The sequence below is a fragment of the Lagopus muta genome, chromosome 24 (assembly GCF_023343835.1).
Source record: "Lagopus muta isolate bLagMut1 chromosome 24, bLagMut1 primary, whole genome shotgun sequence".
In the NCBI taxonomy this organism is placed as follows: domain Eukaryota; kingdom Metazoa; phylum Chordata; class Aves; order Galliformes; family Phasianidae; genus Lagopus; species Lagopus muta.
The window spans coordinates 815,417-884,315 of record NC_064456.1 but is presented as its reverse complement, the minus strand read 5'-3'; the positions used below and the strand labels follow the sequence as shown (position 1 = coordinate 884,315).

Here is a 68,899-nt window from a genome sequence, read left to right as displayed (position 1 = left end):
GTTTTTATTTAACGGGTTTCAGGATTGATTTAGACACAGGGTTGAGCTTCTGGGTCATCCACCTCATCCTTCAGGGCCATTGCCACGCAGATCCCATCCCATGGATGTCAATAACATCCCGTGGTGTCTGAGCTCTCTCCGCATCCCTTCCCCACGCCGTGTCCCCGTGCCCCAGCCCACCATCGGTGCCCTCTGTGCCACAGACACGTGGCCACACACAACCCCTGGGCAGTGCTCACCGCCCTCCTCCGCTCCCCGTCGCACCCCAGGTCCACCCCCCACTTCAAAGAGCTGGGTGACGCTGGGACCTGTTGCTAAATCGTTACATAAGCTGTCCTGCCAGGTTTCCTCCCCCACCAGAAACGCAAAGGATTTCACAACCGCGTGGAATCGAGCTCATCCTCGCGCCATCGACGCGCACACTTCCCTGCCTAAATTTGGCCCTGTCATCTCTGTTCCTTCCCTGGTGGGAACAAACTCTCCCTTCCCTGCAGCATTTCTGAGCTGGGGCAGGTCGCTGTGAGCGCAGGGAGCTGAGGAGGAGTGCGGGGATCTGCCTGGCTTGAGATGGCTGTCGGCCTCCCTGCCAGGCTCTCCAGCTGCAGAGGCACTGCCAGCTGTTGGCTGCACTGCATTTCTGGGGCTGAGCACCTCTCCTGTGAAGAAAGGCTGAAGGAGTCAGGCTTGTTCAGCCTGGAGAAGGGAAACCTCTGGGGAGACCTCACTGTGGCTTTGCAGGACCTGAAGGGAGCTTATAAACAGGGGTAGAGCGACGGTCTGACAGTGGTAGGAAATGGGGAGATGGTTTTAAACTGAAAGAGGGCAGATTTAGATTTGATGCCAGAAGGGAATTCTTTGTGGCACAAGCTTCCCAGAGAAGCTGTGGGTGCCAGGCTGTGCAGAGCCCTGGGCAATCCAAGCTGGTGGGGGCATGGAGCTCATGGCAGGGATTGGCACTGAGGGACTTTAAGGTCCCTTCCAACCCAACCATTCGATGCTTCCACAAATTCTAGCAGCATCACCTCCAGACACAGTGCCCCAGCCCTCCCTCCAGCCAATCCTGGGGCAGCAGAGGCATCTGGCAGGACCTGAGCTGACTGCTTTTACAGGGCACCATCCAGGCTGCACTCGTGCACCCCACAGAGCCTCTGGAACACACTCCTATGTTGTCTCAGGGGTTGGCAGTCTGGGCTCTTCTCATTTCCGCACCCCAGACACAACCAAACACTGTCCCATGCTTTTTGTTTGGGCTGCAGGTGACCAGAACAACAATGAGCTTTGCAAGAAGGGTCCCAGATGTTATGGTACAGTGTGAAGCATTTCCCTCCCAGTGCCTCTCCTTCACCCTGAGCTGTGCATTGCCTGGCAGAGGGAATGGGAGAGAGGCAGCAGGAGATGGGCAGCACCTCAACCAGTTTGGTGGAGGCTCCTCGGATGAGGTGGGGACACAGGGAGATGAAAGCTGGGTGGACGCAGCAACCTGACAGCCTGATCCTCAAGGGGAGCTCAAAGCTTCTTCCGTCTCCATCATCACCATCATCATCATCATCATCATCATCATCCCCTCCCTGACGCCTCCTTGGTGCCTGCCCTGCCCCAACAGCTCGATGCTCGCTGACCAAGGCATGGTCAGAATTGTGAGATTGTTGCTCATCAGAGGTGAGAGCTGGGATGGAATGGTTTGGTAGAGGAAGGCCAGGTTAGGGAGGGGCAGAAGGAACAAGGAATATCCTCAGCCTCGATAGCGATGAGTGAGAGCACCTGCAGTTTCTGCACATCAGGAGTGGCCTCCAGCTCACAGACATCCTGCTCTGTGTGTCCCCTTGTGTGAACTGTGTGTGCCACGTGCCATGAACGGGGCAGCAAAAGCAGCAACCCAGGAGCCCGGGCCCATGGAGATACAGCTGGCAGCGAGGGCTGGGAGCAGAGCCTGGGATGCAGGAGGGAAGGATGGGAGAGGTCTGGGAGAGCTGTATGGGAAGGGGAGCTGAGGGACCCCACAGCTCTGTGCAGCCCCTTCACATAGGATGGTACAGACAGAGGGAACTGGATCTGCCAAGGTTAATTCCTGTGAGGGCAAAACAATTCACCACAAAAGCGGTGAAGCAGAGAAGCAGTGGGAGCTCCACCAGAGCACAGCTGGGTAAAGTTTGGAGCAACACAGCTGAGCTGGTGCTGCTTTGGGCTGAGGGTCGGCTCCTCTGTGTTAATTACTCCATCCATCTGTCACAACACACCTGAACCAAGCATTGATTTTGTTCCCAGCCGCTTTATCTTCACTGCACAAAGCTTTCTGCACTGCTCTCTGTCAGCTGCCCTGCCTTTCTATGGAGGGCTTTTCCTTCCCTTTATCACATAAGCTCCCATCCATGCTGATAGGTTTGCTAAGGGCGCTGTCAGCATCTCATCCACCACCCAGAAAACAGCGCGGTGCCACGTGCGCAAGAAGCACCTTCTGATGCCCCAGTAGGGGAGAACCTTCCACAAGGGGCCGAGCGAAACTGAGGCTTTGAGCATGAGAGCAGGTTTTCCTCCGGGAGGAACCTCGCCGGGCTCGGGGAATCTCAGCATTTTGCTGGGAAATGCGCCGCATCCCCGGCTCTGCTCCGTCCGCCCCTCCGCTGAGCACAGCGGGGCAGCAGCCGAGCGAGGAGCTGCGATGCAGGGCTGCCCATCGGGGGCGGCTGCGTCGCCCCGGCGGATCTTGCAGCCATCTGCAGGAACCTTCCGCTCAGGAGCGCCTGACAAGTTCGAACAGAAAGCCCCGCACCGCTCTGGGAGCAGCATTGGGCCAGCGAGCGCTTTGATTGCGATCAGCCCAGCTGGCAGGAATCCCAGGCACTCGCACAAAAATGCTTTGAAGCGGCCAGATGCACAAAGGTGTGTCCCTGCGAGCGTGTGGGGCGCGGAGCCGTGATTCACGGCATCGCCATGCGGCGCTCAGGGTGCGCGCACGCAGCGCTGAAGGGCCGCGTCCCCCCCCCCCCACTCCCCATCTGCCTGTTTTGGGGTTGAACTTTCCAACGTTCTGCCCGTCGCTCCCCAATCCCGGCTCGGGTTTTTCTTCCTTCTCGGCCTCCCCGTACCGCCGCGGTGCCTGCGAGCTCCAGACAGGGAGGCAGACAGGGAACGCGCTCCAGGCGCTTGCAGAGTAAGCTGCGCTGCACCGGGCTTGCTGGGATGACACTCACCGTGCCCTGCTAAGTAAGCATCCCGGCCCGTGATTCAGAGCAGAAGCAACACAGAGGCGCAGCAAACTCCTTTATTTAAGTACCTTTTGCTCTTTCAGGGTCGGGTTTGGGATCTCTTGCAGAATCCTGGGAGATTCCCTCCCTTGGGCTAAACAATGCAAACTCACCCTGAAGAAACCATTGTTTCTTGAAAGCCTCTGTAAGCTCCCGTGCCTGCCCCGGCCCTGCAGCCCAGCTCAGCAGTTCGGGCAGGTTATGAAACAGGGCAGATGCCGGAGCAGCATTTCTATTATCTGCAGCAAATGATGGGATGCTGTAACCGCTCTGCTCTCCCGTGCAGGGATGGGGTGAGGGCTGCTCCTCGCCGAGGGGGAAATGACATTACAGGTTTGCAAGAGCTGGACACTTTGTTTGTGCAGAAGCCACCTGACGCTGACAGCCTGTCATTGATTTGCGAAAGCATCGCTTGGCATCGATAAGAAGCTTTCAGGAGAAAGAAGTGGGGCACAGGAAAGCAACAACGCTCAGCTTTTGCTTTGCTGTTCTTTATCCGGAGAGGGAGCACAGCGGACACAGCAGAAAGTCCTTCTTGTGTTGCTTGGGCACTGTGGTCTTGGGCACGTCTAAGGCCATGGCTGTGTGACAGAGCTCGTCCCTTGGGTGAGGTGTTGGGACCCTGGGGAACCAGCAGTGATTCGACTCCAGGTGCTCTTGTTCTGAGTCTCAGTGAGGGATCCAGCATCTGTGAGCTGACAGCACCAGGCCTCTGGGTGCTGTTCCCTCAAGTGATGACTGTTGGAGTTTTCTTTAGTGAGAAAACCCCATGGCACAGGAATCTGCTCCTCCTGCCCCTGTCCTGTGCTGAGGGGTCCCAAGAAGCCTCAGCTCCACATGTCTTCCCCTTGGCCTCCCTCCTCTATCATTGCCCATGGCTGGGCAGGAGCACTGTCAGCACTGCTGTGACCTGAAATCTCACCAACTTTAAGGGGTTTGAGTCTCTGCATAGGACTCCACAGCAATGAGAAACCTCTCAGAGCCAAAACTCAATGTGTGACTCCTCATCTTGCTGCATCCTTTTGTATTCTTCTTGCAAAAAGTCCTCACTTCCTCCATGCTACCCCAAGCCACTTGCATAGATGGCCCCAGTGCTTTGCCTGGGGGCTGTCCTGACTCATCCATGGGGGAAAGCCAGGCTGTAAGGAAGTCACTGCCAATGGTGTGACCCCTGTTGGGAAGGGGTCTCATCCCCAGAACATTGGCTGGCTGCGGGGGTCCACAAAACCCCCGTTAGGCACAGTGCAGATCCTGGGATCTGGAGGCTGGGTTTGCAGCTGTGCAGGTAGAGGATGAAGAGGTGGACAGACAAAGTTGGGAGCATCACCCAGATCCCCCATTGGAACAGGGCATGGCGTGCAGCACTGCTCCTCTGACCCTCAGTGCTGCCTCCCAGCACGGCCATCCGCACGCCCTCAGCACTGGGGCACCATTTCAACCCAACTTGCACCCAGGGGATGAAACGCCACGAGCAAGCAGTGTGGGAGACCCTCCGGCCCACCGCTCCGCACCCACCCAGCAGCACCCACCCCTCTCCCACCCTCACCCCCTTTTTCCTCCAGGATTCCCCCATCCTGGGGGGCAGAGCTGGGGGTGAGGGCAGCAGAGCCGCGTGCCCTGCAGGGCCGTGAGCGGCGGCGGCGGCGGGGAGCGTGTGGGTGTGTGCAGGCAGGGCTGTATATCCAGTCTGGCAGAGGGTGTGCCTGCTCACACGGCGGGGAGCAGAGCTGGGAGAAGGAGCCCTGAGACACGCTGGGCTTGGGGACGTATGGCAAGGAGGGGTTCGGGAGATTAACCCCAAAAAGAGACGCGGTCGCTGTGGCATTGCGTGGTGCGCGTGGTCAGGTGCAGAGCAGCTCCCCGTCCCCTGCGGTTTGCAGCCATGCTTCACTCTCCGCTGAAAACGGCGTTGGCATATGAGTGCTTCCAAGACCAGGCCAGCTCCACGCTGGCCCTGCCCTCGGATCACAAGCTGAAAACGAAGGGCACGGGAAAGCAGCGGGTCCAGGAGCAGGTGATGATGACGGTGAAGCGGCAGAAGCAGAAGTCGTCGGTGTCATCGAGCGTGGGACACTCCAACAGAGGTACCATCCCCTGTGGGGTCAGGGCAGCTGCTGTGGCTGCTTCTGCTGTGAGCTTCTGTGGGGTTTGGTTTATGGGGGACAGAGCGGTTCGTGTCTCTCGTGGTGTACCCCCATGACCCCCACGGCTGGGAGATGCCGGGGTCTGTTGCATGGGATGGAAGATCTGTGGTGTGCGGATGGGTGCAGTGCCACAGCACAGTGGGGCTGAACTGCTCGTGTCCCCATGGCTCTGGGACATGTTGGTACACTGCTCCTACCCTTGTTGTTCCCAGCTTCAAAGCTGGAGCAGCCGCCTACAGCTCTGCTCCTCTGCAAGCATCCTGTCCTGCAGCTTCACCCCTCCTGTGTGCAGCCAGAGCTCCCAGCATCGCAGCAATGCCTGCACACAGGACACAGACCCGAGCTTGGGATGTGCCTCCAGAGCTCCCGGTGTGTCCCCGTTTGAAGGCTGGCAGCAGTGCAGTGGGGATGCTCTGCAGCCCCCTCTGTTCTCAGATGGGCAAGGCAGGGTGCAGGCACCGTGCAACTGCTCCACCTCTGTGCACAGGGCTTGTGCGAGTGCTCAGCTGTGTCCTGGAACCAGGTTTCCTACAGGAACACCTTTCTCCGTGTCTCAAAGCTTGGCAAAGGATTTTTTTCACTGTTCTCATATCAGGAGAAAGCTAATTTGGAGGGCAGCCCAACTTCCACCAGTTAAGAGCTGCACACTCAGGTGGGCGCAGCAGCCACAACACAAATCCCCCCTGACTCGGAGCTGCTTTCACCAGCGGCTGCGGTGAGCTCACTGCTCCAGCTGGGGCAATGGGAAGAGCAAAGCCTGGGGCCTTGGGGTACAGATGGCAGCTGGAGCCGAGTCCTTCAGCTCCCCCAGAACATGGGGATGTGTTTGCAGAAAATCCAGGTGAGCTGGCGATGACAAGTTGGCAGCAGGAGGATCAGGAGGCAGAACCCAGCACTGGGGGGCAGGTTTGCCAAGGCAGTGTTCCCATAGGAACCCTCCTGGATGCATGCATTGTGCTTGCAGAGATAGAGGGGATGGGGAAGCTCTGCAGGACATCTCCTGCTGCTGCTGTCCGTGTGAGGAAGGCCAGGAGGCAGAGGGGGATTGTTCTGCTCAGAGAGGAGCCCAGGTGAAAACTCTGGGAAAGAAATAAAGCAAAGCAAATTCCCAAGCTGCCCGACTTTACTCAACAATCTCAACCTAAACCCATCCTCCAGACACTTTTGGGAACGTCTGGGAATGGGAATTGCGTGGAAATGTTCCACTCTGGTGTCTGCGTCCCAGGGAAGCTGAGTCACATCCCACTCCCAGCAGCTGCCTCCATTCCCACGGCAGGTTCAGGTGCCCTCCTGGTGCCCCACAGGTGCCTCAACCTGGAAGCTGCAGTGCCAGAGGGGCTCCCAGAAGGACAAGGAATTCCCATTTATTTCTATTCTTTCTTTTGGTGCCTGAGACGGTCAGGCTGAGCTTTCAGAGCACAGCATTGAGCCACATTGGCTTTTGCTGCTGGTTCTGAGGCCAGCTGAGCAGACCTAGGGAGAAGAGTTAATGTTTCTTACAAAGAGCTGCGAGGAGCCATTGGGATCTGCTAGCAGCTCTGCTCATCTGTGTCCAAATGCTCCTCCAGCATCAGCTACATGCATCCACACGTGATTTCTCAGAGATGCTTCCCAGTAAGATGTGGGATTGGCAAAACATCCTGATAAACCTTTGAGCGCTGTTCCTTCTGCATGCAGTTCCCTGCGTGTCTCTGTTTGGGTATCAACCCAGGCCACTGCGTTTTGAGACCTGGTTTGAGCAGGAGAGCTGAGCAGAGCCTTCTGCTGCTTCAGGAATGCATGCACCCCTGCCTGTAGGGTGGGGAGCGCAGGCGTGCATCCCACTGCATGCAGCAGGGATGGGAGGTGTGGCATCCCACAGTTGGTGTTTCTGTGGAGCAGATGTTCTCTTAATATCCTGCTATCAGTATCTACCTAAAATCCACTGGCTGACTGGAGAACAAGGAGCTGTGGCCGTTGTCTGAAGGTCCTGATGTCACCCCCTGCATGCACAACCATGGGGCATGGGCACAGCCCCAGCAGGGCAACGTGACCCAAACTGGTGCTGTGTGTGCTGGGCTTCTGCTCTGTGTCTGGGAACAATGCAGATTTCCATGGGAAAATGAATGTGGTGTCACAGCAGGGGAAAAGGGCAAACCAAGCTGAACTGAGTCCTCCTGGCCATCTCAACCTAATTGGGGTCATTATGTTGATGTGCACAAAGAGGTGTTCGTGACCATGGAGTGCTGGGAAGTTTGCTGTCACCTTCCCCCACTGTGAGACGATTCAGTGAAAGCTCTGCCACGAACCCTTCCGATTATTGAGCAAAGCAAAACATCCAACCCTTCAGCTCATAGGCCAGAAGGCAAAAACGCCATCTGGTCACTCCTGCATGAATCTCAGCTTCTGGGGTTCCTCCAGCACTTCTCTCCTAGGAGGCATCATGCTTTGTGCTTCCCACAGGCCTTCTTCTCTTACTACTTTTTTCCTATGTTTAATCATCCTCATTGTTTTAAAGCTGTGCATGGTTTATTATTGAACCTGTCTAGCCTGCACTACCAGTGACGGGTTCTTGTCTTGCCTTTCCCTGCCACTGATTAATGTTTATTAATATGCCTCCATTGCCACAAAGCTCCCTGTTAGCTTCATGCGTCCGGCTGAAGCCTTCTGCTGTGCTCAACAAATGGCCCTCCTGACATAATTCTTCTCCTCACCATCAGTCTTTTAGCTTTAAAAGGCTATAAAGTTGCCTTTGAAGAATGCAAATAACTCATCAAGAGGGTCCCAAAGCTCAGGCACAGCGCGCTGTAGCAAGGTCTCACTTTGCTCTGTGATGATCACTAATAGATGACTGATGACAGAGAGGGGGGCACAGCCGGCATGTGGTGGTGCTCACAGCATTCAAGCAGAAGCTCTTCAAGGCATAGAACCATGGGATGGTTGGGTTGGAAGGGTCCTTGCAGCCCCCCAGCCCCATCCCTGCCATGGGTTGGCTGCTCACCAGCTCAGGCTGCCCCAGACCCCATCCGTGTCCTTGGGCACCTCCAGGGTTGGGGCACCCACAGCTCTCTGGGCAACCTCTTGCATTCCCTAGCTGCTGCGGTTAGTTTTTATGCCCATGAGCTCTCTCCCTGATTTAATGGAGGTTTTAGATTGACCAGTTTTCTCTGGAGACTGTTTGTTTTTATCCCAAAGTCGCAGGACCGGTGAGCACCTCATGCGGTCTTTCTCCTTGAGGCAGTTAAGCTGAGGAATATCCCTTCTCTCCCCTCAGGCTGCTTGCACACATCCCAGCTGCCCCTCAGGAAGAATCAGGCAGGGAGCTGTGTAAACTTGCAGGACAAAGCAAAGCCACCTCCGCCATAAAATCACTGGGTTCTACCTGGCCTTCAGACCAAGCGACAAATCACAGTGCTGCGGTGGCAGGGAAGTGCCTTCTCAAACCAGCAAGGCAGCTTTGAACGTTTGAGGTTTCTATAATTATATATTTACAAGCTCTTGTATACAAGTTCTTGGAGGTGAAGGCAACTCTATGGCAACTTTGGGCTTCTCACTACCAGTAGGATGTTGAGGGCCTGGAGAGCATCCAGAGAAGGGCAGCGATGGGTCTGCAGCACAGTGGGGTCTTAGACAGGGAACTGGGGTGGTTCATTCTGGACGAGGCTCAGGGGAAACCTCATCACTCCCTGCAGCTCTTGAGAAGAGGTTGCAGCGGAGAAGTCGGCCTTTGCTCCAGGTGCCAGTGATAGGATGAGAGGTGATGGCCTCAAGTCGTGCCAGGGGAGGCTCAGGTTGAGGAATGGGAGACATTTCTTCTCTAAAACAGTGGTAATGCACTGACACAGGATGGCCGGGGTGGTGGTGGGGTCACCATCCCTGGAGGGGCTCAGGAATGTAGATGCACATTGCCATGTAGATGTGGCATAAGGGACATGGTTTAGTGGGCATGGCTGTGATGGGTTGATGGTTGGGCTTGATGAACTTAGACCTTACCAGCCTTAATGATTCTACGATTCTCTATGATTCTCTCTTCAATGTCTTAAAACTACAAGTGCCAAAACTGGATTACTTGTGGTGTCTCCTTGCTCATCCCCCAAGTCTCCAGTGCTGTGCACAGCAGGAATGGATGCTGGGAAGAGCAGCGCCGTCCCGGCGAGGATTGGTCAGATTAACCCATGAGTCACACCCAGAAACGCTTTCTTCCATTTAAGGAAGCTGTTGACTCACAAACAGTGTCCGGAAATTCCAGCCTGCAGATACATTATGTTTGCACAGACTGGGAGAAGGGCTGTCAGAAGTAATTCCCAGGAAACTGTTATGGGATTGCGCTCAGAACTCCCATTGTCAGCCCTGTCCCCCGCTGAGTCACCTGGCCCAGGTTTCCCATTCTAAGCCCTGCCTGCCTTCTGCCAAAGCCCAACCCTGCATTCCTCCAGCGTTTGGTGGGACGTCATGGGGTGGCACCCAGTCAGTGCCTTTACCTCCCTTGCCATATTGGTGGCCATCTCCTTCGTCCTTACTGGGAAGTCCCGTGCAGCTTGATATATAGGAAGCAATCAGGGCTGGAGAGATAATAATGGGCATCTTGCAGCAATGCTCTATGAATGCTCTAACGTCTATAAATGTGGTTAAAAATGAGATCCTGTCATTTTCTGCACAAGGATACGTCTGTGCAACTGCTCTGCTGCTGCCTACCCTGCACTCCTTGAGGTTCTTCAGATGCTGCTCCTGTTGTGTAGACGACAGAAAGAAAATCTCATTACTGCGTCTATGGGGACAATCTTCCTGAGAAAATGCAAGAATTTTTAGCCACGTACCAAATCAACATAACAGGTTCTGGATGCCTCAGGCACAGCAATAAACGAGATACGTTCTACGGGTCGGTGGCTGTAGGAGACCTGAGTGGCTTCAGGGCCTTTGTGGTAGAGCTTATCCAGTTTATCCAAGAGATGAGTCTTATCAAACAATCAGAGAGATTAGGATATTTCTGACATTACCCACCAGTCTAGGTGCATAACTTGGGACAGGTAAGTCCTGATTCTGTAGCTTGTTAGATATTCAGAGCTTTCCCTGGAAGATAATTGGAGTGTAGGGTTTGCACTTCCTCGTAACGGGACTTGGGATGCCACAATTATTGAGCAGTTTTGAAAATGAAATTCAAATGACTTTGAACTCTTTCGGACCATCTGAAGGGTGTTCAGGTGTAGCAATGCTAAATCACAGCTTGATGCAGTGATGGAACACCTGGTGAGAAGGCAGGGCCAACCAGGGGAGCTCAGATGCATGCAATGTACCTAAATGACCAGAAGGGGTGGACCCTGGCTTCACCTCTTCCTAGCCCTCATTTAAAGGTTGGCAGTGGAGGGAAGGGTGTTTTGTTGGAAGTCCCTGTATATTTGAGGCCTTCTGAAGGTAAGCAGCTGGTTTCCTTTGTTTCTGTGTTTGTGGTTGTTGCAGTTGAGCAGATTCCTACTTGCTGCAGTGTAGAACCTTGCTGCTCTGCTGTCATTGCTGCACTTTCCATTGCATTACATAAGGGAATTTGTAGCTTAGGAAGAGGATGAATTTCTTCTAGTGCTGATCATAGCCTGTGTTTGTAATGATGGAGTCTAACACACTTCTGTGAAGGCACAATATGAATGGTGTGATTTGTTAGAGAGTGGGGATGGAGATTGAAGGCAGCGATGGCTGCCCTGTCCCTGGGGATACCCAAGGTCAGGCTGGATGGGGCTTTGAGCACTGATGGAGCTGTGGGTGTCCCTGCATTGCAGGGAATGGGACCAGAGGGCCTTTCAGTGCCCCTTCCAACTCAAACTCTGTGATTCCAGAACAGCATCCCGTCCCTCTCATGTAAGACCTGAGGCACTGCCTGAGATCTTGACCCGCTCTGCTGTTGCCCATGGTAGATCTTATGGCACTTGGTCTTTTCTGCTGAAGGCCTTCAGGTGCTACTTGCAGTCTGGGGCTGCAGTTTCTAGGAGCTTTTCTGGAACGAACATCTTTGGGCTGCCTGCAAGGCAAGGGCTCAACTTAGCGACTTTCTATCTTGTGCTTCCTATAGGTTTCCTAACTCCATTATTCTTCAGTGATAAGATGAAAGGATCTAAATTCACTGCGAGGAAAAGACTGGGATGGTCTGCTGCTTCCCGCTCCTACTGACGGTGCTTTTTCCATTTACAGGTTCCATGTACGACTGTGTAGCTGATGGTTATGGCTACGGGACGTCCCGGGGCAGTTATTACACCAAAACCCAAATGGGAAACAGCAGCTGGGGATATCCGGTAAGATGCTTTTATCTGGGAGCTGTGGCATCCTCTTGAGGTAACCTGCACAAAGCGTCCTCCAGCAGGTGTTGGGTGGGAAGGCACTGCAGAAGTTTCTCTGGGAGAGGTCAGGCATGGCTGTGGCTGTTCCAGCATGGATTTCGATACAGAGGGAGAGGATCCGTAGATTGAAGCAAATAGCAACAAGGTCCTGATGTCGGTGCTGTATGTGGCTGGGGGTTTTACTGTGGATGAGTTTTAGTTTGGTCTCAGGGATTGATATCCCAACAGCACACAGTGTTTGCGGCTGTCTGAAGGCCATAGGTTCAGACTCTCATCTCAGTTAAGAGGTCTCACTTTAAGATCTTGGAGCGCATCATCCAAGCTGCAATTTCTATTTCTGTGCACAGAAACTTAATTGAACAAAATCAGTGCAGCTGACTGGGGATACCAGGGAGTTTGCATCATAACCTACAGTATATCATAGGATCCTTAGGGTTGGAGGAGACCTCTGAGGTCTGCAAATCTGACCCCACTGTGCCCGCTGACCACATCCTTCAATGCCACATCTCCAAGGATGGGGACCCCACACCTCCCTGGGCAGCCAGTGCCACAGTGCAGATGTTTTTAAGGTGTTCTTTGAAACTGGAAAGGAGGTGCTTTGCTTCTCCCAGAGAACATATTGTGTTACAGATTGTCAGAAAATGCAGGTGTAAGACTGTACTTGTCTGTGCAATCAGGGGTTATGTGTCCTATAGAGGTCCTGGTGCCACCTTTGGTGGCACTCGGTTCACTGGGAAGCTCTCTGAGCCACTCATGTCTCCTGGGACTGCGTGTTGCTGGTGTTGCCCCCCACCTGGGCTCTGTATTCTGCTCATCCCTGGTTTTCATCAGCTGTAAAGTAAAGAGGTGCGATTCCCAGATCTGGCATTTGAATACAGGAAAAATAAAGGGCTCCTTTCAACAACTGTGGGGCTGTAAAGCAGCTCCCTGACAACCATCAAAGGTTTGAACCAGGAAAGGTGCTTGGGTTGGCTTCAAGCACAGAGACAGAGGGCTGCAGTGTTTCCTGCTGGTTGCCAGATCCTCTGCCTGTTTACAGCATCAGCATTCCTAAGCTTCACAAAGGTTTGTCTGTCATCTGTTCTAATGGCTGTGGTGCACTTGTTTGCTTTAAGGCAGTGATAATGTCACTCAGTGGGTTGGGTGCCAATGTGTGCTCAGTGGGAAGGACTGGGAGCACTGGCACGCCTTTGAAATTTTTATTTACACTGTCTGTCAGCCTCAATGTCAGCTGTTTCAAACTCCTTTGCTGAGCTGTTTAAATCTCAGACGGTGATCTTTCACTGGTGTGAGGCCAAGTGTCCACGGTGGATAAGAGCAGAGCATCCCTGGGGCAGGCATGGACCCCCTGTGGTCGATATCCCTTCCCAGGGAGTTGTCTGAGCCTTCAGCAATGTGCAGCTGAAGGACGTACCAAGCCAGAGGTAGAACCTCAGAGTCAATTATTTGTACTGTTTAAATGATTTATTGCTGTTTGTCTGTTGTGGCTCCTGCGAGAAGTGCATCGACAGGGCTTCAGGTCCAGCACTGGTGCTGCCGTGCTGGCAGATGGCTCATGTGGTCGTTGCACAGATTGGAGCCTCCAATAGACACCACAGAGCAGTCTGGTCACTTCTGGTTCACTTCTGGTTCACCACAGACTCGTGCAGCTCGCGGCTTCTCTCTGAAGGGCTCTTTTGCACTGGTGGTCTGGGAGGGTCTCTCTCCAGAAGCACGGGTCTCAGCAGCATTGTAGCACAGGTCTCAGCAGCATTGTGTTCCTGAAGTTCTTGGTGAAGGCCTTCAGATACGGGCTGAAAAAAGGAGCTGGAAAAAAAAGGGACTGGGACTTGTGAAAGTTTCACAGTAGAATTGCTCTTACAAAATGTGGTCTATCTGAAAATCAGCCATTTTGTCTTAACAAGTTGTCTAGACTCCTCCCAGAGCCAACAGAGAGGTACAGCATGATTCATGTGCTCTATCTTGGAGATCTGTCAGGTCAGGATGAGTCAGCCCTCTGGATGCATCTCCTGCCATGGTCGGAGCAGCCACCTAACAGGACTGCAGCTGGGGCCATGAATCCCGAGTGCCATTGGCACATGGGAACATATAACCTCCAGCCTAAATCTGCTTAACAGATGCTTAGCAGACACGGTGCTCCCCAGTCACACTGGGGAACCTCTGTTTTGCTTCTTCCAGAGGTGTATCAGAAGACCACACTCCCAGCCTCCAGCTTAGGTTGACTTTGTGTGGACTTAGGACTTGAAATCAGGCAGGTTCTCAGCATTTTTATAAGCATTTTCTATCTGCGATTTCTGGCTCACCAGGGGAAAGAAGATAAAGTAAATCTATTTCTGAAGATGAAGTTGCATTTCCTTCCTAGTGCTGGGGATGCTTCTGAGAAGCCCCAAAGGCCTTTGAGATGCATGGGCAAACTCAGGCATTTCAGGGAAGCAACCTAGTACAGCATCAGGGAGATTACTCTGAATACTTCTGGGATTTGAGAAGTGCAACAGGCCCTGTGTCCGTGCTGCTGCTTCAAAGGGCTGCAGCTTAGACACCGCTTTTATCAGTGCATTGCTTCAGATGGTGACTGTAAATGACATAGCAAGGAGATATGTCATCTACCCTGTCTCACCCACAGCTCTTAAACACTATTATTCCCAACTTACTGCTTTTGTCTGGTTTTTTATCTTGTTGGGAATCTCAAGCTTTTGCTTCTGAGTTTTCTTCCCTTATGAGCTGCTGGTGTTCCTGTACCAGAGCAATAGAAATGACAGACCTGAAGGGAAGAGCTTCCTAAAGCTGATGGCAGCTCTCTGGATTGGTAAAGAGCTATGGGTAAAACCTTTGATTTGCCCACAGTTAGAGGTTTTTTCCTGATTATTCTTGTGGTGAGGGCCTTGTTGGTGGCACCGCAGGAGCACAGCACTGCGATGTAACAGTCTGGGTAACAGAGCTGGACCCAGCACATGCTGCACAGTTTCTTTGCCTCGCAAGTCAGGGATTGGCTCAGCCTTCAGGGACGAAGCCCTCAGTCCCATTCTGTAGGCTCATGGAGGTTGGGAAGGACCTCTGAGAGCCCCAAGTCCACCCCACCATGCCCACAGACCACATCCCTCGGTGCCACATCTCCATGTTCCTTGAGCGCTCCTGGGGATGGGGACTCCTCCACCTCCCTGGCAGCCTTGTTTTGCCCAGTGGCTGTGGTGGGATGCAGCAGTGGGCACACCAGTGGCTGCAGATCAATGTGTTGGGTGATATTTTGTGGTAACTGTGGGCCAGGTGCAGTTGAGCTCACCAGACCCTTGGAGACCTTCGTCCCCATGCAATTTGTGTTGCGAGTGGCCACCTGCTCCCAAAGCCATCAGTGCAGGATCTGTGCCAGGGCATGGTGGTGTAAAGCCAGAGCACTGCCTGAGGACCCCCAAAATGGGATTTGTTCAGCACTGGGCTCCAAGCTGCTGTCACGGTCTGGTGGCCCATGAGTTGCAGCAAGTGTGCTGTCTGCCCAAGTGCAGGTACAGCTTTGGAGGTGTTCAGCCAGAGTCCGAGGAGGGGAACTCCATGGAAAAGCAGAAGGTGGGGCCACGATCGTGCCATTGTGCTGCACATCACTGCTTAGTCAGACCCTGCTTTCCCTGAGAGGTTTTGCAAGAGGCTTTGTGCTTTGGAGGAGCTATCTGAACCATCGGGAGCGAAAGCTGAGCTGCACAAAGAACCAGATGAAAAGGCAGCATTCAGGAGAGGCGGGGAAGAGCGTTTCAGAAATGGATTAACAATATATTTGCTGGTTTTGCAATTTTTCTCCCTGCAATGGAGCTGGTAGCAGGCAGCAGTGAAAGCATTTCGCAAGGAGCATCAGGATCTTTCCCCACCCATCATTCAGGGTGGGACGCGGTCATGTTGCATTGCCTGTGCTTTGCCCTGCAGCCTGGGAGAAGCTGCTCCTGACGTGTTTATTCGGAGTCCTTTACTTCTCTCTGTCTGCAGCTCTAGAAACAAACAAATTGCAAGGGAAAGAATTAGAGCTGGGTAATGAACTGATCGCGTCCTCAGATGCAGGAGTCAGAAACACCCAGTTATCTGGGAGGGAAGGAGTGCTGAGATCTGAGCACAGGGCTGTGCTGGGCAAGCCCTCCTCTGTGCTCCTCAAACGGGGATTTTGGAGGAAAAAGAAGAGCCCAACAAAGCCATTGGGACTGCCTCTCCAGCGCCTTTTTTTTTTCTTCTAGTTGGGATGAGAAGTTAAAGATATCTATTCACTGGTGGCAGTGCTGGATGTTACAGTCATTGTTCCTTAAGAGGTCAGGTAATTTAGTCCCAGTGCTCCACACGCATTTGCTAATTTTGAGGCAGGTCTTTGCTGCTGGCAGTGAGGGGAAGCACTTAGTGCCCAGGCCTGATAAGAGCACCTGTGTGCTATCAGTGCTCATCTTTGCTCCCTTTCCTCCCCTCCTAGTTTTAATATGAATGAGCAGCTCCCAAGGCTTGGCCTCAAACACACAGGCTCCTTTAGAAGAGCATGCTCACAGCTGGGACACTGCATGTGAGCATCCCATATCCCTGCAGAGCACCAGGGAGAAGACGTGGTGACAGTCCCTGCTCTTCTGAGGTGGTTCCAAACTCCTGCAGGGTAGATGGGATCGCTGTGCTGCCTCCAGCCCTGTGTGGGGGAATCCCTGCCCTTCTGCACTGCTTCTTCCCACTGCTAAGGGTGTGAGATGTGGAGCTGACCCACATGGCCACCACTAATGGGATGTGGGGTGTCAGGAAATCTGGGTGGCTGAGGGGGTCTGAAGGTGAGAGCGATGATCTCCTTTCACTAATGCCATTCTGCACAGGGAGGGCTCACTCTGCACTCACAGCAGAAGTTTGGGGGTGGCTGCCAAGCAGCTCTCCCAACCACATCTGTGATGGCATCACCTTTACAAGTGACATCTCCTCTCCAGACAGCAGTGCCTCCCTCCTGCTTTGCTCTGCTCCCTATCTCCCTGATTGCTGTGTCCAACAAAGAGACAATGTGAGGAGCTCTGTTCCTTTGCAGCCTTTGCTCTGAGGTGAAGGTCTCTGGCTTTCCTTGGGGACCATTTTCCATGGGGACACTGGTGATGCTCCTAAGGAGCAGAGGTGGCGTTCTGCCGAGATCAAGGAGCGATGGGGTTGGCTGTGGGTTTGTAGGGACTTTTTGGCAAGCAGTTCCAAAATCCGCTGGAGCTGGCGGGAGGCTCCTCATCGATTTGGAGGCTTTGGATCAGTCTCCTGCTGCAAAGAGGAACTCTAAGATACCAATTAGGTCCGTGCCACTTGAAAGAGATTAAAATGGGCTCAGCCAAGCATCTGGTAGCATCAGCAATAAAAGTCATGCACTGACTTTGGTAATGAGCTTCACATCACACGGGAACTATTTTCCCATGAGTTTGCAAAAGGCCTCCCCGCCCTGCCAGGACCTGCACTGACTTGCTGCTCAGGGCTCCCTGCGTTGCAGAAAGAAGACTTTCCAAACAGGCGGCCGCTTTGCTGCGCCCTTCCCAGGGCTGGCAGGAAGGAGAACAATGTTCTGCTCTGCTCTGAAACGCAGCAGGAAATACAGAAGGGATGATTCCCACCTATAAGCATGGACGTGCTCACGCCTTCCCTGGCTCTGCTGGCGGAGAGCCCATCCGAGCACATTGGGAAGCAAACAATAGCTGTAGATAAATGACGAGCTGGCACTTCCACGGTTAGCTGAATTGGCTTTGGTAAATGCCCAAGGGCTCTGTGGCTGTGCCAAGCTTCTGACAGCCCTCTAAAATAATCCTGGCTTACAGTGACTCATAAAGCAATGTGACGGGGCTCATGTCCAAAGGCTGCTGCTCCAGCCTGCCAGCGGCAAGCCCTGCCAGTGGGTTCCCCAAGGGCCACCCCACGCTGTCCTGCATTGGCCATGTCCACCGTCATTGTCCTGAGGGTTCCACAGGATATTCCAAGTTGGATGGGACCCATAAAGATCATTGAGTGCAACTCCTGTGTTCCATCAGAGAGCAGCTGGAAAATGGAACAGAATGAGGACGGTGTCACCCTTAGAAAGACGTCCTCATTTGTGGTGGGTTAGATCCTTACTGAAAGGTCCCTCATTGCCAAAGTGGACCTGGGTGCTGAGCACCTCTGCTGCATGGCCACCCTGATCGTTTCCATGGGGCTGCCCCACTGCCAGGGGAGCCCCAAGACTCTCTGTGCTCAGCCATGTGCCTCATCCTCACTCTTCTTATTGCATGCAAATTCTTCTTCCAAACCCCTGGCATCACCGTAGGGTGCACCCAGCCTGCTGCCTGCCATGTTGCAGCACTAACAGGTTTTTTCTGCGTCCTCTGGAGTAAATGCAAAGAGAATTTTCTCCCCTTCCAGCAGTTTACCTGTTTAGATGTAAACCTGCAGAGTGAAAGTATCTCAAGTCCTGCTTTGTGCTCAAGTGGCAGAGCAAAGTGGGTCCAGCGTAACTGGATGGAAGGGTTTCTTCTTCTGCCTCCTGACCCGTTCTGAATGCTTCCAGCCGTTACCTGTGCAGCTCTCCAGGATGCAGCAGAGAGGATTCACTGCATTCCTGAAGATCAGTTTCTTAATGGAATTATTTGGCTTAATTAATTAGCATAATGACAATCCTGCTGAGTGTTGGAGAGAGAAATGATGCTGAGCGTGCTCAGGGCTGGGATGAATTGGGGCAGAGCAGCGGGATTTGGGGTGATGCTGCACGGGAGACCAAGTTCTCTTTTGCATGGTGTTTCTATGTTAGAAAATATTGGTTTGGGTTTTTTCTTTCAGATAGGCACAGCTGTGGACCTTTGCACCATGGGCTTTCCACACCAAGTGCCAGTAACTTCCTTGAGTGAACCCAAGGGGGATGAGGCAGGCCTTTGGGATGAGAAGGTCTCTGGCACCAAATCCATCAGTTCCCTTTATTCCTGTTTATTTCTTGGAGTGCTGATCACCAGAATGCTGAGTGGAACACACCTGGTCACAAATAAGATTCTTGGCATGATGAGAGTCATGAATTCCATCTTTCCATTTTCTCATTCCCATGACTCCCCTCCTGAGGAACTTGCAGGCAGAAGGGAACCAAATACCATAAGGAAATTAAAAATAAGTATGGGCAGTGCTGGAAGGCCGGAATGGTTCAACGTTTTCTGTGATGAAAAGTGATGTAATCTCTCACAAGGAGGAAGATCTTTGCCTCCTGCTCTTCCAAGCTGGGATCGAGGCACTTGCTGTACGGCAGGGTTGTGCTGGAACTTTTACTTCTGACTCCAAGCACTTGGTTACCAAATCCTGATCACTGCATCCCCAGATTTCAGGAGAGGGTTTGTAATCTTTGTAAGGGCTGCTGGTAGGCTGTGCTGCCATATATTTTGATGCTTGTGCTGTGCTTGGCCCACAAACACATCATGACTTGTGATGAAATTGAGGTATGCAGCATGCAGACCCCTCATGGGGTCTGTGCTTTAAATCAGCTCAGGTGCTGTGTGGGTTTGCTTTGGGTTGAGCGCTTCTTTGCAAAGAATTTGGGTCTGGTCTTCCTTCCTCATGCAGGACACAAAGGCTTTAAGGTCTCTTCCAGCCTGAGCCATTCCATGATTCCAGACTTTATGGTTTGATGACTGGTTGGATTAGATGATCCTTATGGATCCCCTTCCAACTTGGGATATTCAGTGACTCTATGATTCGGTAGTTCTATGACTAGGAGACCAGGTCACAGAAACACCTCAGAGGCACAGGAATGTAATACTGTAATACCCACACGTGAGTGGGCTCGGCAACGTCGACCTCCATCTCAACCTTTCCTAATTTGTGCTGTCTCCCGTTTTCTTGTTGCCCAGCTGTACAACGGGACCCTGAAGCGGGATGCTGAGAACCGGCGCTACAGCTCCTACAGCCAGATGGAGGGCTGGGGCAGCAAGCACTACAGCAAGGCAGTCTGCAGCCCCAACAGGGCCGGCAGCGACTACTGCTTTGTGCAGAACATCAAGAGCAGCCGGAGCGAGCCCGACCTCTACTGCGAACCACCGCGGGGCACGCTGAGGAAGAGTCAGGTCGGGGGTCGGGCAGAGCACAAGGCAACCTTGAACCGCCAGAGCATCTACAGCAGCTGTAGCACCCAGCAAGGAACTACCAGGACAAGTAAAAAAATGCCTGCACGGGCCCTCTCCTGCCCCTCCAGCAACAAGCCCGATGTGGTCTATGCCCAGCCCATGATGAGCTGCAAGCAGGATGCGGTTTATGGACAGGCTCAGTCTGGCTCCAAGTAAGTCTGCTGCAGTGGGATGGATCTGGGTAAATGCTGATGTTGCTTCGGAGGTTTGTCCGTCTGAGTTTGTCACCTGAGCTGCTTAATAGCCACTGGAGATCTGTTGACAAGCGTGCGGTGTGCTTAATCGCATCCTGCAGTGGCATCTAAAGTGGGTCAGATGAGTCATGCTCAGAGGGCTTATTTCTCTTTATGGACTATGGAGAGAGACCAATGTGGCTGGTTCAGTGCAAATGTCTCTGCTGTAGCTGTGTGATATTGGGCAAGATGCTGCCTGGTGCCTCTGCAGTGGTTTTAGCTGTCAGCTCCTTTGCAAGATGAGGGTGGGGATGTGAAGAGCAAAAAGGGCTGGTGTGCAGTCTGGGTGTCTCTCCAGGCTGTCACCCTGCTCTGCTTTGGCAGAGAACCAACCTTAAAAAAAAACAACAGCTGAAGGAATTTGTTCCTGAGGGTCTGACTCAGGGCAGAGCTGAGAACCTGGGAGCAGTCATGTTTCCCTTCTGCCTTCCCACCCAGCCCTGCTTCTTTCCTCCAGTTCAGGTTCCAGAAAAAAAAAAAAACAACAACACTTGAGTCAGAAGTTAGAAGAAAAAAAGAGCCTAATTGGAATAACTGATATAGCTAAGACAGATCGGAAGCTATTCCTTTTGCTTTCTGTCCAGAGCATCTAGTCCCATTGACTAGGAATTATGCAGTGGTCAGGATTGTCTTCCACGTCCCATTCAGCACCAGGTCCCTTCTTGTAAATGTTGCTGCAACAAGAGCACAGCAGTGAGCTCAGACACCCCCAAGCTGATGTATCTGCATTGCAGCAGAGCTGTCACAGAAACAAAAACTTTGGGGGCTTTGATGGCATTGAAGTGATGCTTATTTAAGAGCTGCCCTGATGCGAGTGGCTGCGGTGCCTCCAGCTTTCAAGCACAAGCCGTGTTCTGCTGCCCACAGCAGCCTTGGAGGGTATCTTGTGGTGCTTTATCAGGCTAGAGATGGTCTGCATCTTCAGGGGCTGCTGCATCACTGTCCAGCAGTGCCTGCCCTACCCAGGACTTATCTCACCTCCCATGCAGGAACTGGAACCTTTTGAGCTCATTTCTTGTGCTCCCTGTTGCCCTGGGGAGTTTGCTCACTGTAGGACATAATGTGAGGCTGCTTAACTGACAGCATTGCCTCGGTGTAGCTCACACCACACAGGGATATTTATTGAGCTTCTGACCCAGATGTGTTATAGTTATGGAGAAAATCCCCTCCTGCAGTTGGCAGTGCCCACATGGTGCCCTCCTTCACATTGGAATGCTGGGTTAATTCTCTGCTCAACCTCCTTCATTTTGCATTGGGTAGGGGAATAAGCACTGGAGTGTGTTTGCCAAGAAGTGTTATTTGCCCATTAATTAACGTGTGGTCAGGAAACCTTGTCCTCCTGTGTGCCCAGTTCCCTTCAATCCGACACATGCAAAACCAGCCCTGACCAACCCAGAGCACCAGTGGCACTGGCTTGCTCTATCCAGAAGCTTTGTAATTCTTCTGGATTGGGAAACAGAAGCATTCCATAAATGACAAGTAACTTGTCCTAGGGAATTTCTGTCTAAAGACCATGAAAATGTCGTGGGAGGGACAACAGAGAGATGAATTGCAGGACAGCAGTCGGCTCCTGCCCTGGGAAGGTGTCTGCTGGTGCTTGTCCCATGCAGGCAGGCTTCTCTGGGGCATCCCAGCATCACACTGCACAGCCCTCGGGTTGCAGACTTGGTCGTTTCTTTGCAAAAGTCACTTGTGGAATAATGGTGCTTATGGAGGAGAGCTGCTGGTGCGGGAGGAATGCTCTGCAGCGCTGGATGCCCTCTGGCTGGGGAGTGGCTCCGTTTAGACAGTTCTCCTGGCTTGGGGCATGGCTCATCTGGCAGAACTGGTTCTGGTGTGGAAATGAGGGCTTCAGTCCTCGGCTCAATGGGGGCTGTGCCCCCTGAGTAAATCTGATTGGGCTGGGGCACACACCCTGCTTGTGTGAGACTGCATTGCTGGCCGCCTTATAGGAGGAGAGGCTGTCAGCTGTCATCTTTGGAATTCTGGAAGCGTGTTCAGGAGTTGTCCTCTTTGAACAGATGATCTACCTGGAAAGCCATTTGCCTGCATAGAGTATCAGGAAGGTTGCAGTTAGCCTTGGTCTGGAGCGTGCTGTTGTCCTTGGAGATGGGTTGGGACCGTATCTGGGCTCTGCTGTGCAGGACTTCTCTGGCTGGAGGACTCTGCATTTGGAGAGCTCAGCCTGGATTTGGGTAGCCTGGTCTTTGGGAAGGGAGAAGTTTGCTTGTAGATACCCCATCGTTAACCTCTAGATGCAGGAGGAAGGCTTAGCTGGGCAACAGGTGCCAGCAAGTCCCTGTTTGAGGCTCTGGACTTCATATTCTAGTAGATCTTCAGGCAGAGGTTTTGCCTTTATAACAAACATGGTTTTGTGTTCAGCTTTCACAATAGAAAGTTTCCACACCCGCCTGGCTCACCACGTAGTGATAACAAAAGCAGTAATAAAAGATGTGATGTTTCATGTAGCTCAGAAAAATCTGAGCCTTTCTCTTTCTCCAGCTGGACCTGGAAGCACAGGAAAACTATTCTGTTGTTTAAGCTCTGTTTTGAAGATGTGTTGCCATCAGTGTTTGGACATCAGATGGGACCAGGCTCAGAGGATTGGGGTCTTTCAGGAGACCTGGAAACGTGTCATATTTTGGTGCTACTCTGATAAGGGTGTTGGGTACCTGCTGGTGGCTATGGCTGTATGTCCTGGAACACGGATCCCCAGGCAGAAGTTCAGTCTCTCTGGAAGTATTCTGAACAGTAAAAGCACAGAACGGTTATTGAGAGTCAGAGAAGGTGGCAGAGGTGTTTTCTGATAGACCTCCTCTCTTCTGGGATAAGCCCAAGGAGATCAGTATCAAAGCATAAACTCCCCAGGGCTATGCCACACAATGAAAGCAGATGCACATAAAAAGACAGACATCTTGGTTTCGTTTTGTTCTTACATGGGCAAGCTACCTCTAAAAATGACCATTTCAGTGTTGGCTCTGTGTTATGTGAAGCTGTCTGCATGGCGCATTTGCATGCAAAGCAAACTGGGGTTGCTGCAGTGCTGCCTGGCTCTGGAGGGCTGGGATGTGCTGAGGTCACTCGAGGTTTTGAGTGGCTTCACTCTCATTTGGTTAATGAACAGTGGCGTTTGTGAGGCTTTTCTAGCTTCCTCCCCTCCTAGGGCTTGTAGACTTAACAGACAGCTTGGAGGCTTAGATCCAATTAGCACAAACTAATCTGCTAATACACAGTGACCCAAAGGCATCAGTATCAAACTAGAGAGTTTGCCTTTCTGTGATAGTGATCCTCAGAAGTATTTGTTTCTCTTCCTCACCTGGATCTGATCATCTAATTTGACTCCTTGAATCATTGCTAATTGAGGTCTCCCTGTTCTGATTGCTTCTTCCTTGTGGAAGAACAGCCTTCAGAGCTCTTCCTACCAGGAGCATTGGCCCAGGCTGGGGATGGCCTTACTTCAAGAATTTGTCTTGGAACAAACTGTAGCTCCGATGCTGTTGATCTGGTTATGGAATGTCCTTGACTGATGAACAATCTCCTATGTTGTGGGCCTTGCCAGGTGCTTATGTTCTCAGCTGGGAGAAACCACTGCTTCTTCTGAGGCACGTGGGAGAGCCAGATGCTCTGTGAATTTCTCTTGTCAGTGAGCCAGAAGAGGAAATGGAGCTTTTCCCTTCTTTTCCCATGCAGAACTGGATGTGGCTGCCCAGTTTTCCCTGCTGAAGAAGGGCTTGGACATTTTATGAGTGGATGTGCAGGAAATATCCTTCCTTGGATCACTAACGAAGCAGGCACCCTTCTTTCTCATAGAAATTACTTCTGGCTTAGGGTTCTGCTTAGCTTGGAAAACAGAGTTATCAACACCGCCGCTGTGGTTACATGTGCTGCATGGCACTGACCTGGTATGTCTGCTCATGTGCTCCCTCCCTGTCCTGCTGGCCCAGGTCAGGTTCCCAAAGAAGTTCCTCTGGTGCCACTCATGCTGGACCTGATCTCATCCCAGCTCTGTTGTGTCTCACAGAAGGTAGGATAGAGTTCCTAGTTTAAACTTCTTTCCAGTTCTGCATTTCCTTGTCTCAAGTGAAATGGAAGTCTCTTGGAGCCAAGTTCTGGTGGAGATTCAAATGAAGACAAAGCATATGATGAAGTGATGCTTTACTCAGTGCAGAAATAGAATGTTGTTCATCCAACCTCAGATGCTGTACTCTTAATGTCCAGTACATGATCGCCATCAGCAGAGGCAGAGATACCTCCAGGGTCAGATCTTCCTGTCTTAGGGTAAATGGTGAGCACACGGAAGCAGAATGTTCTATTTCTCTCCACTGACTACACGGGGGCTTAAATGAGGACTTTCCACTGGGTGCAGTTTCACGTGTAGTCTTTCATTGTGCCTTGCTGTGCACAGCATGATTGTTGGCTTTTGATATTTTGTATGAAATTTGCTGTAGAATTGTGGAGGTGGTTCGCTGGTGCTGTGGGGGGGTGAGACTTTTTATATCTGAGGAGGAATTATTTTATCTAATTGTAAGCTCCCAGAGGTGGCGAACTTCTCTGGGCGTCCTTTATAGAGCTGTGTTCTTACATCTCTTTGGAACAATCAAACCTATTCTGCATATCCTGTGCCTCCAAAAGGTCACACTGCACTCTCACAGCAATATTTAATACCTTAAATATAAGGTTCATTTCAAGATCTTATTAAAAATCCTTTTATTAGAGGCTGTGGGATTGTTTGGTGTTGTCAACCCATCCCAGCCAAGTTCCCACACTCTTCAGTTTCATTCACTGCTAACAAAATATTTCCCATTTGTATCCTGTCACCAGTGAGGCAGTAATAACCAACTGGGAGCTCTGGGTTTGGCTTCTGTTCGTCCTGAATGTTTTGTGGCCATTCCACAGTCAGGAGCGCAGCGTTCCAGAGCCCCTTCATCAGCATGAAAGTTTGTACGTATTTCTGACTTTACAGAGTTAAAACATCAGGGACAAACGTCAGCACTGGTGAATAAATACAAGCCAAAGAGAGCAAGGCTTGATATTTCTTAACAAATCTTCAGGGGTTTATACCCAAGGTTCCACTCCTGCTCCAACCCAGGGGTGCACAGCCCTCCTCCAGACTGTGTGCAGATTCCTTGCATGGTGGATGATGAACAGCTTTTCTGGAGGGCTTGGAGACTGCCAACAGAAGCACACCCCCCTGTTGCATTGCCTCCTACACCTTCCCAGTGCTGTTAGCAGCATCTCATGAGCTCAGTGGCTGTCCATCCCATGGCTCCAGACGTGCCTGTCTCCTTTTCCTAAGGGATCTGCCCTCACCTTCTGAGACCATCAGCTGCTCTCACATTTTTGCTTCCACCACATCTCACATCAAAGGATTAAATGCTGTGGGAAAAGCCTCTGCCTCCTTCAGATTGTCCTAATAACCTGATGGATGGTTTCATTCCTGTCCACTAATTCTTCTATGTGAACAACAGCGAGCACTGGTTCTCTCTTCCCTAATCCTTCCTAATCCTTCCACCTTAGACATAATTAGACACCAACCAAGATTTTGTCTCTTCTGCTTTGCTGATGGAGTGGATCCGCAGTCCATTAGCCCTGGTGACCTGCTGTATCTTTTCCTCCTTTATCATCTCTCTTCTGAGTCTGAGCGATGCTGTAGGGTTGCACAATGTTTTTGTATGTGAAGTGATGATTTTTGGCTTTCTGTGCTTCTTTCCTTCCTAATAACCCCCAGTACTAAAGTAGCCTATTTGGCTGAGAACTCAATCAATGCTGCTTTTCTCTTTGACACAGAATATGTGGTGACGAGATAGATGGTGGCACAATGACCATCCAGAAAGCCATACAGCTCCTGTGCTCCTCTGATGACAAATACCAGGCCATGGGGGCTTATTACCTCCAGCACACCTGCTTCCAGGATGAGTCTGCCAAACAAGAGGTGAGCAAACTCCTTCAGAGCTTACTGGATGTGATGGCACGTGGGATGGGCAAAATTGGTGCATCTCAATAGCAAGAATCTGTAGGCTCTCTTGATGGAGCCTCAAACAACATCAGTCCACACAGGAATAACTTAAGTGGGTTTTTCACCTCTTAGTGGCCACTTTCTGTTATTATAGGGCAGGTCAGTATCTTAGCACAGGGGAATAGTTACCAAGCAGCAGAGACTCTGACCATGTTATCACCCCAACACGCTGTGGTGCAGATTGAAGGGATATGCATGGGAGCAGCCACCCAAACATGGTGTTCTGGATGGCACTGCACCCGGTTCCATGTGAATGTCCTGCTCTCTCAGCGTCAGAACCACAAAAATTGCACCAGATCCCACTGTGTTCCTCCCTGTGCATTGCTCAATGCCATTTCAGCCACTCATCGAAGCCAATGGGTTTGTTAGCAATACATACCAAGGCAGTTTATCCCCATCCTGACGTGTCTGCAGCCATGGCAGCGTGGTCTTCTCAAAGCAGCACCCACACACAGGCAGATTTCAGTGCTCTGGAGCAGCAGTGGAGCTGGCAATGTGCAGATATGCCCCTGTGCCCACAGTGCAGCTGAGCTGAGCGTGGGGACCCCATTCCACAGTGCAGTCACTAATTGCAGGGCAGCCACACCCTTGGTTACCGTTGAAAACACTGAACCTGTCCCATCACTTCCCAGAAAGATGTGTTGGAGCAGGTAGATGAGTCATCCCAGAGCGTGCTTTTTTTTGGGTTTGGTTTTTTTTTGTTGTTTGTTTTTGTTTTTTTTTTTTCTTTTTAAAATGCACTCATTCATTTTCTGCTGTCAGCAGATCTCCAGCCAAAAGGTTTGGGTGTCCAAGGAGGCTCCATGTGGCTCTCGTCCCCAGCTGATCTGGCACAGGGAGAATCCTTCAGCTGGAGCTTTGGAGGGATGTGAAGGGATGTGCTCTGCCTTCACACCTCCCCTGCACTTGTGTGTTGTCCTGGAAGTTGGGATTCCCTGGGTCCATCCATGCCTGTCCCTCTTCATACTGAGCATGGCCCACTGACCTCCAGGGTGTTCACCTTCTACCCTGACCATCTCAGACCATCCTGTGATTTCAGGATGCAGATAAGTCCCTGTGTCATGTCATTACACCACTATGGCTGGCCATACACGGCTATGCATAGGCAGGGCAACATTTTTGCCCGGTGTAAACTTACAGAGATAGGAAAAGTTGACATTAACATCAACCAAGGCTTCCTCACGGGGCTGTTACCCATAGGCATCCAGTTCTGAGCTGTAACCTGGTGCCTCCTGTGGGCTCTGGCCTGTCCTCCCTGCCAGGTCTCCTTGCCAGCCCCATCAGCAGGCAGCACAGTGACTCCTTGCATCACGCTGACAGCTGTAGTTGTCCTGCTGGTGATGCTCTGTGCACCACTCTGATGTCAGCACATCTTTCCCTGTCCAGGTCTATCGGCTCGGAGGAATTGCCAAGCTGGTGGAGCTGCTGCGCAGCACGAACCAAAACGTACAGCGGGCGGCAGCCGGAGCCCTCCGGAATTTGGTCTTCAGGAATCCAACCAACAAGATAGAAACCCGGCGGCAGAACGGGATAAGGGAGTGTGTGAGCCTCCTGAGGAGGACGGGGAACACCGAAATTCAGAAGCAACTGACAGGTACACAGAGCCCCATAGCTGATGTCAGCCCAACACTGATAACAGCGGCCTCGTGCCCCCAAAGCGATCACCCCCCTCTCTGCATTTGTCCACGTTGCCTGACGCACAAAAGGCCATACTGGAAAGGGGATGTTTTGTGCTTCTATTGCTTGAAATCGTGACCTAAGTTACGAGGCAGGGGAAGTCCTGGCTCTTCAGTGTCCCATGGGGTTTCCCCAGATTGCAATTGCCCATTGGGGTTGTTTCTATCTCAGGTTTCTTTGTGTTTGCTGGGACACTCTCTTGCCTTCCTGCACCCTGTTGGCTATCTGGTTGGTGTCTCATCTTTTCTTGAAGCATTGATCCAAGTTTGTTGGTGCAGGTCACTTTCAGCTCTGCCTGAGGCCCTGTGTGCAAACCTTCACAAGATTCCTGGAGAAATGCTTTCCTCCTGCAACCTAATAGCAGGAAGCAACAATTCTGGGAGGAGAGACAATGCTTAGGTGCACATCTCCACATGATACTGTGTTCCTGTTGCCCATCTCCTACAGGGATAGGCAAAGACTTGAGCTTATCTCCATCTCCTTCCTAGGTCTGCTCTGGAACCTCTCCTCCACTGATGAATTGAAAGAGGAGTTGATACAAGAGGCCCTCCCCGTCTTGACAGACTGTGTTATCATCCCTTTCTCTGGCTGGTCCGATGGTGGCTGCAACAGGACAAGGGAAATTATCGACCCCGAAGTATTCTTCAATGCCACAGGGTGCTTGAGGTGAGTCGGCACGCGGGGCCGTACTGAATTCTCTACGTGGGCAAAACAAACATTTCCCCACTCATTTTAATAACTGTTTTGGCACAGCACAGTCCCACTGCACTGGGCTGTGCCCGGCAGCCCTGACCTGGCAGCTCGTAGTGCATTGGCCTGCTTGTCAGATGGGTCACCCACAAAGAGGAGGAGCAGGCTGAGCCCAGAGCAGCTCCCTTTTCCGCACCAGAACCAGAGCTCTTGTGCAGAGGATCTCCGTCCTGACTTGCTGTTTCTCCTACCGCCCTCCTCCACTTGGATGTGAGCTCCTTGTCTCACTGGGAACAAGTGGGGGGAAAAAAAAAACCAACCCTGTATAATTAGGTACTTTCATCAACTGAAGCTCTCCCCGAGGGAGCTTAGTGCCGACCGCACCCTTAGCAGACATGCAGCCAGCAGGAGCCGTATCTGCCTGTGAAACAAAATGGTTGAATGCAGCATGGGCCCTTGGAGACGCGATGCTATCGTCCTCTGCAGCTGGGAACCGGGTCTGAAAGGCAGCCTTGCCCTGCAACTGCATGCTGTGATGCACGCAAAGCGCTGCGCTTTTAAGACAATCCCAACCCAATGCGCTGCCACAAAATAAGTCATTAAAATAAGGGAAGAAGAGTATGGTGGTAGTGTAAAAGGAGCTTTCCATGGAGTGCAACTCCTGCTAGGCTCTCTCTTGGGGATGCAGTTGGAGGCAGGGATATCCAGCAGCGAGTTGTGCTGGGCTGCAGGGCAGTCAGGAGCTCAGTGGGGCTGCAGGAGAGCAGGACGGTCAGGCTGGGAGCCCCCACTCATCTGACTCACAGCACTGCCACATCATAGGGATGTGGCATGCACGGGGATGAGAAGAGCCTTGGGTTTGCCCTGGGCTCAAGCCATTGCTGCTCAAGAATTTCTGGATTGCAGATGAATTCATGTTAATGAAGAGGCTGCAAATCACAGCAAACATCAAATCCAGTTCTGGAACGCCTGGAGTGAATATCTCACAATGACTGCCAACCTCTCTTTGTTTTTCATTTGCAAGCTACAAGCCAATAAAACAGGGAAGGAAAAAAAAAAAAAGAAGCAAAAATAGCAAAAAAAAAAAAAAAAAAAGCAAAAAAGTCATTTCCTGCTAGTGGAAAAACTCCCCTGTCCTGGCAGCAGCCTGGCAGTGTGCTCAGGGATGCATTACAACCTGGTCAGTCCCACTGCTCCTCTTCAGCACGTCTGCCCCCATCTCTCTAAGCATTGATTGTGACCCTTTGCAGATCCACTCTTACAACCATTTGCATCTTCCTGCTTTTCCCAAGAATAACAGATAGTCTTTACTCCATCTTCTTGTTTTATCAGACAGACCTCCAAGGAGGCAATCAGCCTACAGAACATCACTGTGTGTCTCTAAGGCCAAATACTGCTGATCTAGGAATACATCTACGCAAAATTCCTTAGGAGGAATTTTCTCAGATGAAACCAATCCAGATGAGCAACATGGGTGCTCAGCACAAGAGTGATGCTATAGAAGGCCTCCAGTGTGAGAGCCTTGATCAATCTCCAAAAAAGCCCAGCAAGTCAATTCAGCCAGCACCCTGTCCAAGGTCTCTTGATAGAGATTAGAGAAATCCAACTAACCCTCTCCCCTCCTTCTCTCCTGACTTGCTCTGCAATGACTTTCTTCAGAAACCTCAGTTCTGCAGACATGGGACGTCAGACCATGCGAAATTACCCTGGCTTGATTGATTCTGTCATGACCTACGCCCAGAACTGTGTGGCTTCTAACCGACCTGATGACAAGGTACCAGCTGCTGCTCCACAGCTCTTTACTACTGTTCATCCCCATAGTTAATAACTGCAGTTTTGGGGGTAGCTCCAAAATCCTATCAAGCAGGCCTGAGAGGGGGTGGGACTCTTTGTGGCTGCTCTTTCCCTTACCAAACATGCAGTATAACTTTTAAAAATATAACTATGGCATGGCGTGTGTCCTCATGCAGCTGTATGCAGTGCTGCTTCGTGTTTCCACCAAATGTGACACTTGCATTTTTGTTCTGGGGGTGATTTCAGTCTGTGGAGAACTGCATCTGCATCCTGCACAACCTCTCCTACCGCCTGGATGCTGAAGTTCCCAACAAATACACCCAACTCAACCACATGGCCCGGAGCGTTTACATGGACAAAACTCTCACAGGCTGCTTCAACAGCAGGAGTGGCAAAATGGAGGTAAGACATGATGCAGAGGGCTTGGCAATGTGCTCCTCAGCTCCCAGCAGGGACTGCAAGTGAGGAGCCGGATCTGAGCTTCCAATGTCTCATCTCTTTGCAGAATGATGAGTATGGTGTCCCTCTCCCTGAAGAGGATTTTAAGCCCAAGGGACCCAGCTGGCTGTACCATTCGGATGCCATCCGCACCTACCTGTCCCTGATGGATCACAGCAAGAAAGATGCCACCCTGGAGGCTTGTGCTGGAGCCCTGCAGAACCTCACTGCGAGCCGAGGGCTGGTAAGCACTCCTCTGCACACATGTGGCCAAACGTGCCAGCACCTTACAGTGGTGAGGAGCAGAAATGGCCTCCTTCAACCTCAGGGCAGTATTGCAGGGCTTTCCACACTTGATGATGCAGCTCAGGTGCTTATAAATGCCAAAGATGAGTCCTTGCAGAGGCTAAAGTCAGCACTCCAAGGATTCATCCCAGGTCCGTGTGCCTTTCCAGGAGCTCCTCCAGGTTTCAGTATCTGAAAGGGGAAAGGGACAGACTCCATAGCAGTGCCTGTGTGAGGGGACAAGGGGAGGTGATTTCAAACTAAAAGAGTGGAGATTCAAATTGGATATAAGGAAAAAGCTCTTTGCTGTCAGGGTGGTGAGGCGCTGCACAGAGAGGCGGCGCTGCCCCATCCCCGCAGCCCCCCGAGGGCAGGGCTGTGAGCACTGCTGGGGCTGGGGGTGTCCCATGCATGGCAGGGAATGGGACCAGATGGCCTCTGAGGGCTCCTTCCAACTCAAACCGTTCTGATTCTACAATCGTATGATTTCCACTCTTGGTTGTAACACCAACATCTGTTGGTAGTGGCACCTTCCCTGCAAGACACCAATGACTCCAGATGTGCACATGTGGCCAGGTGTCATTTACAGGAGAGAGGAAGGATGTGCACGCACTGCCTGCATGTGTGTTTGAAGCGAGAGGAGGCTGGAATCACGGGATGGGTTGTGCTGTGGGTTGCGGTCACATCACAACTGCTGGTGGAATTACCCTCACAGACAGATGTCCTGTAGACACCTCAGTATGGCAGCACAAAGGTGACACAGGCTGTGATGCTGTGGGCGTTGCAGGGGCTGGAGCAGGGCGAGTTGCAGTGCCCAGTGTTGCTGCATGTCCCCACAGGCTGCGCTCACGTGGGCAAACCTCGACTTGTCTGTTTGTGTCAAACTTCATCAATTCTAATTTAAATAAGATGGCGAGGGAGATAAGGGGTAATTATTTTGTACGTAGGAGAGGTGTGTCACGTGTGCGGGGCGTTCCACCCAGCAGCTCGGTGTGATTCACTGCTGGAGCCTTTGCTGGATGGCATTAACAGCTCTGACCTGCTGGGAGCTTCGGTTCCAAGGCTTTCTTTTGGGTTACAAGCCTCTCAATGTGAAATACTTTGGGTTTTTTTCTTCTGGTTTAACTAAACTGCCTCGCTAACAACGAGGATGGAGGTTGTCTCAATATGGGTAGAGTTAACCGAAGACATGGAGCTATTTGCTCCATGGAAACAAAAAGGCTTTCATCAGTCAAAAGTGGCTTCTTGGGGGCTGGGAAAGAAAACAAAGAATTGCCCCAGCAGTGCTGAGATAACTTGTTTCAGCCTTCTGGAACAGGATGGTTGGAACAGACCTGGGTGTACATTAGGGTCTTCTCTCACAGTTTTTGTTCCGTCTCAAAGCTGGAATTGGGGTGGATTGCTGCATTTGTTGGTGCTTAAAGGAGAGAGAAACAGAGAGAAGCTTGCAAAGCTTACTGTAGCCCTTTAGCTGTTATAGGAGGACTATGAACCTCTCCTCAGCCTCAGCTGTATGCGTCTCAGTTGCTGGCGTGGATCTGTAATGCAGTGCATGTGTCTCCTGGCACACAGGAGGGACATTGGTGTCAGCCCACGCAATGGGGTGCCTCCCAGCCTGTTCCCTCCATCTCCACTTCACTGCTGATGGATGTGTGTCACTCCAGCAGTGTGATGATATCTAATGGCGTGTAGCTGAGAAGTTCAGATTAAACTCTATTAATAAGTGGGCAATTTATTAATGGTATGTGCTTCAAAGTCCAGAGCATTCAGCTGCATTGGCTACGCCCTAAGATCTTCTAGACTTACGTAAGCAAACATGAAATCACGTTCCAAGATGTTTATTTTTGTCCTTCAGCTCGTTATTTAGAGGTGTCATTAGCCATTTCTATTCCAAAGCAGCCTATTAGTTGTGGCATGGCAGGGAGCTGAGCAAGGGCAAGTGGACATGAAAGGTAAAATTTCTCCATCAGTTGAGAATATCGGTTAGGAGATCCCTCAGGCCTCTAGAAAGAGAACAGAAATCCCTGCCATATGACAGAGGATGAGAGGCTGACTTATGGAGGAGTAAATGACAAAGTAAGTGGGATTGAGGCAGGAGAAAGTGTGCTTATTTTGTAGTATGGCCACGTATGTCCAGACCTGCACGTGGTTGCAGGTGCATTCTTCCAGCACTGGAAGTCATGAGACATTGCTGTTCTGTCTCTTAGATGTCCAATGCCATGAGCCAATTGATTGGGGTGAAGGAAAAAGGTTTGCCTCGCATCGCACGGCTCCTGCAGTCCAACAGCTCCGAAGTTGTCCGGTCTGGTGCTTCTTTGCTGAGCAACATGTCCCGACATCCTATCCTGCACAAAACCATGGGTAAGCCATTTCCACCACAGCAGAGTTCAGTACCATGTCTAGTTTCTACCTCTCTAATATCTGCTCTCCTCACTTTATAAACCCTGTAATAGGACTCAGCCAAGCTCCCACACTGGGCAAATGGTGTCATTTGTTCTGGTCAAAGGACCAGTACAGGTGATATAAGCAGGCTTAACACAATGCATGCTCTCTCAGCCTTTACAAGCAGATGGTGTGCTGAATGGGTAATGATGAATCTGCAGGGTTGGGAGGATGCAGTGCAGATGATAGCATTTGGGGAGCTGAGCCAGACTTGACCCAAATCATTACCTTTCCAGAGGTCCTCATCGTAGTTCTGGAAACCAGCTAAAGCTGCCGTGCTGATATCATCCAGCATTATTAGTGCCTCCTTTGGGGAATAACGCTGCATTCTTGCGCTGAATAATGCTAACACAAATCATTTCATCCACCTGTGCTGAGTTTACTTAAGTGTTGATTGGAACATTCCGCCTCTTCAGCTCACCAGGTGCTCCCAGATGTATCACGTCTCCTGTCATTCCAGTCTGGAAATACCAACAGCTATGGCGAGATCATGACATCAGCTTGTTACACTCTGAGGAACCTCATCATGTCCAACCCACACCTGGGAAAGTGTTACTTGACAAGCAACATGCTCAATAATGTAGTAAGCCTGTGCCGAAATGGGTGAGTCTGGGGCAGAAGGCATGGAGAGGGTCTCAGGAAATTTGCTGCTCTACGGGGGTTGTGCTTGGCTTGAATGTTCACACTGGTTCATCTTTTGGTTGGAGCACTCACCTCACATGGCCAACACACAGCTGTGATGAGGTGTATACAGGTTTTATACGTAGGTCCTCTGGTTTACTCATCTGTACTCCATGAACTTCAACAGCTGAGCGGTCTCAGCAGATTTAGCCACTTGTCCTTGTGGGAATGGTTTGAGTTCTGTACCTTTTACAGCCCCATGCAAAAGCTTGTCAACTCTTGCCGAACTGTGTGCTCATTTCTGGCCAAATTGCAGCTTACAGTCTTTGACCATATCTCCATTCCAAGAGTCTCATCTCTCCTCCCATCTGGCTTTGAAATACCTTGTGCAAGCAGCCTATTGTTTTCTGTTATGAGAAGACATTCACAGGCCTTCTCCATCATCTTTTGACAAACCACTTACAATTTACCTCTTGTTCTATGGCAGCAAGGAGATTCTCAGTCATTACCAGTGGCTTCTCTGTTTAGGTTGGGCCTCAGCCAACTAATATCAATCACTTCACTGCTTTTATATGCTTCCACTCTGCAACAAGCTCAATTAACACCAAACCCTGCCCTCTTCTAAGTCTTCATTGTTATGGATGGCATTAACTTCTGCCTGAAGTCCCGCTTGGGCTCCCTCAGACCAGTCCTCAGCTCATTACTGCTTCAGCAGAGCGTTGCACAACCAGGGCCATGCGTACTGAAATTGCCTGGGCTGTTCAGCATGATGAGCTTTGTTTCCAGTGACTCACTAACTGTGAGAGTTACTGAACTCCAGAGAAGTCTTCAGTGTATTTCTCCTGACGGTGTCACAAATTCCTCCTGAGAAACTCCCATGTGAGTTTGAGCTGTTTCCAGATATGGAAACCATGTCCCTTCTAAAAATTGGAGCTAACTTTTCCCACTTCCCTGTACTTCTCTGAAGGCAAACGGGAAATTTCAGGGTAGCATTTGTCTATTCCTATGTCAGAAAGAGCCTCACATTCCCTGATGGCAGTAACTGGACCCGACAGCTCCTGCAGGGCTGCTGGCGATGCTGGATGCAGACCCCATGCTCCCCAAATCGTGCTGCTGGATTCCCCTTTCCCAGCCTCACAGCCAGCAGAAATAGAGAGCACAGAACATCCCAGCGGTGACCGAATCCCCATGGGGAGCACCGTACTGCACTGTGAGCATTTTGCAGGGCTTTCTCTGTTGGTTTGCCTCAGTTTCCCTGCAGACACTCTTGTAGTCACATTTTAGACATAACTCGCAGGCTGCAGATGAGTTATGGACGCTTTCCCTTCCCACATTCCTCCCAGACACCAACCAGCACCCCTCAGAATTGGGCTCCCTTCCCCTGATGCTCCATGCTGGTGTATTCTCAGTGAAAGGCATAAACAGTTCCACACTTTATCTGATTGCTGTGGTTTCTTCTCCTTCCTGTTGCATCCCAATTAGATAATTGTCTCAGTCTCCTGCATATATCCTCCTCTATGACACAGAGTGATGATGGCGTGTGCTCACACTGTTATTTTCAATCCAAGTTAGCAAAATATTGCATATCCTAAATACCTCTGAGTTCATTGCTTTCAATGGCTGTTTGGCCAGATTATAATTTTCAGCCACAACATTTTTCTAAGTGTGGTCATTCTGATGACAGAGTATGGGATGGTTATAACCAGAGGAACCATTTTGCAATGAAAGCTCCTTCTCTTGGCCCAAAGCATTGCTCAAGAATTTCTTGCTGTGTGCTGCTCTTCCAGTCCTCCAGGCAGTGCCAGCAACACGATCTGCATCTCCCATGCGGTCATTCCGACCAGATTAAGTGTGGTCATTTCTTGTAGGCTGGAAGATTTTGGTATCATCTGTTGTGTCTTTTAGGGAAATGCCCTGGATTTGCTCATTGGGTTTTCACACTCACAGGATGATGCTTGCAGATCCCACACTGCCAGCCCCATTTCCCATTAGCCCAGTGCACTGTTTGGAGGACGCGTTTTGGTAGAAGCAGAGGACCATAGAATCACTGAAGTTGGAAAAGAGCTCTAAGGTCCCCAAGTTCAACCCCAGCTCATCCCCACCATGTCCACCAACCACGTCCCTCAGTGCCACATCTACCCTCTTCTTGAAAGCCTTCCAGGGATGGTGGCTTTATGGAGCTGTACCATGCTGGCAGCCAGGGAGGTCTGATCCTGCTCCCCGTGACTGGGACAGGCTGGGGTTGTCGCAGGGCTCAGCACTCTCCCAAAGGCAGGACATGGTCCAGCAGATCAGGAGCAGCGATAACAGCTGGCACTGAGGTTTAGATCTGGGTTGTCATATGAAATGTTCCAGAATTATAGAAGATACTGTTATGACTCATGGTTTCGGAGCTGTTACGTGAGCAAGTATCTATTAACTTGTGCTGAGCAAGGACTTCTGGTTACAGTTGTTATTGTGAGCGCAGAGCCTTTCCCTGTGCTGCCCTCCTGAGGGATTCGCCCACAGCGTCCCCATGGAGTCTGCATTGGCACCACTTCTCTTCCTCACCCTCCCAAATTTCACACTCCAGAAGCACTTTTTCAGCTCCGTTCTTGAGCTCCAACCCTCCCTTCCTGCTTGTTCTGTTCTGGTCCCAGGGCATGTTGTCACGTAACATTGCTGGGGGAGCAACGAAGGGTTGGACTCAACAATGGGTCCCTTCCAACTGGGAGTATTGATGGTTCTGGGATTTCATTGGCAGTCATCTATCAAGCCAGTGAATGCCTGGCTGGAGGTGGCTCCTGGTGCTGCTTTGTGGCTGTCCATAACTCCTCAATGTTGCTTTCATCTTCCCAGCTCCTGTCCAAAAGCAGCTGAAGCTGCTCGCCTCCTCCTGACAGACCTTTGGTCGAACAGGGAGCTCCAGAGTGTGCTCAAGCAGGTAAGGAGAACACCTCTGCATTTTGGCTGGTGGCACAGCCCCACAACACTCCATGAGGTTGCAGAGATCTTTGTGAGGTTCCTTCTCTCTTTTCTCCCACTTTCTTCTGCACCCGTAGCCCTACCCTGTGGTCACATCACCCCTATAGTCAGAATAACCTCTACAGCCCCTAAGAGGAATATTTAGGATTTATTTTACACCCCGCAACAGAAACTGCAGAAGTGCTGGAGAGTCAGGGCGCAGAGCCAGATCCCAGCCCTGTGGCTCGCTTTGAACCAGATGGGTTTTTCCAGCTCACCAACAGCAGCACCTGCACAGAGCAAATGGCTAAATTAAAGAGAAGGAGTAACATCCACAAAGGGGAATTCCCCAGGGGCAGGAAGGCAGAGAGAGCCTGAATATTGTTCTTCTCTTAACGGTGAGGGACTTTCTCCGTGGGAGCTGGTGTAGCTTTGCACTGGTGCTGCCCACTCGTTTTGGTGGGACTGGGTCGTGCAGGTGCTCCTGCAGGTGATCGTTGCACTGGGTGCACATCAGGGTGGGAGTCTGCAAGCAGAGATGCACCATGCACGTATCTGTGCCATTTTTCCAGGATGGGCAATAAGATAAACTAACATTCAGTAAAGGACCAAGGGAAGATTTCCCCTGGTAGAGCTGGAGGAGCCCAGCAGAAAGGGGAGGTCCATCCAAGAAGGTCCATCCATGACAGTGACCACTCGTTGTTGAGGACATGAAGAGAGTGGAGGAGTCTGTTTGGGAATGGGGCACGCTTTATAAGGATGCTTTTGAATTGGCCATGGAGGGGGGTCTTCCACAGCAGTTGATAGCTATCCATTCTGAAAGCACTGCACATTCACTGCTCTCCATTTCCACCTGCTTTTTCAGCAAGGATTTGATAAGAACATGATGGGATCTTTAGCTGGGACGACCTTCAGGACTCTTCCTTCCAGATTTTAGGAGCCTCTCCACACACATTTGGGCTGCAGGTGAGAATGGGGCCCTCATCCATGGGGAAGGGTGGCATGGGGGCACAGAAACTGGGGACAGGGCAAGGGAAAAGACTGAAAGTTGGGTGTGGATGAAACGAAATGATATCATCAATGCTTTAATATCTGGGTCTTTCTTTTTCTTTGTTTTTCAGAGATTGGAATTGGTTCATCTCCAGGAACACAACCCGTTCACAGCTCCTTAGGATGTTAAAGATGTGGAGTGTCTGTGAGTTAAACTCAACTGTAAAGCAAACCAAACATACGGATTTCATGTGGATCGTACTGATATTTTTAAGCATTTTCTTCTTTTTTTGGGGGGGGGGGTGGGAGGGGGAGAAGGGACTTTCATGGAGGTTATAGTTTCTTGATGTCAATATTTGTATTTTTTTGCAAAGAGTGTTTCTGTGTAACTGTGCCCACGTTGCTGTGGTGTGCATGCGGCCAACGCTCACACCTGGCGAGCAGGGCTGAGTCCCCACCAAAACTCAGTGTCAGCTGTGCAGTTTCAGCCCCTCGCACGTAAGGCAAATCCCACCCGATCCATGCAACAAATGCTGCCGCACCAAATTCTTGTCACAACCCATTTTCACCCAGAAGTGCAAAAATTGCCGGTTTGATGTCGTCCCCACGTTGCATATGGCTGTTATCAACAGATACACACAAAACTCTTCTTTAAAAAGGCTGCTTCTTCCTAACATTTACGAACATGGGCTTCTTTCCTGCTTCTGATTTTTCTTCTCCTATGAGCTCTCATAGTTATTAGTATTTCCTCTCCTGTCACCTAAACTCTTTATCTCCAGAAGCAAATTGTTGGCTGCTGATTCTCCCCTGGCACTCAGCAACTGCTCTCTGAAGCTGTATGGACAGTGCTAACACAGAGCACGGTCTCACCAGGTGCCAAATCAATCACCTGGCACTGGAACAGTGCAACCATGGGACCATGTGTGGAGAAATACAACTTTTGGGAAGCTGGAGCCAGGAGGAGGAGCTGGCTTTGCCCAGCATCACTGAGTGCCAAGAGTGAGGGATGTGGCCTTCGTCATCAGGCTTTGTTTGTACCAAGCAATGTAAAGAAATAGCAAAAATGGAAAAGCATGTGAGAAATGCGAGCTCGGAGGCACAGGGGGAGGATCAGCAGAGGATGCACTGCAGGGGCACAGAGATGTGCAGATGTGGAGGGTGCAGGAGGCGATTGGGAAGGATGGGTTACAGAGCTGAGTCTGGGCAGGGAGAAGCAGTCTCGTGTTTGCAGGGTTCAGGAGGGTTCAGCTCCTCGCTTGGTGACAGTTGGCACATCCCATTGACCTGGCAGGGCTGACTTCAGCTCTGCTCTGGGCAGCATCATCCCCACTCAGAGCGCAGGGCGCAGAGTGAGAGGAGCCCCAGCCGCTTCTCTTTTGGCCTACAAAGGGTGGCTCAGCCTTGTGCACTTTAATGAGCAACAGCTATTTGCTTGCATTCACCCACGTTCAGTCGAGAGCTTTCTGTGCGGAGCTCCCAGCCAAATGAAAGAGCAAAAAGCACCTTTGAAGTGGAGAGCTGGAACCAGGCGAATCCGGTAGGACAGTTTCAGGAGCATTTAAACAGCAGCGGAGGAGCCCAGGCCTGTGGGCATGCCCTCACCACGGCTGCCAGCTGTTGCATAGCTGGTGCATGCCCTCATTTCATGGTTCAGAATGTTTTTGGCAGGACCCAAGTCTATGGACGTCCAGAAAGGCTGCAGTGTCCGCAGGAAGGGTTGTTGCAGTTTGGCTTTAGGATTACGCTGCGTGCAATTTTGCATTCAGATTTGTTCCTGTAATTACACGTTAGGCAGAAGTCCTGGGAGCTAATGTTTTTCCCTGTAAAATTAATTGGGAAAGCTAACTGCAAAATGTAATGATGGAATATTGAGGAAATTCATTCTAATTGACTGCTATTTGAGCTTTATTCTAAAGCAGTGCTGCTGCTTTCACCGGTAACGCAATTTACAGCAGCACTGTGTTAGGCACAAAGAGCTGCAGTAATCATCCCACAATTAAATTTACAAGTCCTGGAGGTTTCGTTACAAAGTACTGAGCTCAGAGGATTGGATGCATCATTCACATCAGTGTCAGTGACGTACAGCAAAGCTGACCAAACAACACAAATTAAAACTGTCTCCATCCTTGGAGATCTCATATAGAATCATGGAATTGCTGGAGCTGGGAGGGACCTTTGAAGGTCATCTGCTCCAACTGTCCTGCAGTGAAGCTGATCTTCAGCTCTTGGCTGCACACAGCCCTGGATGCTCTCCCTGCCCTGAGCTGGGAGCTCCCTCCAGCCTCAGTTTCCCTACAGTGCTGCAGGTTGCTGCTCTCATACCTCAGAATACAGCTGACCCAGGAGAGCAGGGCTGAGCTGCGGCCCCTCTGACACCCTTGGGCTCTTTGCAGCTCTTTTTCCCCCCGAGGAAACTCTCTGATACTCATCTCTATTTCCCTCTCAGTCTCTCTGTGTTAAATCTGGACTACAGACTCTACCCACGTAGGTGAAGTGACGCTGATGTCTGGCAGTGTAAGGAAAACCTCTGCTGTTGCTCATACCCAGCAGTCTGGGGACCTTCTTTTCCAAACCACGCTTCTCCCAAGGGCAGAGCTCAGCACCGGGATGCTGCTTTCACTTTTTTCCACCAATCTTCTTCCTTCAAGGGAGACATTGCTTCATAGAGGCAGATCTTTAGCTGAGATATGCTCCTTGCTGAGCTGTTTTCCTGTTTTTTCCCTGTGTAAAAGGCAAGGCAGGGTGGATCTGCAGGGATACAGCTGGGGCAGGTCTGCAGGGCATGGGTTGGAGTGATGGAGAACTACTGAAGAGGGAAGGACCACAGCGAGCAGCACCCTGATCTCTGCCAGCAGCAGAATAAGAGCAATTGGGGCTTGATTTGTGCGCAGGACACACAACCATGTAAATAAATACCACGCTTGTTTGTCCTGGGCTTAGCAGAGCTTTTTGGCCTGTTTTCTCTTAAATGCTTTATTTGTTTCGTGTATGTACAATCCAACCCACCCCAGCATTTCAGAAGCCTCATGGACTGCATGAAAGGCAGAAGGCAGTTTTATTCCTCTCTGACCACACAGCAGTTTGAGACCACCCGAGCCTGCCAGTCCATAGCTATACAGTGTATTCTGTAAGATATAGGTATGTGAGAATAACATATCAGAGTTTTGTTTTGGCTGTACTGTATGTATTTGCTTCATTGGAAAAGCTGGAATCAATAAAAGTTGCTGGAATTTCTTCAAGCCAATTGTTGCACATGGATTTATTTTGGTTCTCTGGCCGTGAGCTTTCTTGGGGAGTCACCATCAGTTACCACTATGGATAGATATATATAGATAGACTGTGATAGATACATAGATAGACTATGGAGGTCTATCTGTTGATTTCACCACTTGGGTGTCACTGGGATGGGACCCTGGAGTTCCCTCCAAGCAGTTGTGGTCACTCCAAGGCCATCATTTGCATATGCTAAGATTATTTCACCCCAAATGCATCACAAGCACTTTTCTATGCTGGTGTCTCTGTGTCATTTAGCACCCATTCCTTATTGGTCTCCAGTTCACTGGAGTTTCACACACAAACATCACCTTTAGTCCCCAGGCACACGGAGATGTGTGGATTCTTCATGCTAATCAGGAGCAAATTCAAGGCTGCTCTGGGGATTTCCCAGCCTGCTCCAAGGAACTGCTGTCAGCAGCACTGAAGAGTTTGGTCTCTGCTTTGCATCCTGCAGCAGCTGTAACCTGGTTTGGGGATTAAGGGATGCACAGAAGACACAGTGCTCTCCATGCTGAGCCAGCCAGGAAGCAGCACTCTCTTGATCTCCGTAAGATGGCTCTTCAAAGAGGAAACCTGCCAAAGGGAACGTGATCTCAGCTACAAAGTGTGTTTAGTTTGTTTACTCGTGGCACGGCTTAGGAATGATGCTCAGCCCTGACCAGTATCTTACAAGAGGATTCGTAGCTATCAGACAGGCTTGGCACATCCTGCAAATCCATGCTCAGGAAAAGGGGAGGACATCCTGCCGTGCTCAGAGCTGCTCTCTGGAAGCACCCTGTGCCGAGACCTCTGAGGGGTGGGAGGACAGCAGGGGATGCAGCTCAAAGGCAAAGCCCCGAAACCCAAACTTCTTAATCAGTCTCGGATGGATCTCACACACCAACACTTAGAAACCAAAATTGCATTGGCAACCACCATCATTCCTTACTCAAGCTGCTTCTAGGCCATAGTGCAGCAGGCACGTTTCCAGTTGGTTTTGGATGGAGTGCCTCAGTAATTGCCTTATAAAAGCCCTTCTGAAGCAACGTATCCAGAACTCCTTGAGAGGATTAATTGTCAGTACCACATGTAGTGATGGTGTCCGTTCCACAGCTTTTTCAGGTACAAACAGCACCTGCAGGCACAGCTGAGTCCAGTCATATAGGTTACAGGCTACAAGAGCAAATAGTCTTCTACATGATGCATTACCCAGTGTTTGGGTCTCTCTCCATCCATTTGAAGCGTATAAAGTGAATACCAAGAATCTTGAAAATGCTTCCATTTGGGACCAGTATCCTTCATACAAGCACACAAAAGCAGCTCATTTTCAGGCAGGTGTAGTGGCAATGCTAAGTCATGGATTGAAGCAGAGATGGAGCACTGGTGGGAAGGCAGGGCCAACCCAGGGGAGCTCAGGTGCGTGCAGTGCAGCTGATTGACTGTACGGAGTGGAGCCAGGATGCATCCCTTCCCAGAACTCATTTAAGGGTTGGCAGTAGAGATGAGGGTATTTCACTGGAGATCCCTGCATATCTGAGGCCTTCTGAAGGTAAGCAGCTGTTTTCCTTTATTTCTGTGCCTGCAGCTGTTGCATTTGAGCAAATCCTCCCTTGCTGCAGCTCTAGGATCTTGCTGTTCTGCTGTCATTGCTGGGCTTTCCATAGCGTTGCAGCAGGGAATCTTGTGGATACACAATGTTGTGTTCAGAGCATTCTCAGGCCTGTGGGATGTGTTCCCCACAGATCCCAGGCTTCCCCCAAAATGCTCCACTGCCCCAGGTCATCTCCAAAAGCCCAATTTGGGCTCATTAAACAGCCCAGAGATCACACTGCAGAGCACACCGAGCCTCATCCACACCTCACAACAGCACAAATGACCCGGTGGTGCCACCACCCCATGCTGGAGCACAACAGAGCTCCCCTATCTTGGTTTCCCCAAGCAGAGGCACCGCTGTGGCATCCCAGTCCCACGTGGCACGCTCCTCCAGGACACATGGTATCCTGTACCCAGAAACCCTGCTCCATGCAGGCCCGGTGCATGCAGAACAGCTTCAGTGTATGCACGGCACCTGCAGACCATGGCCCTACAGCACTCACACACCCCTGCTCCAGGGCATCCCCACTGTGGGAGCTGGGGGTCAGGGAGAGCATGAGTGCCATGTGAGGAGCAGTGACTCATCCCCTATTTTCCTTCCCTGCTTTGTGCTCCTCTATCACATAACCCTCATTTGTATCCTTCCCACAGCTGCGTCTCCTTGCAGATGCAATCTCACTGCGACAGAAGTTGTTCTCTATGCAGGATGGTACTCAGCCCCTTTTTGGTGTTTTGCTCAGAGCTGTGGGTGCCCCATCCCCAAAGGTGCTGAAGGCCACGGATGGGACTCTGGGCAGCCTGAACTGGTGGGAGCAGCCAGTCCACAGCAGGGGTGGAATGATATGGGCATGAAGGTGCTTTCCAACCCAAGCCATGTGATGGCTTTTTGCACTGAGTGTCCTCCATCCATCCAGGCCTCAGTGATGCTCTTCCAGTTTCTGGTGCAGCCTCCTGAGCCTTGGAAATCTCACACTGAGTGGGCAAACACCACAACTGGTCCTGAATGCTTCTGCCAGTGCTGCAGGTCCTGGCTGGGATCCCAGCTGTCGCAGAGCTGTGAGGTGGGCACAGCTGAGCTCTGCTTGAGCAGCTCAGTGCTGCCATACCTGGAGCAAAGCAGGAGTCCTGCCCGAGCCTGGTGCCTCCTGTACCTGTGGAGCAATTCTGCAAATGTAATCATAGAATCATTATAGAATAGAATGATTTGGGCTGGAAGAGACCTCAAAGATCATCTAGTTCCGAATGGGGAGCAAAGCCAGAGCAATACCCTGCACAGGTGTGCCTGGCCTCCCAGAGCAATGCAATGGAAAAAGAGCCAGTAGAGATTTCCAGAAATGGTAGCGCTTTTGGAAGCCCTGGCACTCCAAAACCCAAATACTTTCCCATAGAAGCAGAGTTCCTCCCTCCTTTCCCTTCTCAAGGAGCCTCACAAGAGCACTGCAAGTTCTCACCTAACAGATCTGAGCTCAGGCAATAACAGTGGCTGCTTTTGGGTCCTGAGGCCAAGTTTCAGTCTGAGGGATGTCCCAGGCTGCACAACCAAGCACAGCAGGGATTTGCTTTGCACATCTTGTTGCTTTCCCTCCTGCTTTCTCTATTCTTTCCCTGGAAGTCTCTTTATCTCACAAGATGGGTAACTCTTGCCCCGATCCTTCATGGCAGAACAGGAAAATCAGTCTCACATCAGCAGAGCTGAAAGAGCTAAAAAAAAAAAAAAGGAAAATGTGAGATTCTCCCTTTGAGTGCCTTTGAGCCCCACCCTGAGCTTTTCTGCAGCGTTTCACCCGCTTGGAAACTGATTCTCACTTCCTTGCAGGGAAGGAGGAGCAGCCCATGGAGGTGAGGGTGGTGATTCAGCGTCACAGAGGGACCATGGGTGGGATCACAGAGAGACTTTGGCTTTCCCAGGCTGCAGCACATCTCTGTTATTTCTGTCTGTGCAATGACATCCTGGCTGTCCCCATCTTGCTTATTTTCTTTTTTTTTTTTCCTCTTTTCCCAAGCACAATCCAGAAACAGCATCAAAATTATTTCCTGCGAGAAGCAAAGGGTTAAAGAAGGAAGGCGAGAACACAGGCAAGTGTTTATGCTATCCAAATAGTGACTGGTGCACAGAGCAAAACCCACACCCACCTCTTTCCTGCCCCAGGAACCTGGGTGAAGCAGCAGTGTCCCTGCAGGGCTCAGGAACCGTGAGAAAACCAACGGCACACAGCAATTCAGAGCCCCACCTCGCCCAGGGCAGGAGGAGCAGAGCTTACAGCACCCCAGGAAAGTCGGAGACAGCGCTGCAGCCCGTGGAGCTGCAGGTAGAAAAGGGGTAAAGCCGTGCACTGAATTAGCCTGCACAGCAGCTGATGGGATCATGAGAACCAATTGAGTTTTTCACAGTATTTTTTCCTTGTGGAATTTCCCATCTCAGCCTTCTGTTTCACAGGCTGAACAGCCCCGGGGCTCTCAGCCTTTCCCCATAAGGGAGATGCTCCAGGTCCCCCACCTCCCTGCTGGCCACACTCTTTGTGATGCACCCCAGGGTACCACTGGCCTTCTTGGCCACCAGAGCACACTGCAGGCTCATGGTCAACCGTAATGCCCCGGGGCTGCTCCTTTCCTAAGTGCCCAGGACCAAGAGCATCCTCTGCCTGGACCAGGGAATCCAGGGGTTATCGTTATTCCAAGGCACAAGTCTGAGATATTTTAGCTAGACACTGATATTTCAAAAAGGATGAGTGATTTCAGAGCACATAGGTGCTTTCATGTTCAAAACACCCCATTTTCTTAAAGTCTTCTTGAGGGATCCGCCAGCATAATTTATTCAGTACAAGCTTCCCAATGCTTGTGGGTCTGCAAGGCTGCCCCATGCCCTGCTGCCAGCAGTGCAGACCCACCATCTCCTCCCCTCTAGCAATGGCAGCTATTGTTTGCCCACAGCTTTGCAGGGCTTGAAGGACAGCTTGCTTGCATTATTTTTTTAAGCAGCCAAACACAAAGTCTCCATTGGCTGAGGTAAACAACCACATCTGAAAAATTTCCCTGCCGCCCTGGCCTTTATTGCTCATTCCTTGTTAGAAGAAATCTCTTCGGATCAATCCACCCTCACCTGGGCAGCTTAAAATTAGACACGGAGGCACTGTGGGATCCCCACAGAGCCAGTGGAGAAACCACATGGTTTATCCATTGTAGGACAGAGACGGAAGGAGGGGCTAATTAATAATTTTCTATTTCCACTGTCAATTAAAGGGGCCCAGGTGAAGATAAGTGATGCTCAGACGTAGCTAGGTGGCCCAAACGTCATCCTTTATCTTTCGTGAGCACATATGGACAAAAACATATGAGTACTGTATTGCAAAGGGCCAGCCCTCATTCCTAGCATGCTGAGCTAGCACTACGCTGCCAGGATGGGATGCTGCACATCTCCTGGGTCTTTCTGACATGAGAGTGAAACAAGCAGCAGATCAGCATCCAGGTGGCAAAGCTCTGCAGTCGCACACCATGGGCATGCTCCCAGCCCTTGTCTTGCCACCCCCACTTGCACCATTCCTCCTTCTCATAAAATCCCATCTCCTGGAGTCACTGAGCTATGTAGGGCATTCACTTTCCCCTTTTTCTACAAAAAAGCCCACAAAGAAAACCTGACATGCTCAGCAACACCCAAATGCCAGAGGGTAATGCATCGTTATTGTTAGGATTAAGAGGACTTCACTGCAAATAGCTGGGCTCTTTGACTCATGCTCAGGGCTTTGTTTGTTTTGCTCATCCCTGGATGGAAAGGCTTCTAACTGGATTTCCTTAGCAATTTGTGGCTGCTTTCGCTGTCTCTGGTCGGAAGTAAAGCAATGCAAAGAGGCTGGTGGCTATCAAAGCTGCAGACTCTCCAGCCTGGATTCTCCTGGTGCTGCTCTGACCCACACAGGAAATGAGAACTGGAAGTCACATAGCCAGTGCTGGTAACCCACAGAGTCAATGGAAATCATAGGACCATCGAATCATTGCTACTGGAAAAGGCCACCGAGGTAAACACGTCCAAACCCAACCCGTCCCACCATGCCCACCAACCCTCAGTGCCACCCCTCCACAGCTCTGGAACCCCTCTGGGGATGATGTTGCTACCATTGCCCTGGGAAGCCCATTCCAATACTTCACCAGCCTTTCTGAGAAAAATTTTTTCCTAATATCCAACCTGAATGAGGAACCTTATGCCCAAAACAACAGGGATACCATGAATTCGTAGACTTTTGCAAAGGGTATTTTCGTTCAGTGATAGTCTTGAATCCAGCAAGCCACTGAATCTGCACATGGGGCCACTGCAATGGGAATGCTGGGCCAAAAGAGTTCAGGCACCCAAACAGGAAAGCACAGATCTTTGCAACCATCACTGCACACGCCAGAGTTTGAAATGCCTCTGGCAAGATCTCCAAATTGCCAGATACACAATTAGTGACCAGGTCTGCAAACAGTGTTGTGTCCATTGCGCTCCACAGGGCAAGGCAGCTGTCTGGCCAGCGCGCCCTTTGCAGACACAGAAACAATACTTTCAGTATTACCACTTATCTTTGAACGTAACCCAGTGCATACGAGCTGCTCTGTGCATTCATCTCACACATTGCCTTCTGGGTTGTTTAACTTCACGCTGCTCTGTGAGAGGCCAAGATCTCAGGTGCTGAACTTGACCCCTAACGCACCCACATTAGGGTATAAAAAAAAAGAATAGAAAACAACACTGGGCTCTTTTACCCCTTCTACATCCAAATGGAACCCGGTAGGAAGTAGATTGAAATCTGTGGTCCAGATTCCAAGCTTTTGGGTCTTCTGCCAGGAGTAGCATCACTCTGTGTACTGATGCTAAGCCACTCTGTCCTGCCTGTCTGGGGTTAAGGAGATTCATGAGCACCATGAGGTGTCGTTAGCAAAGAGCTGCACTGAAATAAGGACAGAACTGGGTGTGTGGACGGTTCGTTTTTTAGTGCTGTTAAGCATCTTAGGCTGAACCTGGACTTTATTGCTTTGTCACACACACACACACACACAAAGATTGCAGATAATGAGCTAATAACACTTCACTTTCCCAGCCTGCCTTGCATCTTCAAAGCGCTCCATGAGAACAAACTAATTAACTGTCCAGAGAAGAAGCTCATGACTAAGAGCTGAGAAGCCATGTGAGTCAACCCACTTGCAACAGGTCTTTGCAGATTTCAGTAAAAATTCATTTTGGAGGAAGATCTGTTGACTGGCCCGACTGGTCACACCAACCCCCAGCCACATTCCAGGGCTGTGAGTGCTGCGAATGGACCCAGCCCGGAGAAGCCCCACTGACATCAAAAGAGCAACACCTCGCAGGAATGCCCCAAAACCAACCGTGTGGCTTCCTCCTCCTCATCTGTGTGTGTGTGCAGCCGCTGTGCACTAAAAGTGCTGAGCCAACAGTCCCTCTGCACATCCACCAAACAAGGGCGCATCCTGCTTGGCACTGTTGGCCAAACTGCCTTTTTTCTGCTGTCTCGAGACCAATTATTTGGGAACAACAACCCATGCCAGGGTCTCTTAATGGAGATGTGGGCTTGGTTGCAATCGAGTGGCACCGGAGCAGCATTCAGTCCCAACTTTCGTATTCCTTGCTTTTGGCAAATCATTAAGCTCCCACAAGAATGCGACTTCTGCAGGTCGCTGGCTTTTGGGGAATGTGGGACACATTAAGCAAAACAGAGATGAGGACATGGTTTTTTTTCTTCTGTGGGTAAGTGAACTCAGAGACCCAGCCCTACAGCAATAATGTAGACATTTCAGGCCAAGAATTTTGGCTTGGAAACTCCTGCATGCTCCATAAATCTCTACCAGGAAGTATCCCTGGTCTGCCTCTGGGGCAGAACCTCAAAAGGGAGGGCAAAATTAAACCCAGTTTTGTCTGAGGCATTAGAAATCCTGCTTCAAAACTGCTAAATTCACCACTGGATCCAGGCGCCTTCAAGTGAGCTCTCGGTGCAGCTGTCACCCTCGTGTCCCTGGGGCAGGCAGCCACGTGCTTTCCATCAAATCATCGAATCCTTAAGGTTGGAAAAGAGCTCTGAAATCCTCAAACCCACCCCCAGCCCGTCCCACCGTGCCCACCAACCACATCCCTCAGTGCCACATCTCTGCAGTTCTGAACCTCTCCAGGGTCAGTGACTGCACCACCTCCCCGTGCAGCTGTGCCAACGCATCACCACTTCTCCTGAGAGGGGATTTTTCCTAATATCCAAGCTGAGCACCGGGACAGATTTACAAAACTTCTGTCTCAGCACACAGCAAAAAACGATCAATGGAGAAGCTTTGTACCCACGAGAGCCCACGTCTACATGAAACATCTTGGGTTTGTGCTGCACGCACAGATGGGACTCATAGCAGACAGCAGCGGCTCCCCTTGCTCCTCACCTGCTTCATGGACAGAGGCACTTGGGAGTTTTGCATCATTTTTCCATTTTCCAAAAGAGAAATGTTTCTTTCTGGGTTTATCAGTTTGTGTGCAAGGAGCTGCCACAGCCCAAGGGCTGCAAATGGGGCTACTCCACGGCTGCAAAGAAATGCCAGCAATTCCCAAAATCCCTTGGTCACTCTTCCTTTGCAGTGATGATGGTTGTATGGTTTTATGATCTTTAAGGACCCTTCCAACCCAACCATTCTATGGTCCCAAGGTATTTATTGTCTTTAAGGTCCCTCTCAACCCAACCATTCTATGGGTCTATGATACCATACCCAGGTGATGCTGAGATCTCCTTCACACTGTTGCACCAACCCTGATGGACAGGAGCCCTTGGTGCAGCCGATCAGTCCCTGTCCTCCCAGCATGGCCCATGGGCATCTCACCCAGCACCCAAAAATTCTCGTTCTCTGCCAGCATCATTTTGTTTGTAATTCTTTGAAATGTCCTGGGTGGAAAACATCTCAAAGCTAAATGTTCTCTTGCCAAAATATGTTGTTCCAAGGTAACTGGCAGAATTTGAGAACTGCAAAATGTAATTGATATCCATGTTCTGCCTGCTTTATTTTGAGGTGTGCCGTGGCCCACAGCCAACAGGCTGACATTGCAGCAACACTGCCTGAAAAGTGACAATTACCGCTCTATTTCAACAGATAATCACCAACATCTGGTTCATCACAGGAGATCAAAGTGCTGCCCTGGATCAAAGCCTTCTGTCTTTGTCATGATATCAAGGTTTGATTTATGGCTCTGCAAAGGCACAACTCTATTTATTTACGTGTGCAGATAAAGGGCTCGCGGCGCTTCCAAAACCAGCAGAGCACCACTTGTAGGGCAACGTCATCGATTTGTGAAGCACGGGGAGCATCCACCAATGTCATGTGCAGAGAGCACTGAGCTCTGATGGGGTGAAAAACAGAGCTCAGAGCTCCAGATCAGGGCAAGCAGTGCAGCACTTCCATTGCCAGCCATGAAGCTTATGGATCCAATGCTGGGCCCCCGCTGGGTCTCAGATCTCAGTGTTCCTGCCAGTGGTTGCTGCCTGCACCAAAGAAGAGCATGGTTTACACCCAGGACTTCAGCTGAAAGCTGGGCATGAGAGCACATGCAAAAGCAGTGATTCAGATATCACTAGGAAGCTTATTTTACTTCCACTAAGCACCAATAAAAAGCTGCTTCCACGCAACAGCCAAAGCTTCTTCCTTTCCATCACAGATCACGGTTGCTTGCTTTGTCAGCAGGGCAAAGTCTCACAGACATGGGTCATTGCGTAGATGCTAAACTGTGCTTAGGGTGCATTAAAGTCCTCATTGATGATTTAACACATCTGTGGGATCAGCGTAAGCCATGGGTGAGTTTATCCAGCTAAAACAATTAACTGATACCCATGAATTAGCTGTACGGGCAGCGCTTTACAGCGCTGAGATGTTAATTGAAACTCGAGGTTTTATAGGGCGTTTAAAAGCAGCCATAAGAAACTTGGAAATGTCAGATATTTGCACAACTTGCAAAACTCCATTTCGGAGCCTCCTCCAGAATGAACCACCCCAGTTCCCTCTCCCCACAAGACCCCATAGTGTTCCAGACCCCCCTCTGGGGCACGCTCCAGAGCTTCAGTGCCTTTCCTGCAGCAAGTGAGTGGGGAAGGACAAAGCTCTCTGCCCCTCGTTCTGTGCTCCAGAGGATGTTCATGCTTTGACTTCACATCCAGAAGTCCCACTTCCCATGCAGGCACTGGGACCACACAGCAGTACAGCAGGACATCAGCGCACTGCGGAGTCCCAGCAACACAGCACCAAGTTCTCTGCACACCCCTCCAATGTCTGCTCTCGAGGTTCCCTCGCTCCCATCCTACAGCAGCACAAAGCCAAGACTCATCCGCTTGCAAAACACACCTTGTGCACGGCAGGATGGTGACAGCATGCCCAGACATCACTCACCGACACACAACGCCTTGGCACAACACGCTGCGCCCATGCAACCATCGCACAGCCCGTGCAGCACACAAAACCCCAAAGAAAACAACCCCCGGGTTGTTGCGCTGCGCCTCAGGGGACACCAGCATCCCGCACCACGCTCCACCGTGCCTGCAGGTGGTGGGACACGGGTGGGAGATGGCAAAGGGCCGGGTGCTGACTCAGGGTGCAGGGAGGTGCCGCGCAGGGAGGAGGGCGCCAGTTTCGGCCCTGGTGCAGGGAGCCAGGCTGGCAAGGGACCAGAGTGCTGCTGGGACAGGCTGTGCTGTGGCAAACAGGGAGTGCCGCCGTGCCGTGCCCAAAGCCTGGGCGCTGCCGCCCACAGGGATGGGCAGAGAGGCAGCGCCTCTGTGCAGCACCGGGCACGGCCCTGCCTCCGCACGAGGGTTTGGAGGATCGATGGCTTGGAGCTCGGGGTGATGCTGTCTCTGAAGGGACACGCATCGAGGCAGGTCGGAAATGGCACTGGTTGGGTCTTTGCTCGGCTGCCCTCTGAGGCATGTTGAGGGACATGAAGCCTGTGAAGATCCGCCATCCCGTGCATCCCTCCTCATCGCTCTGGGAGAAGGGGGCTGCTGAGTGACAGCAGGGGACAGCTTGCCTCAGCTTGTAAGGGGTCTTCTGCTGGCCTACATGCCACCAGGAGCTCCTGGGGAGAGCACACGTTTCAGAAGGCTCCAGGTGGAGCTGCATCCCCTCGTGCTCTGACAGTGGGCTCAGCTGAGCGCTGCTGGGACAATCTGCCGTGCGCTTCCTCCTGGTTCCCAGCGGACACAACACCCACACCCCCTCACTCCTCTCTTTATTTACAGACACAACATCACGTGGGGGTGTGGAAATGAGAATCAGCAAGCATCTCGCTGAGCACCTGCCCACCCCAGCAGCACGGAGCCTGCAGCAAACACTGCACGAGCACCACACGATGGGGCAGCAGTGGAGCCCTGGCACGGGCTGAGCGCACAGCACTGCGTCTGATGGCTGAGCCTCACCTCTGCTTTCAGAGCCATCTACTTCCACCGGCCACCCACCATGGTCTTCCCACGGGCACCCTTTGACCTAGATGGGAAGCAGAGCGGGCAAAATGTGTTAATGGAAATGAAAAGAGGAGAGAGATGGATACTGCTGGAGCACCCTCAAAAGAGAACCAAGTTATTGCTGGTTGATGCTTGCAAGGAGAATCTTCAGGAGCACCTTCCCTAATGTGGGGGCTGAGCCAGCCAGTGGGTTTGGGACTCTTCAGGAACAAGCTTGTGTTCTACCAGGTGTTTCCAACCAGCCCCCATGGCCTCATTATGCTCCTCCCTCCCAGTGAGCATAAATAAAGGACCTCCAGCTGTAGGGGTTTTGTGATTGTTGTGGGATCCCTCTTCTGAGGCTGAGAAGCTGGGACTGGCTGTACTGAGCTGCTTATCCAGAACTGGGGGAATAGATGCTCTGGGCATGTGCTAGCAGGGAGGTGGAGGAGGTGATGGTGGTGGTGACGACTTGGACAGTCAGCAATGGGCATTTTGGGCATCCTGAGAGTCACCAACCCAACTCTGATATCAGTTCCCAGAACAGTCCTTCCCTCAGCCCTACTTCTGGTGCAAGGTCAGCCCCAGGTATCCATGCAGCACAGGTGTGATGGGAGGCATGCAGCCTGCACTTACCCTTTGCTGCAGCACCAGGCCACGGGAGGGCAGAAGAGAAGAGAGATTTGGTGTAAGTGGGGGAAATGCTGCTAACTGACTGAAGGGAAGGCTAGGAACAGCTCATGCAGGATGAGACAGGGGAAAGAGAGCAACACGGTGCTCCTGGGAGAACAGGTTAAGTGCTCACCTCCACCCTAGGTCCCCCAGTGCTGTGCAAGGGATGTGTGGACCAGCTCCCAAGTTTTTGTGGGACTGCACAGCTCCCACAGCCCATGGGATCTCCACTCCCATACAAGCTTGGGGGGGGGGGGGGAGTCCTCTGAGGTGGTGGGTAGGGATACAGAAGGGATGGGGCAGCTGGAGTTATGTGTGGCCTGCAGGACACACGGGGCTCTACGTGGGTCTGTTTGGGGGCAGGGGGAAGCTGGGGGCCGGTGAGGGCTTCTCAATGGGAGCACAGTGGCACAGTCTGAGGTCCCTGCAGGTGTGTAAGGATGAGGCGTGGGGCAGCTGGGAGAAACATGGGGTGAAACTGAGTGATGAGGAAGGGCGCTCAGCCAGGCTGGGTACTTACACCTTCTGGTGGTCACTGACACGATTTCGGAGGACATTGATCTGCAGGAGGAATGCAGGCGGGTGGTGAGGCTTGGTGGGATGCCCCATGCCAAGCTGGGCACGGGTCTCTCCTGGTGCAGCACAGTGTGCATCCAACACGCGACTCTCCCATATCAAGAGCTGGAGATCCAGCCAGGGAGAGCCAGCAGAGAGGAGCTGGCAGCTCACCTCGTACTTCTGCCGCTTGAACTTCTCCTGCAAGTCGAATTTCTCAGCCTCCAGGTCACGGATGGTTTGCCACAGCTCCTTGGCTTTGTCCCTATGGGAAGAGATGGATGATGTCAGTATGGAAAAGGGATGCAGCAGCAAAGAGATGAGGCAGCAATGCCACCCCCTCCGCGGCAGGATCCGTCCCATGGGTGCTGCAGGCTCCGTGCCCAGTGGGGCCGTGCCGGGCAGCCCCACGTCTGTGTCTGGCTGTGGGGACACGCGTGTCCCACGTGTGTGAGCGTGGCTCCCTCTGATGGCCGCCGCTGTCACCCGCAGCCTGGCGCAGCCATGGCGGTGGCGCAGCCCCGTTCACCCCTCCTGCAGCATCCCTACCTCAGCTTGTCTTCGCTGAGGTGGTCGATGTTCAGAGGCTTCCGCCGCTCGCTGAGGATCTTTTTCTTCTTCTCCCGCTCCGTTTGCTTCTTGCCACCCTTTTTCTCTGACTGCGGAAACCGTTGGAGCCCGTCAGAGGGAAGGAACCCGCCTGGCCTCTGCTCTCATCCCCAGCCCTTCCTCCCAGCAGCGCCCTCTGCTTTTGGGATGCTCTCAGTACGTTCCCGTCCTCTTCTGCTTATAGGAACCCCTCTCTGCAGCACAAGATGCTGTGGGACCAGCTTGTGGCCCAGTCCCCCCCGCTCCAGAAGCACCAGCAGCTTTGCTGCAACCCCACGTGCAGCTTCACACCTTCTGCATGTAGCCTCCGAAGTGCAGCATGTTGGAGAAAGCTTTCTTTTTCCGAGCTTCTTCCTCAGCCTTCTTCCGTGCCTCCTCTTCCTCCTTGCGAGCTCTCTCCTCCTGCCAGGGATAAAAGTGGGTCAGGAGTGGAGGCCTCGTGGACCAATGTGCACAGCTCGTGCTCCTGCGTGCCCCATAGATGGGTTTGTGGGGGGGAGGTGGGCCATGGGCTGCAGGGACCCCCCAGCCCTGATGACACTCACAGCCATGCGGGCCTGGCGTTCCTTCTCCCTCTCGCTGCGGATGCGCTGCTGCTCTGCCCTCTCTGCCCTCCGCTGCTCCTGCAGAAGGAGAGAACCATGGCTGGGGTGTCCCAGGACATTCCTTTTGTTCCTCGGCATCCCTAATATCCCAAGAGCCCCAGGGACAGGTCTGCTGCTCCCACATCTCCATATGGGAGGGGTATTACAGCAGATTCCCAACCCCTGGGCACCGAATTTGGCTCAAATCCCAATCATTCTCTGGCAGGGACACGGGACATCTTGGGTCTTGCTGTTGCAAAGAATGTCTGTGCTGTTTGCCCATGAAGGGGATGGGCTGCCCACGTACGATCCTGTCTTTGAGGGAGATGAGCTCTTCTTCCTCCTTCTTCCTGCTCTCAAAGTGGGCTTCAATGAGGGCCTGCAGCTCATTCAGGTCCTTCTCCATGCGCTTGCGGTGGATGTCCTGCACCAGACAGAAATGAAGGTGATGGCTGTGCTCACAGTGGTGAAGCCCTCTGGGAGCTGCTGGACGCAGCAACACCACAGTGCTGCTCTTAGATGCACTCACATCGAAATCCAGGCGCTCACCATCAGGGATTTTGGGAGGCACCAGGTTGGGCATGAAGGGCCTGAAAGGTGAGTGGGAAGTTGGGAGCTGGCAGTGGGTGGCTGGGATGGGGCAGGGCTCCCACCCGTGCACTGCTCTGCCCAGCCCTCCTCCCTGAGCCCCATGGCCCTCAGCAATGAGTGCTTGTGGAGGGCAGGGAAGAGTCCCATGTTTCTCTCTCTGTTTTTCTCCCTTCTCTCCATGTCTCAGTCCCTGCCCTGTTTTCATGCTTTTAGGGCTTTGCTGTCCCACGTTCCTTACGGATCTCACTGTGGCACTAAGCTGCAGTGAGAGCCATAGAGGAACAGCTCCTAGTTCAAACCTTGCACCAAAGAAAATGCACCAACACTTACTTGGGTTTGGGCTTTGATTCACCTGTGGGTCCCCAGGAACAGGAGAGAAAGGCACTGTTAGTGGCATACTTTGACCCCAAACCCCACGAAACCCAACCACCCCTTCCTCTCAGCAGTGCAGGCACATCATCCTCCACCAAAGCAACGCAGTGAGGTGTCCATCTGTGTCAACATCTGAGACGTGCATTGATGCTCCAGGCATTCAGGGTGAGTACTGTGAAGGGACAGTGCCTCCTACCCCAAAGGGGAACAGGGATGGATGCCTCACCTTCCCCAGGCTCCTGCTCCCGGTCCCCCTCACCACCTGTGGAACATGGGATGTGTTGGCCCTGGAGGGGCCGTCAGGCTGCCCCAGCACTGTGTTGTCCCCACCACAAAGCCCAGGATGGACGTGGGGAGGGCAGGTCCCTCAGCCCCAAGCAGATGGGGAGAACCCCGGGTCCTCTCCAAAGATGAGCTCTGCAGGAGCTCAGGCTGGGAAGGCACCAGCACTGCCTTCTTGTTCCATTTCCTGGGGTGAATTTCTTACCTAAGCAGCATGAATACATCCCACCTGCAGATCTCCTGCTGCCCCTGTCCTGCTAGGGATGGGGCCAGGGCAGCTCTGCCCAATTTACTGCAGATTGTCTCCTTTCAGCAGCGGCTGAATTCAAAATTTGACATTGAAAACCCCGTGGCAAGGAGGCAGCATTGTGGGAGACTGAAATGGCCAAGAAGCATCCTTCCTCTGCTCCTGCTTTACCTTCTCCTGGTGCTTTTGTTTCATCTTCTTGTTCTGTCTCAAAAGTAAGAGGGAAAGTGTGACCAGAGCATCCACAGGTGTCCCACCACACGTCCCTTACACTCTGCATCGTGCCTGCAGGTGTGACAGCGTGGGGACACAGACCACACACCTCCTGCTGTGGTTTCCTCTGTCTCCTCTTCCTCCTCATTTACCTGGTCCTCCTGACCTGTGCAATAAGGACAGGGTCAGAGGGAAGGCCACAGCTCCTGCTGGCTCCCTACAGACCCCCAGAATGGGACAACTGTGGTACTGAGTCCAGGAGGCCTGAAGGAGAGGGAGCTATGGGAGAAAGAAGCAGAAAGTAAAGGGCTTTGCCCAGGCCCTTACCCAAAGGTAAGGCATGGATGAGGGGGAATAAAATCCAAGGACTCAGAGCCCCCTCCTGGTTTTGTCCCTCGTTCCCTCCCCAGCTGTGCCCTGGGACCCCAGAGTGGAGGAGATTGATTTCTGTTGCTCTCCTCCATGCAGCAAAGAGCGGAACTGTACGGCGTAAATCTCATGCATGGCACTGTTGGAGCATTTTTCCACTGGAGGGAGCAGTACCCCCACGAGAGTTCTGTCAGAGCCCACAGGTCCTGCGGGAGACGTGCAGTCCCACAGCAAGAGAGGAAGAGAAGAAAAGAAGAGAGCAACCCACGGGTGTGTTGGGATGGAAGACAGAAAGCACAGAAATGAGAGCAGGTCGACAGCAGGATGGGGAGAGTGCGAAAAGCAGCAGAGGAGAAAGAATGAAAGAAAACCATTTCCCAACCAGGGAAAGGCACGGGACACACCGACCCACAATACGTTCAGACGAAACAAAGAAAGGTGCAGTAACTACCGTCATCTTCCTCAAGCCATTCTTCCTCTTCTGAGCCGGGGAGGAGGGGAGGGAAGAAGCGCAGAGGTTAGTCAGGTGCCCTAAAGCTGCGGGGCAGAGCTCTGGTGTGCACGAGGTGAGGACTCCGACCCTTTGCTTTTAGCTCTCAGGATGCTTTGCTGTGCAGCAGCCCTGAAGCAGCAGGAGCCCCAGCAGACCCCCGTTCCCATGCCCACCCCATACAGACAGCCCCACTGCTGCAGCTCGGGGTTTGGTCCTGCACCACGCTGATGGAGTCAAGGGTTCTGCCTGAGCATTGTTAATGTGCAGTCAGCTGGAGCTCCAGCGCCTGCTGAATTGTTGTGCTCACGCTTCTGCACGCACCCACATCCAGCATTGCCACCTCCCTCTGTGGGCCAAGGGATCTCCCTGGGAAAAGAAATCCTAAGAAAATTCAGGGTGGCTTTGGTCCTTCCGATGGTTGAGGTGGAGGAATTCAGAATGTGGTCCCATTGGCCTTTTCTGCTCATTCTGCCCGTGGCAAGGAAATCACCACCACCACTCAAGCAAAACCCTGAACCAACAGCACTGCCCTTCCAGCAGCAGGAGGATCACCTACCTTCCTCCACATACTCCTCTTCATGTGAGCGCACAGGGGAGAAAGGGAAGAGAAAGAAGACGTGGGTTATTGCCGTGACCCCATCGTTCCTTAGCATCAGTCTCAGGGTGGCTGTGGATGCTCTGTGTCCCCTTACCTTCCTGCTCCCTGCAAAGTACAACACAAAGAAGCCAAGTGGAAGCGATCTGCTGCAAGTAGGGCTGAAGGGGAGCTCCCATTTCCCAAGGGCAGGGGACCCCTTTTCATGGAGGTCCCAGTGACTGCTTGGCTGTGCTGGGAGCTGGCAGTGGAGACAAGCCAAGACCTGAATTGAGCAGGAACTGAAGTGCTCTTATGGCACTCCTACAGCGGTCAGAGCCCAGGACCGTTATGCAGTTTGAGAGGATCAAGTACCCAAAACCTGTCAATGGCCCCAAAGTCCTTTCCTGACCTGAAGGGAGGTGCACTGTCTGTCATCAGATGTGCCAAGGGGATGCTAAGTACAAGGCCTGACCCACTGCTGATGCCCAGCTTGTCTCAGCACAGACACAGCAGTGATGCCTGTGGTCGTGGGGAGATCCTGAAGTGCTCTCACATTGCGTGCTGGGGCAGCAAGCACAGCAGCAAGCACCCCCTCTTGCAGGAACACAGGAATAAGGAGAAAGAAAGAGTGTTAGAAACCATGCCACTTACTGCTCACATTCTTCAACAACCTCTTCAGAGTCCGACATGCTTGGTTATCTACCAGAATGCAAGGCAAGATGGAAAAAGCGAGGGTTAGGAGCTGAGATAAGGACAAGCACAGCCCGTCCTGCTGCCTCTCCCCAGAGCACTTGGAGCTGTGAGCTGTCCCAGCTGGGCTGTGGCAGCGGTATCTCAGTGGAGATAAGGCTCCCCTGTCCCCTTCCATCCCAGGATCACAGCTCACCGTGGATGAGAGGCAGGAGGTTGGGCTCAGCCCCATGCCATGCTGATAGCTGCTGCCAGGAGTTGTGCCCAGGACACGCAGCTCTCTGTGCTGGAGCCATCCCAGGGTGCTGCTTTTGCTCAGGGCATGGGAAAATCACCCAGTGATAATGCTCAGCTTGGTTTCTTCCTGACTATTCTTAGCTCAGCTGTGATGTGATGACTTGCAGAGATGTTCTGTTATCTCCACTCTATAGCCCTGCTCCATGAGACAGCCCGGCCCTCCGAGAGCAGAGGGGCAATGTGAGCTCAGCAGGAGCACTGCCCTCTTGCTCCCAGCCCTGAGGCTGAGTTTAGCCAAAGGGAGCAATAAATCACAGCCCGGTGTAGCAGCAGGGCTCACATAGCATCTTCCTTGCACATCCATCTCCCTCCCAGTTGTGTGATATCACCCAGCGTGAGGCAGTCCTAGAAATAACCCCCCTGTGCCCAACCACCTGTTCCCAGAGCAGCTCCTCACTCCCACTGGGCGTTGTAGGAACAACTGCTCCTGACTGCATCTGTCGGGTATTTATTACCCAGGATGGGGAGGAGAGGCGTGGGGATCACTTGGTAAGGATGCTGAACGCAGGATGGGGACCCAGAGACGCGGGGAAGGCGCATGGCAGTGGGGATGCCTCAGTGTGCTGTGCAGCTGTCAGATCTCCCTGCTGAGCAGTGACTCCGGAGGGGCTTTTTGGAGACCAATGAAGTCAGAAGACAGCCCCGACTGCCTCAGGTTCAATGCCCATCTGCTGCCATTTCCCCCTTCCTTCTGGATCAGCCCCTCGACCTCCTGAGCTGATATTTGGGGCACAGCACAGCTCTGCTGCCCCCAGAATTCGGCCAAACCCTTTGCATGGCTGCTGGCACCTGGGCTCCCAAGTGCAGAGATCACTTCCTGGCCAAGATGCACTCCCATTCACCTCCTGCATCACCAGATCCCACCATGCATTTTCTGAGCAAAAACAGCAAAACCAGAACTGTTGAAGGGGCACACAAGGAAAGCCCACAGTATGCTAGAACACGGCTCTAAAAAACATCTATCCATCCTCTGCAACTGACACAGAGATGGACAAATATTCCAGTTCAGGCTTTGAACGCTCACTCTGAAACAACCAGGAGTGCCCCAGCTCTGACACACACTGCGGGCTGTGCTGGTGCTCCTGCAGGCATCGTATCTCTCCCAGCACCACCAGGGCTCCAAGCGCACCCCAAATCCTTCCCAGCTCCTAACGATGCTGGCACTGCTGCCGACAAACCCACAGAGAGGGCTCTGATGCTTTGCCCAGGGCAAAGCCTGTGCAGCAGGAAGACATCCCAACGAGAGCAGCTGCACCACGCCGACCACGAGCCAAACCCGCGCAGGATCAACACCTCCTGGAGCTGAGCATCCCCAGCCTTACCTGTGCCGAGGTCCCACAGAGCGGTGGGTGCTGACGGCCGTCTGGGAAGGGCTCCTTGGGGGGCAGAGGCTTTAAGGTCCCCCCAGCGCCCACCCCAGGGCGGGCAGAGCCAGCAGGAATGTGCCCGGCGCCCAGAGAGGAATGCAACACTTGTGAGCTGCTATTTCGGCAGCAGTGGCCCCAGCCCCCTCTGTGCTCCCCCTTCCCCCCCAGGAGCCCATATAAGCCCAAGCTATTGTGTGGCCTCAGAGATTTGCTATTTTAAACCCGTCGGATGGAGATACGTGAGTGCTCGAGGGGCTGACACAAGCCAGCCAGCTGTCACCTCCCAGGGCTGGGGACGCTGATAAGGCAGCGCTTCGGACCCAACCCTCTGCTGCAGCCCCAGATGCTGCCATACGAAAGCTCACACTGCTTTTATCCTCCACCCTGAGATATCTATCTTAATTCTTGCTTTTTTCCTCTTGCAGAACGATGGGAAACAAGTCCTTCAGGTCCTAGCTGAGCAGGAACATTTCAGAAGGAGCCACTTTTATTAGAAAACAACCCAGTCCTAGAGAAAATCAAGTCCTATCCAAAGCCAAACAAGCAAAAGCAGATCTGGGGGCAGCAGGATGGTCCCACACCGAATTTGGACAGTGCACTGATTGCTGAAGGCTCAGCTCCAGCCTGTGGCAGAAAGATTTGGGCATCGTGTCATAGGCAACTGGTGTCCCCCCAGGTGGGCGCAGCAGGCAGTGGGGACCAGGTGGCTTTGGGGTCTCCAGGCTACGATAGTGGCACACACACTTTACGGCCTTTGCCTTTGGTTGGGCCAGCCCTGGGGAGGGGTGACATCTCCCTGCCCCCCACCTCGCCCCACACATGGGGCTGGGCACAGTTTATAGATGTGCAGCCTCACTGCTGACACGATCCGGCTGCAAGGGGCAGGGATGGGCAGATCCCTTCAGCAAGCGCAGTTATGGGGCACAGCCAGGGAATGGGAGCAGGACACCACAATGCTGTAGGAAAGCAAGGCAAGGGTCTGCTCAGAGTCTGCAGGGAGCCTCCAGGTCTGGGTAATCCTGGCCAGGCAGCGAGCGAGGAGAGTGGATGCAGGGACGGACTTCCAGCCTTCTTCCTTTCCAGCCCACAAGCGGAGAACCCGGGGCCACACCGTTCCACCCGCAGGTGGCAGTGGGGACTCATCGGCACTATGGGCTGCTGGACGGCAGGGCAGGGCCAGGCTTTGATCTTCAGAGCAGAACAGTTTTTATCATCTGATAATGTTGTGCATGGCATTGTTACAACTGGAAAAAACAAAGCGAAGGAACGATGGAGGAATGGGGCTGAGGCTGCAGGTGACGCAGATCCCAGCCCTGCCCCAGCCCAGGGTGGCTCTCAGCGCAGCCCCACATCTACCTCGGGGTCTGCAGGGGTTTCTCTGGGCTGCTTCACCCAGCCGTCACGCCTTGGCAGGCTGTTGATCTTCCTGATGTCCTGCAAACAGGAGAATTGTGAGCGGCACAGGAAGGTCTTCCCCATGCGTCACGCCTCCGGGTAAAGAATTTCCACCCCACTGAAACCTCCAGGAAGTGCACAGTGTTATTATAAGGGAAAAATAAAACAACCAAGGAAGAAAGTTTTACCCAGGAGTGACCCCAGAAGCAAAACCCTTTCAGGCAGACCGAGGCGGTGCAGCCTCCCATGCAGTCGTGTCTGGGCAGTGCTAATCCCAGAGCTCAGTGCTGGGGTGCCCAGGCATGTCTGACCGACTGGGGCTGCCCGTCCTCGTCCTGTACCAGGAGGCTGCCATGAGCGGCAGCAGCAAATCCTATTGCTGTATAGGGTGACATCTGCCCAGCACTTGTCCTTGCTGAATCTCTCCAAGCACAGAAAGCTGCCCGGAAGCCAAAGTGTCTCCTCCCCATCTCCCCCAAATCAGTGCCCCTGGAGTCAAGTCTGAGTCCCCGCAGCTGTGGGACATCATCATCTGGGGAATATCCTGCACACAGGATGTAAATCATTCCAGACCCCAAGCACAGCTTGGTGCACAGCAGGTCCTCAAGCTCCACAGAGCCCGTGTGAAGTATCAGAGCCCTTAATGGGTTCAACCAAAGATCTTTCAAGCCCTTCCAGCCCCACCTGCCCCTCTAGATGCAGGGACGTGTCCCACCAGGCTGCCAGGTCTCAGGGGTCATCCCAAGGCAATGGCACAAGCTGTTACCTTGCTCTTTTCCTCCTTGGCAGGCTCCTGAGTTCGGCTGATCCACAGGTTAATGCGCGATGTCACCGATCCCGGGATCTTCAGGTTATCCTGTGGCACAGAGATGGACAGTAGGGTTATGGCTCCAGCTCTCTCACTGCACAGACACAGCCCAGGACTGTGCCCAGGGCACAGGGAGACTGAGCAAATCCACAGAAGGTGAGGACCAGCACTGGCTCTGCCCCAGCTCCCCAAATACAAACCCACTCACTGCCAGCACGCAGTTTCGGTAGCCGGATCCCTGCTCTGCCCACACAGCCACCACCGACCTCCCACCAAACCCATCCAGACAGCAGCCTGTCACACTGCACATTGATGTCCACACATCTGTATCCAAAATGGGGAAGATTTGCCCTAGAAAGCTGATGTCTCCCCTCACCTTCCTGGCAGTGAGCGGCTCTGCCTTGCTGGGAGCGCTGGCCTCGAAGAAGTTGCGTTTGCTGGCCACCCCCTCTGAAGTCAGCATCAGGCTCTTCTGGACAGTCAGGGAAGATCTCACTGAGCCCGAGCGCTGCAAGAGAGGGAGGGCTATCAGTGGGGGCTGTGCTCACCCCTGGGGTGCAGAGCACACCTCACAGTCTGCTCCCTCCTTGACCTTCTCCAGCTCTCGGGGTTGCCCAGCAGAACCGTGCAGCATCCCCATGACCCTCTCCAAAGTTCTGCTCCTAAAACCCCGAGGCTGATCCATTTTCCACGAAACATTCTTCAGCCTCGTTGGGATGGGTTTTTTTTGGTGAAGCTCAGTCCCTTCAGCTCCAGACCACCCCTTCCCTCCCCCCAAACACCTCCCAGCCTGGTTTCTCTACCTGCACAGCTGATGTGTACTTTTCCAGCTTCTCCTCAATGCTGCTGCTGCTGCCTGGGATCCTCATGCTTGCACTGGTGAAGAACAGGGGAGGGTGTTGAATGCAGCCCCCAGGATCTCCTCGCCTCAGCCCACGGCCCTGGGGGCTTCACTTGGTAGGAGGAGAGTTCATCCAACCCAGGCACTCATCCTGCACCCATGTGCCAGGGAAGCAGCTCCATCCCCAACCGTGACCCAGATCTGTGGGGATTAATATGGCCCACATTCTTGGCTCCCCAATTTACCGCCTCCAGCACAACCAGATCTGGGCTTCGTCTTAGAATCATAGAATCCTTAAGTTTGGAAAAGACCTCGAAGGCCATCAGGTCCAACCATCAACCCATCGCCCACTAAGCCATGTCCCCATCTTCCCAGTTTGCTGTGCATCCCTCTGAGCATCCTGCAGCCTGGGGCCAACGTTCTGCAGACCCAGGCTTAGGTAGCATCCCCTCCTCCTCCCTTTGAAAACAGAGGAGGGACCATCCCTGCCCATAAAGGCAGCAGGTGGAGGGCTCTGACCTTCTTGCGAGAGGACTCTCACTTTCTTCTTTCTGTTTGTTTGAGATCACCTGGAAGACAAAAGGGCATGGAATCTAAGAGCAACAGATAAGAACAAGAGAACCTGGGTCGGACTCAGCTTCCCCATTCTCAAGCATGCTCTGCTTTCACCTGCAGAAGAGCCAGATCTCAAACCTGGGGTATCAAGAAATGAGAAGCAGGATGGATGTTTCTTTTTTCATTTGGCATTCTCAAAGAACAGAAATGCCAGAGGGCGGATGGTTGTGTCTGTGACCTTTGGGGATCTCCCTGACAACGAGCTCCCTGTTTTCTCCCCCCTTCCCACAGATTTCCATTCCAGCACAAGGCACACAAACACACTGTCTGCTGCTGCAGACTTTTGATCTGAGAAGAACAGAAACGGAAGGAAGACTGAAGAGCAATGCCCAGACCGAAGGGTGGATTTCAAGTGCACATTTTGGACGAGGATCTGTGCCTGGAGACCAAAGAACCCTTCCTTGCTCTCATCTTCCACTGCCTTAATGTTGTTTTTTTTCACCCTTGTTTTGCTCTTACCCGAAAGGAGACCGTTCGTGGGCTGCTTCTTCTGATGGAGGTGCTGTAGGTGGCAGGAGCTGGAGGGGCATCCCGCTTTTCTGTAGGTTCCTCCTGGCTGGGAGGCGGCTGCATTCCCTCCTTTGAGGGATTCCTGGATGGTTTCTGGGAACAAAGCAGACATCTGATGCAGCCATGCAGAGTTTGCAGGGAAGGTTCAGGTGCACTGACCATAAAAACCAGGGTGGAAATGGTTTGGAGATGGTGGTTTGAGATCCTGACCCTCCAAACTTTGGCTGTCTGCTTTGGATTTGCAAATTCCCTTCAGGGAAACCTGATGGCAACTGGCAGTGCTGCAGGAGAAGGCAATCATAGTGGCACATGCAAAGTGAGGAAAGGAGGAGGTGGGACTGTGGATCCTCCTCATCCATCTAAAGCGTGTGGTAGGGCAAGGACAGACCCTGACCTCAGCCAGCAGCACCATGGGGCCAGGAAGCACTTCCCCAAAGATGCCTTCCCCAACGGCCTGCAGGCTGCCTTTCCCTCCTGGTACCCTTTGGTTCTCCTTTGTCCTTCCAGCACCCAGAACTTCCCAGCCCAAGGCTCAGCACCATGCCCAGGTCCCGCTCACCTGCTGGGCTGGAGGTGAGGTCCCCTCTGAGGCCGCCTTCTCCTCCGTGCTGGAGCTCCTGGTCCGGGTCAGGATCTTCACCTCGCGCAGCCGGCAGCCCCCCAGCTCTGGAGCCACTCGCTGCTGCTCCTCCTCCCTCCTCTGCTCTCCCCTCTGTGTCCCCACGCTCGATCCCTCTCTGTCCTGCAGCCGTCCTCTTGCTGTCACCTTCCTCTCATGGCTCTGCACTGGGTGCTGCTCTCCTGCTGGGGCTGGGGCTGTATCCTGACCCCGCTCTGTAGCCGTGATGCTCTCCTGCCCCTCGTGTGGCTTCATTCCTGCCTCCTGCTGCTCCTTCTCCTGCTTTGGTTTCTCAGACACTGCCATTGGTGACCTCATCCGTCTCCCTTCTTTTGTCCTCAGCACCTCTGTCAGCTTACGCTCCTCGCCCTCCTCAGGAGCCATCGGCTTCACCGGGGCCTGGGGCCTGCAGAGAGACCAAGCAGGACCAGACCTCAGCACCCAGCACCAAGGGGAGGCTTCCAGCCCACAGGTGAGGTTAACCTAGCGATGGGGCACCTCTCTGCTCCAGCACAGTTCAGCTCAAGAAGCACCCAGGGCATGGCTGGCACCTGGCACCCACCTGCTGGGAGCGGGGCTGGGGTCCTTCCCAGGGCTGGGGTGGTCTTCATCCACGGATGAGGAGGACAGCAGGCTGCGGTGCCTCCGCCGGCGCTCCCTTTGCTGCTCCTCTTCATCTTCAAGTGTCCTCTGCCTGGCCAGGCTGTTTGGAAGGAGATGTGGAATCACAGAGTCATAGAACATCCAGAGACGGAAGGAACCTATCAGGATCATTGAGTCCAACTCCTGGCTCTGCACAGGACCACCCAAAAATCCAACCATGGTCGAGGTGTGGGACTGCTGAGCACAGGGGAGGGGAGACCAACACGAACCGTGTGTTGCAAAGCACTCCTGCTCCACCCAACTGATCCCCACGTTTCCCAACGCAAGCACTTGACTTTCCAACTCCTAATGCATCCCATTCAGGGCTGCGTTCATCAGAAAGGAATCCCTACATTAAGCGAGATTATCTGGGTGAGGATGTCTCACCTGTAACTCAGCAGAGCCCTGGAACCGCAGCATGGATCCCAACCACACACCCTGGCTGGGTCACCACGAGCAACAGCAGGTCGTGGCCACAACGTGGGTTATGGGGATGGCCTTTTAATATTCAGTGTGCAAAAGGCCCCAGGGGCAGAAGGACACAGATCTCCCCTGGCACCCACAGCCAGAAGGACCAGGAATTTGTTATAACCGCAGCTTAAACCAAAATACCTACGTTCTTCATCCCATCTAAAGAGCCTTTTTGGTACCAGACAAAGTGATGGCTTTTAGGCTGAAACACCGACCTGAATACAGAGCTGTTTGGAAAACAAGGTTCATTTCTCCATGCAAACTGTGCCCGCTCTCTCTGCCACTGTGTTAGGCAATATTTTCCAAGCTTCTGTGCTGTTTTCACAACAGCATCCGTGTACCTGCAGCCCCAGCCCTGACCCAGCTGTGAACACTCGCAGCCCTGCAGCCCCGCACAGCACTCTGTGCAGCTGCACCCAGGCCCAGCATTTGCTTTGAAGAACGTGAAAGTCAGAGCACGGCCGGGTCCAGCACCATGCGGACACAGCGACTCACCGTGCGCTCTGTGAGTTACTGTGTAATGAAGGTTGGGTGATAAATTAAACCACATTACCCCCCGCGACCATTCGCAGCTTCTGTTCTTCCTGGTGGACGGAGGTGGGGAGGCTGCAGGGGCAGCAGTGCGGAACGGAGAGCAGGGATGGGGTCATGGCACAGCGTGTGCTGCCTTCCTCCACCCCATCACCCCCAGCACAGCGTGGCGTGGGGTGCAGCAGCGATGGATGAAGAAGCTGGGGATCTGCCGTGGGGCTCCGCTGTGAGCATCCCCAGAATTGAGCAGTGCTCCCCTCTATTTGCCTGCAAACATCTCTGCACAGCTCAGCTGCCCTTGCAGAGCCACCCGGCTGCATTTGCAAGGACAGAGGAGCTGCCGTGTGTCCCTCCCACAGTGACAACAGAGCCAAAACTCTGAGCCCGCGTTACTTTGATTTGCACACAGAGGCTCCAAAATGAAACTGAGGTTTCCCCGCCTCGCATTTGTTTGGCTCCTGCAGGCAGCACATAACTGGCATTGCTGACGTGCAGTTTCTCATTATTGGTAATTAAATAATCCACACATCAGGCTATGGATTTGCTTTGCCAATCTTTCCCTCTGCTGTTTCAAAGAGGGATTCCTTTCTCACTGTATTACTTTTTTTAACCTCAAAGAGATGAGTAAAAGGAGGTTGGCAGCTCTCCCCTGCCTTGTCCTCTCCTGCCCTGTTAATCATTAGTGCTGAGATATTTGACATCTCCGCTGTTTCGGGGAATGCTGTCTCATCTCATGGGAGGAGAAGCCGCCTTCTTGTCTTGTACAAGTGCCAGAAACAGGACCTGCTGGGCATGGAGGTGGCCCTGGATGGGGTCTGGATGCACCCTGGATCTGTCCCAGAGCCCGGTGATAGAGGCACTGATGCGCCCTGACAGTCCCTGAGCACTGGGGGATCAGTTCCCAGTTCTGGGCTGATCCCATTGGGTGTTTTACCCCAAACTACAGCCATCCTAGAGGCCGTTTGGCTGGGTGAGCCAACAGCCAGGCAGGGATTTATGCCGCTCTGTGGGCTGTGTGTGACTCACTGTGACCAGCTCTGGGTGTGTGCAATGCCGGCACCGACCCCACGTCCCTGGGCTGTGTATGAGCCCCCTGCCCCCACCTCCCCCAGCCCAGGAGCTCCAATTGGAACCAAAATCCCTTTCGGGAAGGGCACAGCCATGGGGCCGGGCAGGTTTGGCATGGGGATGAATCAGATGGGCAGAGCCTGGGCATGCAATGGGGGCCTCGCAAGCACAGCAGAGCACAAAACCCCACAGCCCTTCCCAGAACCAGCACAGAGAACGGCAAACGGACCCCCAAACCAGGAACACAGCTGGCATGGGGTGAGGATAACTCTCCAGAGCTGCTTCCATTCTCCCATAGGCAGAAGAAACAAAACCACTCCAGGTCTCACCGACCCACGAGAAACCCCCCCAGCACCAAGAACTGATGGGGCAGCACCAGCACCCGATGGCAACCCCCATCCTCCCCACAGCCCGCAGTGCCGGCAGCCCACCCTGACCCCATCCTCGCTGCCCTAACCCACCTGGAGAGGTCAGACCAATTCCTCCTGCTGAAAGACATCACTGCTTCTCGTGGGTCTCCGGCAGCCCCAAAACCTCGCAAGCATCCAGGCTAAGGTGGTTTGGCGTGGACTGGCTGCCCGAAGAGGGAGGGAACCTGCAAGGTTATTTCCCTGTGCACCTTTACCCTCCTGCAGCCCGTTTTCCACCCCGCTGCATCACATGGTCTCTTATCTACCTGGACAGAGGCAGGGCTGTAATTTGTCTACTAGCAGCGCCGTGCAAAAGCCGCCCTGCCCAGCAGTGCCACGCAAAGCAGAGCTCAGCTCACTGCCTGCTGTGCCAGGGCTCGCAGCGAGACCCGCGCTCTGGGCTGGATCCATCCAGGTCTCCCAGGGTTTTGGAGACAACTCCCAGCCCAGAACCTGTTCTACCAGCACCCTGCGCCCGTCGCCGCCTCCTGCGAGAGGCTGGAGGAGGTGAATTACCGTGGGCGCGTGGGAGGAGGCAGCCGCTGGCTCTCCGGGATCCAAAACAGTCATTAAACACCTCCGGCTGGGTGCAGAGCGTGCCCAAAGAGATGGGAGGGTGCCACGCTCCTTGAAGCCTTTTTTTTTTTCTTTCTGGACTTCTTGTGGCCTCTCCATTGCTGTGAGCTTTGCTGCATTGGGAAGCAGGCAGAAGGACTTGAGGGAGCCGACCCAGCGGGGATTTTGGGGCGCCCATCCTCAGCCCCACAAACCCATCATCCCTCTGGCTGCTCCCCGGACCCCATCCCCCAATTCCTCCAGGTGTGCCAAGACCTGAGTGGCCCCAGTGGTGCC

General features: G+C 52.5%; 3 protein-coding genes and 1 long non-coding RNA gene across 4 annotated transcripts; 1 reads left to right on the top strand and 3 right to left on the bottom strand.

The window, feature by feature from the left end:
• The first annotated feature begins 10,692 nt into the window (after positions 1–10,692).
• Positions 10,693–38,219, top strand: PKP1 (plakophilin 1). The gene is made up of 14 exons (XM_048926309.1): positions 10,693–10,780; positions 11,549–11,649; positions 19,527–19,951; positions 25,820–25,964; positions 27,435–27,642; positions 28,214–28,391; positions 30,075–30,189; positions 30,456–30,611; positions 30,715–30,891; positions 33,140–33,293; positions 33,791–33,977; positions 36,834–36,918; positions 37,804–37,904; positions 38,060–38,219. Exons 2-13 carry the CDS (start codon positions 11,554–11,556, stop codon positions 37,873–37,875), a joined length of 1,998 nt encoding a protein of 665 aa, XP_048782266.1. The 5' UTR covers positions 10,693–10,780; positions 11,549–11,553; the 3' UTR covers positions 37,876–37,904; positions 38,060–38,219.
• A 31-nt stretch (positions 38,220–38,250) lies between these two features.
• LOC125684287 (uncharacterized) lies at positions 38,251–45,140 on the bottom strand. Its single transcript, XR_007373261.1, has 3 exons — positions 44,583–45,140; positions 44,228–44,477; positions 38,251–43,940 (listed from the first exon to the last, which is right to left on the bottom strand). It is a non-coding gene; the product is annotated as an uncharacterized LOC125684287 (long non-coding RNA).
• Positions 45,141–53,135: 7,995 nt separating this feature from the next.
• On the bottom strand, positions 53,136–56,471 carry TNNT2 (troponin T2, cardiac type). Its single transcript, XM_048926313.1, has 11 exons — positions 56,454–56,471; positions 56,303–56,335; positions 55,829–55,864; positions 55,561–55,582; positions 55,169–55,229; positions 54,947–55,063; positions 54,601–54,678; positions 54,347–54,457; positions 53,996–54,105; positions 53,621–53,711; positions 53,136–53,452 (listed from the first exon to the last, which is right to left on the bottom strand). Exons 5-11 carry the CDS (start codon positions 55,220–55,222, stop codon positions 53,408–53,410), a joined length of 606 nt encoding a protein of 201 aa, XP_048782270.1. The 5' UTR covers positions 55,223–55,229; positions 55,561–55,582; positions 55,829–55,864; positions 56,303–56,335; positions 56,454–56,471; the 3' UTR covers positions 53,136–53,407.
• A 4,374-nt stretch (positions 56,472–60,845) lies between these two features.
• On the bottom strand, positions 60,846–68,487 carry LAD1 (ladinin 1). The gene is made up of 10 exons (XM_048926311.1): positions 68,099–68,487; positions 65,488–65,628; positions 64,866–65,331; positions 64,256–64,399; positions 63,701–63,750; positions 63,144–63,216; positions 62,717–62,848; positions 62,299–62,388; positions 61,494–61,571; positions 60,846–61,381 (listed from the first exon to the last, which is right to left on the bottom strand). Exons 1-10 carry the CDS (start codon positions 68,134–68,136, stop codon positions 61,376–61,378), a joined length of 1,218 nt encoding a protein of 405 aa, XP_048782268.1. The 5' UTR covers positions 68,137–68,487; the 3' UTR covers positions 60,846–61,375.
• Positions 68,488–68,899: the final 412 nt, after the last annotated feature.

Bases quoted from the DNA above. Each gene is read 5' to 3' on its own strand.
- PKP1 (XM_048926309.1), top strand. From the start codon at position 11,554: ATGTACGACTGTGTAGCTGATGGTTATGGCTACGGGACGTCCCGGGGC. The intron at 19,952-25,819 runs GTAAGTCTGCTG...TCTTTGACACAG, and splicing joins CAGGCTCAGTCTGGCTCCAA to AATATGTGGTGACGAGATAG. The intron at 27,643-28,213 runs GTACACAGAGCC...TCTCCTTCCTAG, and splicing joins AATTCAGAAGCAACTGACAG to GTCTGCTCTGGAACCTCTCC.
- TNNT2 (XM_048926313.1), bottom strand. From the start codon at position 55,222: ATGCCCAACCTGGTGCCTCCCAAAATCCCTGATGGTGAGCGCCTGGAT. The intron at 55,064-55,168 runs GTGAGTGCATCT...TGTCTGGTGCAG, and splicing joins GTGAGCGCCTGGATTTCGAT to GACATCCACCGCAAGCGCAT. The intron at 53,453-53,620 runs GTGAGCTGCCAG...TTCCTCCTGCAG, and splicing joins TCAAGCGGCAGAAGTACGAG to ATCAATGTCCTCCGAAATCG.
- LAD1 (XM_048926311.1), bottom strand. From the start codon at position 68,136: ATGTCTTTCAGCAGGAGGAATTGGTCTGACCTCTCCAG. The intron at 63,751-64,255 runs GTAAGAGCAAAA...TTTGTCTTCCAG, and splicing joins CACGAACGGTCTCCTTTCGG to GTGATCTCAAACAAACAGAA. The intron at 62,389-62,716 runs GTGAGGGGAGAC...TCTGTGCCACAG, and splicing joins AGCCGCTCACTGCCAGGAAG to GATAACCTGAAGATCCCGGG.